The 72,089-nt window shown below is 41.4% G+C and overlaps 1 long non-coding RNA gene across 2 annotated transcripts; it reads left to right on the top strand.

Moving 5' to 3' along the window:
• The first annotated feature begins 35,892 nt into the window (after window positions 1-35,892).
• Window positions 35,893-51,112, top strand: LOC117875281. Of its 2 annotated transcripts, none has more exons than XR_004645241.1 (4): window positions 35,893-36,203; window positions 43,292-43,395; window positions 47,643-47,719; window positions 49,008-51,112. It is a non-coding gene; the product is annotated as an uncharacterized LOC117875281 (long non-coding RNA). The 2 variants fall into 2 exon arrangements; XR_004645240.1 differs by having other exon boundaries at window positions 43,292-45,292.
• Window positions 51,113-72,089: the final 20,977 nt, after the last annotated feature.

The following is a 72,089-nucleotide window of genomic DNA, read 5'->3' as shown; positions in this document are numbered from 1 at the left end:
TCAATGTCAGACTTCTCATTCTAAAGTCAGATGTGCAACACCAGTTACGTCTGTAGATGCAGTTTGAGAGACTCTTGTTGTTGTTCTGGAAACATTGGTAATAAATTGCACAGCAGCCTGATAATTATGGTTTGATTACTCCTTATTAAATACTTAATTGGACGCAAACTCTGAGAGAGAGGGATGCTTTTGTGGAGGTGCTTTCTCTTGGCATTAATGTCAGTGGCACCACCCTGATGCCCATAGATGTGCTGAAGTGGGTAGTTCAGGAGGGGATAGAGTATCATACAGTAGATATTGATTCATGTGTATGGAAGCCCAACCAAGGATACCTGTGTCTAACTGGGGTATTCTTAGGTGTGCACATTTGCTTAAATATCAACAAAGGCAAATGCCATTATGAATTGCAGCCTCAACCTGTTTCTCATTCCCAGATAGCAGTCATTAATGATCATTGTGTATGTCTCTGGAGTTCTTGCAAAACTTTTATTGTAAATACCTTTTATGCTATAAATAATGACATCCACCCTAACTTGTGCTTATGTTTTGTCTTAACCATAGAGGGATGCGATGTTAGGTTTCAGTCGGAAAGGATGACCTCTAAAGCCATTGAAACTGCATACTATTTGTATGATCATGTTGAACATGATCATACTAAACATCTCGTTCATCAGCCAATTGATGGAACACCCAGACCTCACCAGGCATGTCGATGAGGTGGTAGAACGAGGTAAGTCAGTAATGCTCACCATTCACCACTCATCAGAACAAATAGAAGCGGTCCTCTAAAGAGTGCAGAGGACAGCGGCTATAAGTAATTAGTGGAAATCTCTGTTTGCTGACCCCACCAAGGTTGCTGAATCCTGGCATTTATTGGTACATCCTTTTACGATCTTGTTTTCATTGCAATGTGTTATGTTTGTATTGCATTTGTCGCATTACAGGTGGGCTCGCAACAATTTCAGGAAGGTAGACAAGAAATCCAGGTGTGCCACCCTAACTGGGTGTTAGCGAGGTGTGTTGGCATCAGATCCCTGTGTTAAAAAAGGGAATCCTTGCTGACAAGGAGGGGACTCTAGGAGGGAGATTTCTGTTTTGGCATTAATACCCTCATGCCATCTTGAAATTCTGGCAACAACAACTAGGAATCCATCTTGGCTGCCCATCTTCCGCCTCCTCAGGTGTAGTTGTAGCCCATAGGATTACTTTGCTAGCTATTGTATCCTACTCATCCAGCCAGCCGTATCAAATAATATGTTTCTCTTTCTGAATTAATCCATTTTATTCTTATATTTTATCAGTATTAATTCCTATGAATTTAGGATGTGTTGAGGCATATGATATGTGTTTCTTAATAATTATACATAGAATACATTTTGCTGAAATGCAAGAAGCCTACCGGCCTGTATCTGGTAAGATCCATTAAATAGCTAAAAATATAATCAGTAAAAGTAAGTCAGCATAAAAGCTGGTAACCTTTGGCACTGATAGGAATGGTCCCTGAACTTTGGGGAACCAAAGGGAGGAACTACACACAACACTGAACAGGTTTATCCAGCGTCTGCAACCGGTTGGTAACCGCAGGGTATACCACAAACCTGGAAGTCGCCAAGAGAGCCTAAGTTGGCAGTTCTGGGAGTCAGATAATCCTTATTAATATATAGAGAGTAAGTGTCATAATCCACTAACCTATAGGATAAGGGTACCCATACATTTCTTAGGGTACAGAAATAAGATTTGGGTATAGATCCTATAAAATATCTTGTAAGGAAGAGAGCTTTAGCTCTTTCTTTTCTTTGTTCTATATTCTATAGACTATCTTCTATCATGCTATCAGCTCAGCTTGTATAGCATAGTATAACTACTCAACATTCCTAACTATTGGGGAAGCCAGCACCATCGTGTTATCGGGCATGCAAGGAGTAAGGCTGGTCCTTCACCTCCTATTATTGGGTCCTCAAGGAAGGGTGTGAGTATGTTAAGTTAAGGTACTTATAATAGGAAGGTTACACCAGGAGTTTTGGAATTTTTTAACTGTTTTGCAGTTATAAGTTTCATAGCATTTATAATTCTTTTGTTAATCTCAATAAAGTTTTTTATCACTTTGGTATTGTCCTCAGTGTAAGTGTTTTTGCCAAGTACCCCGAGAGTCCTCTCCCGATATAGAACTCTCTGAGTTCTCGGACCCTGTAGTCTGAATTGGACAAGAACTATAAATCTTCTGGTCGGATGGAATCAGTGGCGAGCCATAACAACTAACCCATAACATTCAGGTCAACATAGTTTTCCCCCCCCTCCCGCCCCCTTTCTACTGAAAAGGCAGGGAACCAAGTAATCATTTGACATGTAATCTGCTCGGTAACAGCAGGGCATATAAGGGCTAGCACATCAGAAGGACGGAGCTGCCTATCCAAGTGGCAGAGTGCTGGACCACAGCAGTGTGTTCTACTCAGGAGTTTAGGCCAGAGCACTGTGCCTTGGGGTTGTGGGAGGGATTAACACAATTGCACGCAAGGGTGATTGTCAGATGGTCCGCACAGGTTTCTGCCTTCTTGCCCTGTGCTGAGGCTGGTAAAATAAGAGTTCTCACACCTTCTTCTGGTGTTTCACCCTTGTGCTTTATTTTACAGTGCCACCGTGCAGTCCCCTTTATCCCCCAACAGTTATCCCCTTTCCAACCCGTTCCAGGGTCTCTTGGCCCTTGAGGCTTCCTTCCTGTGGTGAGGAGACAGAGCTGTAGCCTCCTGTCCTCTCCCAGGCTAGCCTCCTAACTGAGTTTTGTTCAGGGCTTTTATAGCCCTCCCAGACTTCAGCCCAGCTGTCGCTGCTTAGCTCAGTCTATTGCAGTGAGCCAGCCCTCGTTAGGGCCAGCAGCTGGGCTCTCTGCTGGCTGCTTTGAGCCTCTGCTCCTGGCCTCTCTGCCCAAAAGCAGAGCTTAGCCAGCATTTTAGCAGGGCATTCAAGGGGTTTCACCCCTGCCCTGCCACAGTGAGCTTCTAGCTCCCACCCTCTCACCTGGATCTTACTCGCACCCATGATGCCGCAGAGAAGGAGAAAGAAGAATTACCAGCATCAAGCAGAGTTACCATCTACCTGTTGTCTGAGGTCCACTCCTCACTCTGCTGAGTCACCTGGTCGGTTCCGGATCCAATCTGCATCGTGAGGTTGTGAGGTTCCAGATGCAAGCTGCAAGAAATGGCAGAGACCTTTTAAAGTCCTCTGTACCCTTTACCTGGGACCCGTCTTGGAAAGGGAGTAAACCCTTTTTGGTCACAGTCAGTATAGTTATAATGTCACCTTTACCTATTTACCTTGCTTACCTGTGTTGGGAGTCCTTTATAGCATACCCCATTTACTTACCTTGTTTGACTGTTGTTGGTCTAATAAACATACTTGCGTTTTACTCCTACGCTCCCTTGTTGTTTTTTATTTCAGGCAATCTTAAACCCCAATGATAGATGCAGGGAGACAAATCTCTTGACTGGTCTCCCGCCATCCTGAAACCAGTCAACACTTTGACATTGCTGCCAAGGTAGGTCTCATCTGTTAAACAGATTCACCATCAACTTCTAGGAATTTAAAGGGGCAGCGCACAGAAAAAAGACATAACATGTTCCTAGCTATATACATCAGATCCCTCATGTTAGTTAGTGGATGAGAAAATACAGACAAATCATAAGAATAGGGGGCCAGATCTTCATCTTTTATAAATTGTGGATGTCCTCCCATCGATGGTAAATCCCAGAGATCTTGGTGAATTTGTAGAGGGCTGAGGCCTCATGCAAAGGGGCCAAACTTTTTGTCTCTGTGCAGCTCTAGCCATGGCCAGTGAGGTTCTTTGCCACCAACGTAGTATGTAGTGTGACATAGAATCCTGTGGGGAGTAAATGCTGAGAGGATCACTAGTAATTCCTTCATGTATTTCCTTGCAGGTTTGTCAGGGGATCATGCTGCACAGAACAGCTATTCCCACACCAGGCTCTTTCACTCCAGTTCGCAACCTGAAATCCCAAGTGTCCAAAGCACGTGGCATTCACATGGAGAAGCTTCTGCAGAGTGGAAGACTGCTGTTATGATGAACTGTAGAATCAACTCCCTTCCAGCAAATTTTTGGCTCATTGCAGCAGGTGTATGCTACTTTCATGTCTTCCATACCTACAGGTAGAAGCCAATTAGACCCTTAATTTCTACACTGATTAGCTTGTTACCTGCAAAAATAAAACTTGAATAAGTACATATTTATCTTTATAGTTGCCAAGGGAATAATGAAGAATATTTTAAGCCTCTCCAAGAGTTAAGCTCTGTATCCTACAATTGGTTTTCTCCTTTAGGTTATTGGTTCAAATTCAATTCAGGTTGACAGTGAGTCACAGTTGTTGATGGCCTAGATGAAATGACTTGGTTTTCTCAGTATAGTTCTAGTGAACAGATGCTGATAACACAAAAGCCAGCATAACAAATGGCACTAACTGGTATCTGCCTTGGCAGTCTAAACAGAGGGAATTGCATGAGAATGGAGACTGAACCAACTGCCCCTGCAGGTTTGCTCCTCCAGGTCAGATTTAAGGCATGGTTGGTGGTGGGTAGAAGCTTGCTCTGCAACTGGTCATGCTATGCCTATTCCTTGTGGATTTCATTCCCTAGGGCTATCAAATCTAAAAACACCTTACTGGAAAAACAACATGAAAATCACCAGTGACATCAACCAACGATCTTTGGGGTTTTTCAAGTAGCCAAGTAAATTGTTGAGCTGTCTCTAAGGTTGATGAGATATAACCTCATTTATATAACCAATAAATTATACAGTGGTTGACAGTCTGAGCCTATGAAAATGTTTTTTTGCGCCAACTACTTAAGAATAGCTACCAGATCTTTGCTATGGTGTAGAATCCTGAACAGCCTTTGTCAGGTGTGCTGCGGGTGCCCCTGTGTGCAAGGTGGTGCCAAATTCTTACAACCTTTGGGGATGAAGGAATTCACCCAGGAAACACTCCATGGCACAGATCAATTCCAACACCTTTATTAGCATGGACTGAAGTCCATTGTAATTGAAGAAAACAGTCAATGGGAGTATGATAGAAATCCAATATGCCTAAAAGGAACTCTTCTTCATCAGTCACAAACGATCTTGCTGCCCCTCCAGCTGGCTCCTAGACTAAGATATCTCCTTCCCTTTCTGTAGCAATTAATTCTCGTGTGTGGTACAGGCTCACAGGGCCACACACTCAGACTGCTCCTTGGGCCTGGCCCCCCAGTCCCTAGCTCAGGCTCTGTTTGGTTTTGCTGTCCCTGCAGCAGGAGCATGTGCTTTCTCCAGTTGTGTCCCCCTTCTCCAATTGCAGGACAGCTGAAAGGAGAGGTGGGATTTCTTGCCAGGTCTGCAGATAACCAGGGCTCTACATTGGTTGGAGAGGCCAACTTCTGTATGAAGCTCATCAGAGGTCCAGGGAGATGGCCAGCCTTCATAGCATTGCTGCTGATCTGTTGAGGGGGGTGGTGTATGTAGCAGAAGGAAGGAAGATTTAATCAGCTTTTTGGAAGGTACACAAATATATCCTGGCAAGCTTAAAAGCATGTCTGTATCTCCCTCTCATAACACTGAAAATAGTTCTTTTCCACCATTAAACCCCCTTGTCTCTGAATCAGCAGCACATGGGGCCATGTCTACGGAGCTTTTTATAAGCCATTTTGAAACCAAATGTACAGCTTGCATCTTATAGCATCTGGCCACCATGCTACATCCTGCCAGTAACAAATAACTAGTCAGTTATTTAAAAATAAGTTAGTGTCTAATGTCTCTAGCCTCTCAGCCCCATCAAGACACCTGTGCTGACATTGAGGTTGTAAATGCACTCCCCACAATAACTTCCAGCATTTAACAGTGTACAGATGTGTGTGAAAAGGAGCTCGGGTCTTTATAAGTGCTTCAAGATTTGACACAATCTAATACAATTTACTTAGCACTAGATTGTGTTGGCCTTTATGCATACTGAATAGCATCTATCTCTGCACGTAGGCCCAGTGAAGCCTCAGAATCTGGCCCATCAGCTGCAGTTAGGTATGACCTATACAGTGCACTATATCTGGCATTATTTCCTTTCTATCCATTGAGACAGAGCGATTTGACATGTATCCTGATATCCCCTGTCTGTCTTTTGGAAGCCCTGTTCACACAGCTTGATTCCATTTGTATTCTTGAGGAGGCCAGTTAGGTGGAAGATGTATCTGTCAAACACATGTGTATTCTGGACAGCAGCCCTTTTACGGGTCACGCAGTGAAACATTACTAATTTGATTTCAAAGTGGTCCATTACAAAATGCCTTTGTATCTTTTAGACCTCAAGAGAAGTGCCTCAGTTGGAAATTTTGAAATACTGCATCTGCTGTAGTGACAGACCCTTCCTTGGAACAGATCTGAAAATCAGTCATGTCTTTGTCTAGGAGTTCTGCGCCTCTTCTGGTGGAGTCCCCTGATGTGAGAGGGGAATGGCTGAATGTGTGTAAAAGTTCCAAGGGACAGAAACTTAGTGATCCACAGCGTCCATATGATGTTCAAAGCTGTCGAGCAACCTTGGGGAAAGGATGGAAATTTAACTCTTATTTGTCTAGCCTGAGTTTTGAAACTGTGATTTTAGATATCAAGAAACTTGATATACACTAGGTCTGTGCACTCTTTGGCAGAGCATGTTGCAGCGTGCTGCTCTCTCTGATACAACCCTGCACACTTTTAATATTAGCTCAGCATTAGGAATCTGTTTTCTTAAGTACTACAGTGATAGGTACATTCAGCTACCACTCTTATGGATGTGCTATGAGAATCCAGACGGACAGCTAGAAGTAATCTAGGCCCATGATTTAAGTGTTAGGTTGGGCCCCCAGACACTGAGGTACCCCAGAACTGGAAAATTTGAAAAATTTGGCCACAACTTCCACTTTTGTTTGGTCACATTTGTAAAATTAAATGAATCCATTGCCTCAACCCAATGGTTATTTATCTTTAGCCATCCGTGTTATTTAAAATATGAATACAAATATCTTCTGCCCCATACAGTAGCTCCTGCAACTGCATTTAAGAAATGTTGGTTTCATACATTTGTTAGAGCTTTTTCCCAGCCTTAGCTGCATCAGTACATGCAGTTAGGGTTGCAAATGATAAAACCCCATAGTTGCTCATAGACTGAACACTATCTATGCACATTAAAGCCAATAATACCAGCCTAAGTGGCATTCAGTACAAATAAGGCTTAGATTCAGCGAGACTCTAACTCAGTACTGCTATGTGCCAGAACAGAGGTCATTTAATTTCATGTTATGTTGCATAGTTTTGAAGTGACATGTGTTGAATTAGTTTTTCCCACTAAATGAACTATAACAAGTATTGCACTAATTGGCTCTAGTGAAATGCCAGCAAAAGAGAGATGAAATCTTTCCAAAATAATATTCTACTAGAGAAATAAGTACAACAAAGATTAGTGCCTCTGTTGTCAAGCCTATGTAATTACAAAAATAGGGATTTTGGCCCTTCTCAATGACAGCTTGCAGAAGGCATCACTGTTTTATATATGAAATGTCCATCTCTGTAGTCTTTAAATGTCTGAAAAAATGGGCTCAAGAGCGTGTGTGATCGCAGTTGCTTATCTTCTAGACCTAAATCTTTGTTTCCTGCGATTCTCAGTGAGGCCATAGGCCTTGACCGGTTCTCTCCCACCTTAGAGCTCTTGTCTCCTATCCAAAATCCAGACTTTGGAGCACATCCATACTGGCTCTGAGATGGGTGCAAGGACAAAGGAGAGGCGGCTTGCATGCACTCAATACTGGTGCTGTCAGGGGCTGGTTTGGGCCCTTAACTTGTTGCTCTGGCTGCCTATGGGCCCTGCATAGCTAAGCGATAACTTGGGCACAGGGACTCTCTGGGAATACACTGACATGCCCTTCCCCGTTCCCCCCTGAACCACTTTGGAATGTCCTTGACAGGGTGAGCACAGAGTAAGCCGACTGTGGTTGGCACAGAAGCTCCTTGTGGTATTTTTTCATGCAGACTCTTATACTGGGAGTAGTCATCTTCTTCTCATGTGCCAAACCATCCCCCTTTCCCCATTTAAACCCCTGCTTGGCCTGGCACTGTTTGCCCCAGAGCTTCAGCCTGATCTTTTCACAGATCCTTTTTATATCTTATGCTGAGAGCTCCTTGTCTTTGTAGATGCTTGTAAAGCATTGTGCAAATCTGCAACCCAATTGTATTCTCTAGGAAAGAAATGGGAATTTTGCTTTTGACTTCAATGTGGGGAGAGGGGAGTAGGATGGGGCACTATAATTCATTATTTATATTCTGCATGGAATCAAAACCCTTGGTGAGACATGACCTGTGTGCTTCTTTGATGCCCTGCATAAGCTTTGCCTGCTAAAAATTAATGATCACTTAGGCCAATTACAGGCCAAATCCTGTTGTCTCTATTTAGGCAATACTGCCAGTGACATTAACTAGGCAAATCTCCTTTTGAATGGAGAGAAAAATCAGAAGAATGGATCTGATCTACAATACTCTTCCCTGCTGTTGCCCCTGATAGTCAGACTTTTTGAAGCCCTAGAAAAAGGAGACAATTAGAGTTGGTTTGCAGGCACAAATTGGCTTATCCTGCAGTCACCCACTAAAGATAACCAGAAGTCAGACTGGTTCATTTCCTTTGGAGTCTAGCTTTTCTGGATGGCTAACTATACTGGATGGCATCACCTGTATTGCATGCCACTCCCACTTAACTACACACATTGCACAAGGATACTTCTGTGCATACAGGTGGTAAATATTTTAACACTTAGCTGATCTATTGCCTGTTTGGGTATAACATTACTTAACCAAGGACATCTAAACTTATGTAAACACATTTTAAAAAAAGTGGGGGAGGGCAGAAAGAGGCCAGATGCTTGCTAGCTTAAATGACACAATGAAATAGATTGCATTATACAATCTACAGCCCAGCATCTCCCACAATGCTGGAGATGTCTGGCTACTCCCCTCCACTCTGCAGCTCATAGGATTGGCTCTGCCCCCTTTGCTCCTGCTTGCCACTAGATTCTTTGCCTCTGCGGCAGTGGGTCAGTTGGTGGTTACACTGCTCCTGTGCCTTTTATTTCTTCCCTTGTGGTTTTTTTTTTCCTTTTTCTTTCAGGCTGTGGTAAATAGCTTTTTCTGTTGCAGGCGTCTTTCCTCTGTCCTGGCATGGTCTTAAGCAGCCTGGTGATTTTATCTACTCAGCAACTCCCTGCTGGCACCTCTGCCTCTATATAGGCAGGGCAGAGCAGTCAAGAAAGCAACAGGTCAAATCCAAGCAGTGCTCCATTTGTGAGGCAGCCTTCCTGGCCTCAGCAGACAGCGAGTTGTGCCCAGCTTTCACCCATCCAGCCAAACCTAACTCTGTTACGTCTCAGAGCTATGTGGAGTCCCCTCCCCACCAAAGCAGCTGTGATTCCACCATGGGAAAAATGGATCAGGAAGCCCAGAGCAGAGTAGGGACAGGTTCTAAAGACAAGAAAGGCTCTAGCCAGCTCGGCTCAGGGGTAGGTCCCAAGGTACCCCTGGGAGACCAAACTGGGGAGACTTGTGGGGCCACAAATCCTGCCATCCCCATGTTAAAGTCAGTCCTGAGTGCACTGGGAAAAGAATCATAGTTTACAGGTTCCCTCCTTTTTGGAGAAAAACTAGACAAGGTGGTGGCTGACAAAGCAGCAAAATCTAAGCACTCCCTCCCATCATCACTAAGTGCTCTGAGGAGGGAATACAGACCTGCCTTCAGACAGAGGTGCTCCTTTCAGCCCTTATCCTCACAGAGGTACCAGCAAAGGGAGAACAGATTCTCCAAAGGAGGCGAGGTTCAGGCAGAAATCTCCCGGGGAGCTGTCTTCCTCCTCCCCACTGTAATCCACTTTATGACAAAGACCACAGAAGCTTCCACCCAGAACTAAAGCTAGGAGGCAGAATTTCCCATTTCCTGGAGGAATGGTTTGCATCAATCATGAACAAGTGAGGTAAGGGAGATAGTGAGCCAGGGATAATTCCATGAGCTGTGACACTGTACCTCAAAATAGCACCCTGGAACCCCCACATTCACCAGTGCGATATGATTATATGTTTTGTACAATGCATGCACCCCAATATTCATCATTATCATGTAATTAGGGATATGTTTTGTACACAGTATGCCTTGTGAGGTATCATTTTAAAAGTCTTGATCTACTGGACATTAAGATCTCATTGAATTGTATGTGTTATTGTCGTAGGTGAAGTTATGAAGTTTGGCTATGTACGTATTACAGAAACATGTTGTGAGGTTGAAAACACCCACAAGCAGCCTTTCAGGTACAACAGTAAAAAGGCCAAACAATGTTAATGGGTTATTGAGGAAATGCACACAAGCACAAGGATTACCCCAGGAACAGTGTACAATAGAAACCTCTCAGAGATAGCACTACACAATGGGAACTGCTTGACCCAGGCCATGGCAAAAGAGCTTTCCAGCAAGTGGGAAGAAGATATAAAAGGGGGGAAATGACATCATGTGGGGACCTCACTCTCCCTACAACAATACACCTGGAAATACCTGAGGAATAAAGACTGAACAGAGGGGAAGTGATAGTCCCAGGCTAGGGGATTGCTAGCCTGTGTATGAAAACCTGGGAAACCCATGCTGCGAAGCCAAGGCAGCTTGTGTTTAAAGACTCTGCCAGCCTGTTTATCACTCAGGGTGAGAATTTGCTAATTCATATCCTACCTATCTAGTATGTTAAGGTCAGTTTGAAGTTTTGTTTATTTACTAGGTAATCTGCTTTGATCTGTTTGCTATCACTTATAATCACTTAAAATCTATCCCTTTGTAGTTAATAAAATAAGTTTGTTTTAATCCAAATCAGTGTGTGTTTGATTAAGTTGTCTGGGGAAAATCTCAGCTTGGTTACCACAAGTGTGCATGGTCCTCTTCACATTGAGGGAGAGGCGGACCAAGTGTTAAACCCATATACTAGCCAGATTTGACCAGGACAGGATGGTACTGCTCTGGGATCCTAGGCTGGGAGGCTGGTGGTTAGAGAGCCTTCACGTGACTGCAGCTGTGTATGTTCCTACCTGTGTGAATGCTGGTGAAAGTGCAAACTTGGAGGGTTTTGCAACTTGTCACAGCAGCACAGTGTCAGAGGGAGCCCAGGCTGGTGGATCAGAGAGCTCACAGATGCTGCAAACAGAACACTATTAAGAGCAGACACCTGACACACTATGGTGCTGGGCAGAAGACCTTTGTTGATGCCATCTTGGAAAAATCCAAAATGGTTGAAATTCCTGGTTTTCTAGGATCAACACCATGCTCTTGGCACCAGCTGCTGACTCTGGCCCAAATAGAGGAATACACTTTTAGTATTAATACTCTCCTCTATGAAAATAAAGTCCTAGTGACTTTGGAGGACAAGTAAGAAATACTAGTACTTCCCTCTCAACAAGCAGGCTGTTACCTGAAGACAGTTTGGGTCCTGATGGAGAAAAGGACCTTGTGAGAGATTGCCCAGTCTCCATGGAAACTGAAGCAGAGGTTCCAATTTCAGCTCTACCAGCTCTGAAAATCAAGGTCTCCTTGGCCAGTGGAAAGTTGTCAGTATTACTGTGGCCTTCTCTCAGTGTATTTTCTGGACCACCTTCCCTAGGAAAGGACAGGCACAGAGGAGATCCTGTGTGCTAAGGCCATCTGTGTGCTAAGGCATCTGTCCCCAGGGATTTCGGTCTATCTCCCTGGTGAAGTATTTGGGTCTCTTCACAGTCATATAATTCATGAACAGGTTGGCTGAAGGGAGACCGAATGTCTACACAATTAAATCAAAAACCTCCTGATTCAGGCACCACTCAGAGTTGTTGACCGTGTGCCCTCTGAGCCAGTCCACCTTTTGGTTCAAGTCCCCTTTTATGTGGATTACTCTGAGAGAAAGGAGAAACTGCTCTGTTCATATCATTATTTCCATTGCTTCCACATGTAGTGCTGGGATCCTCGTTTTCCCTGGGTTGTTCACACATGCAACTGCAGTCATGTTGTCCGACTGAACCAGAAAATGGCTCCCCTTCTAGACAGGTCTGGAACTGTCACAGAGCCAGTTTGACCTCTTTCAGCTCTAGAAGTTATATGTTGTGAGCTCTTTCTTCTGTGCTCCAGAGGCCTTGATCCATTCAGATCCCAAATGTGCTCCCAGCCTTTCAGGTTGTGAGAACTAAGGGGTCTGGAAGGCATATGGACACGCCTCTGCAGTTGTTGCCTTGGGCTGACCACCATTTTAGGGAGCTGAGCACCTGCAACAGGGCCCACACTTGATCTTTCATTCATTCTGGGGAGTGATCCCACACCCTTAGGATGAAGGCTTGAAGATGCCTTATGTGTGATTGTGCCCATTGAGTGATCCCTATACACAGCACCAGGGCCTAGCAGTTGAAGACATAGCCTTATGGTAGGCCTCCTGAAGCGCCAGAACAAAGTGATAATATCCTGGATTATCTGAAACCTTTCCAGTGATGGGTAAATCTTTGTTGTCGAGGTGTCTGTGTCTATTCTCAGGTTAATTATTCTAGTCCATGAAATCAAGGAACTTTTCCTGGCATCGATTATGTAGCTATGTGTCTGCAGGAGATTCAGCATTGAGTCATGACCTTGGATAGAGCTCTGAACAGGATGTCATCTAGGTGGGTATACTGCGACATGAAAGACTGGCTATGATCATCATCTGTGTAAAGACCCTGGGGGCGGAGGACAGGCCAAATGGGAGTGTTAGGTACTGTTGGAATTATTAATAATAGTTGAAATTAATATTGATATGGGAATCCACCAAACAATAATTTAGCCATAAATTCCTTTATTAAATCCAAAGGCCAAATGGTATTTATACAATTGCTCTAAACATGCCTAAAAAGCCTAACTAATAAGCAATTTACTACACCCATTACAGTAAAATATTTATAAACATTTGATCAAGATACTTACAAATGGACTAAACCCAGAGGTACTTAACACCCATATTGGTTGGCTCCAATGTGGTCAGGTAAGTATTAGCAATGAACCCTTTTAGAGTTTACTTTTTATACCCTTTAACAAGTGACGTCATTGCCAGCGACTGACTTCAGCTAAAAAACAATGCAAGACAATTCACCCTTATTTCCAATCTTAATCCAGATAAGATTTACAACCTCCTTTCTTCACAAGGCCTTTCCTCCCCTCCTTCATGCTGCGCAACTGTTTTTCAGTGCTCCCGGATTAACATAGGCTTTAACACTGGTGTGTGCATTGGGGAAGGGCCACGTTGGCTCATTTTAAGACAGATTCTCTTTTTGTCTTATTTAAAATCATCTGCAGTCACCCTTACCGGTGAGAGGTCTTCTTTTTAGAAACTTTCCCTTATCTCATTAGTTTTTCTTTGAAGTAGACGTCTACCCTACATCATTTCTTCTGGCCTCAGAACTTCTTATATTCAAGACCTTCCTTCTACTTGCTAGTCAGGGCCTCTCTTTACAACACATATATATTTTCTTAGACAAACTTAATTCTTAAATTTCATATTTATCCTGATAGTGCTTCCTGCTGCAAGCAAATCTCAGAAATCTGTGGTGGCAATATGGAAGTAAGATGGGAATATGGAGGTAAGCATCTGCCAGATCCACTGAAGTCAGGAAGTCCCTTTGCAACAGGGATGACACCACAGAGGTCAGAGTCTCAATCCAAAATCTCATTTTCTTCATACAGTTGAACATTTTGAGGCCAAGAATGGTTCTGATTGCTCCTGTGCATTTCTGAACAACAAAAAAGATGGGATAGAACCCTAGGAACTTTTCTTCAGAGGGAACGCTGTCTATCACTCCCATATCCAGAAGACGAGATATTTCATACTGGATCAGAACTCACTTGCTGGTAATGTTGCATATGGGAGACCAGATGAAGAATGGAGTGGAGTCTGCATGTCACATCCCCCGGGGTACAACCTAGACTGTGGAACCACTGAGCCCCCTTAAACTCTTCAGCCAGGGCTGTCTCTCACAATGCTATGCTAGTGACAAGCAGCAACCCCCTCCCAGTGCTGTGATCACTCAGCCATCAACATGTGGAGACACACACCCAGTTGAGTTGCATGAACGCTCTCTAAGTCACTCATGAAGTATTCACAGGGAGACTCCAACCAATTTCCCCAGCCCCCCCAAGCCTTGGCCCTCAGTGACATCTTACACTGCTCAAAACTTTTTTTTGAACAGTGAAAGCTCATTAATTAGTTTGCTCCTTTGTCAAAGGATAGGAAACATGCATCTGTCTTTGTAATCTTAGCAGATTCCCCAAGCACTTTAGACAAGCTCACTGGTAAGGATAAAACATTAAAATAGGTGTATTAATTTCAAAAAATAGATTTTAAGTGATTATAAGTGTTAGGCATAGAGGTCAAAGTTGGTTACATAAGAAATAAAAATAGAATCACAGTCTAAATTCTAAACTTTAACAGACTAAGCAAGGTTTGATTTCTCACCCCATGGATGTTCCAGGTAGTTTACAGTTCTTAATATACAGGCTGAATTCTCTTCTCAGCCTGGGACCAATCTCTCCATTTCAAAGTCTTTGTCTTCCAAACAATCTTCCAGGTGTTGAGATGGGGAAGGAGAGACGCCAAGTGGTGATGTCACTGTCCCTCTTTTATACCTTATTCCAGCTGTGTCACAGGAGTTAGACTGCCCTTATCGTGTACATGCCCTCTGAGGAATCTCTGGGAGGGACATTGGGAGAGTGATTATTCTTAATGGGCCATCAGTGCCTGTCTGGTCAATCAGTGTAAACCTGTCTTGTCAGTATTAGTTGCTCCTTTGTTGTCACTGAAAGGCTAGCTGTGGACATTTCTCACTTACCATAAGGCATGTGTGACAGGTTCCCTGAGGGTCTCCCAGGCAGAAAACCCACAGGTAACCAAGTTTCTTAGAACCGTTTGGTTAGCCAGGCAGGTCGGTAGACCACTCTTCCCAAAATGGGACCTACTGTTTGCACTGAGAACCTTGACAAGCAATTTCTTTGACTTCAGTGTCAGAATTCTATGTATCCATCAAAGCTTGCTCTCTGACAGCCATCACGTCCACCGGGCAAGGGTTGGAGCTGGCAACCTTATCTATGCAGGAGCCTTACTGCTGTTTCATGAAGACAAGGCAGTGCTCAGAACTCCAAAATAGTTTCTTCTTAAGGTGAACTCTTCCTTCCATGCTTCCCAAGAGGTTTTCTTCCCTCATTCTGCCTAAGACCACAACATCTGACTGAAAAGATGTGGCATACCTTAGATGTAAGGAGATCTCTGAAAATCTGATGTGAGATCCTGGGCCTGACCGAGATCCTGTCAGAGCTGTCAGCTTGTAGTTTGGTTTGGCCTGTGTGGCCTGTTTAAGGTTCTCTATGACTGACTTTCAGAGCCATCCCTCCCTGTATCATCCTTAAAGTTGTTGGTGTGGCATAATAAAGTGATCATGACAGGGTTAACTGAAATACCCGGAATGTTATGGGATGGAGCCATGCTCCACTCCTCCCTTACTTCCTGCTTTAGTTAGTGGGAGTTCTCCCCCACCCCCAACTCTGTTACCATTCAGTTAAGTAATGCAGCAGTTTCTCAGCCAGAAGCCCTGATGTTTGTTGAGCTGAGCAGTCCCTTTACAAAATGTGGACACACAGACTCCTCCCCTGGGTATGTAACCCGACCGCCACAAAGACACTATACAGGTGTCCATGAGAGCAGAAGCACCCATTCAGGATTCCAGTTGTACTCTGGAGCTGAGGGTTAACATTGGAGCTGATAGCTGTAGCCAGCTCCATGCTGAAGAACTCATTGGGGTAAACGTGTATAAATTGGGATAGTTGTACCCAACCCTTGATTCTTCACACTCTCCCAACCCCAGAGTACCCTGAATCCCCACTGCCTTTAAAATGGCATTAGAAGGGCCCTAGCATGTCTATTGGGTTTTTTTTTCTACTGGGATAGCACAGCTCTAATTTCAGATTTGCATGCTAATTGTAGAAAGCACCAGGCCCTGGGTTACATAAACTCATGCGCGTGAAATTTGAGATGAACATGTGACGTAATGATGCATTTATTTGAATGAGTGATCGTGATCAAACAATGCACCTTAATTGTTCTTTCTTCTTTTGTATAATTTCTCAATCCAAGAAAATTTAATGTAACCACCACAAAACCATCCCAAAAACGTATATTGTGTTAATATAACATTCTGAATGACCTTATACCTGGACAACTGTCAGAAAAATCAAAATTATATATTTTCCACATTAATCATAACTTTGCCACCCTGAGCTTGCTTTAAAGTATCAGATATGATACAAAATACTACATGTGCACAAGTGGGCTGTGAGAACAATAACTTTGGATTGCCTGACTTTGTGTTCGTGTAAAATCTCAATTATAACGTTGCACGGACATAGCTTTTTCATTTACTTTTATCTAGCTGATGATGATGTCCACAACTGACCCCTGTTGATATATTGGTTTTTATTTTGACAGCTGTCTCTTTCTCCCCTAGCGGTTGATTCTTTAGGACTTCAGTACTTTGCAGATTGCCTAAACTGCCCTTTAATTTACCATTTCTAAGGGGATAACCATTGTGAAGATAGCTCTCTTATCCCTAATAAAAGCCATAATAATGTGCTCAGGATGAATTATCGCTCCATTACTATTCCTTTCAAACTAGATGCCATATAGTACGCTTGATATAAATGTGTAGCTTTTATTGGAATTGCAAGCCCCAGATTGAGGGCCAGGGCCGGCCCTGGCTTTTTTGCCGCCCCAGGCAAAAAAGCCTCCCGCCACCCCCCTCTCTCCTCCCCGGTGGGGAGCGCCGGGGGGAGGGCGGCGAGCCCGACCGGGGCCCCGCTCTCCCCGACCGGCCAGAGCACTGGGGGAGGGTGGTGAGCCCAGCTGTGGCCCTGCTCTCCCCGGCCGGCCGGAGCAAGGGGGGAGGGCAGCGAGCCTGGCCCCACTCTCCCCGGCCGCCTGGAGCGCCAGGGGGAGGGCGGCGAGCACATGCTTGGAGGGCTGGTGTCTGGAGTTGGCCCTGTTGAGGGCAATATATGACCCATTTGGTCTTGTCCTGCTCCCTTTGAAATCAAAAGGGAGCAGGATCGTGTCATTGGCTTGTACAGCTGACATACCATAGAAAGGGAAATAGGTACTACAGCAATGCTGGAGGTGGTGTCAAAGCTACTGTATTTTTTTATTGAATCAGTTGAAAAGACTCTACTTACTATTCGAGGAAGTCTGAACAGATTAGAAGTTATGCTTGGGGTGGGCACTTGTCACTACTGAAAATAGCTGTGGAATCTCCAGGGAATCTACTCAGCTATGTCACATCTGTGTTAAAAAGAAACAAACCTCAACTGGATGACTTTAACAAAGCCACTTCAGTCTGACTGCCTGGTTTATCAGTTTCAAAGGTACAGAGCTCTTTTTCCAGATGTAAATAAGGCTTCTGGATATGAGACGTTAACATGCTCATTCACACTTGTACCCAGGACTCAAAGAAATAATGAAAATGCTAAAGGATATTGCTCAGGGTATGGCAGGGATATGTGTGGTGGTAGGCAAAGTGCAACTATTTTTCACTCCTGAATTCTAAATTTAGAACTAGTGGTGCAATAGTGCTCGTGGGTGTGCATGGCATACTGGGGGCCTAACTCTTCACTGCTTTGCACTTTGGGTTGCCATTCACACCCGTGCAAAGTGGCTGCAACACGCTCCTAAAACAGAATGACAATGTCTGAGACTATCTTTGCAAAGGTGTCTGTGGTGACCCAAGGTGCAAGGGAGTGGAGAATTGGACCCCTGTGTGTTATTGTTTAGGCATAATCAGTAGGCTGAGATCCAGATGAGGAAAATTTCTCTATGTTGTAACTCTACTATGCAACCCACTCAGCAGTTGCTCTGTCTAATTGTTGTTTTGTGGTTTTCTATTGCCAAAATCTTTACTTTGTGGCTGTTTGAAAGAGCATCTTTACAACTAACTAAAAAAGGCTTTCTTAAAATGTGTAATTGCTACTTATGAAAAATGCCATGTGAAGAGCATTTGGCTTCAAAGAAACGAGTGGTCACAGAATGGGAGCTCTGGTTCAAGCTCACTCATGCCGCTCTTATCTTCTCCTAATATGTCCCTACCCTGACATGAAAGGACCATCTCTAGTGGTGTGAGGCTATTAGGTCAATCTATGTGATGGTTCAGTCCATGTCCTGTCAAGCGAGACCATCAACAAGGCTTCTAAATTGACTTACTATTTGAGACATGTAGCACCAATTCATTTCATATAGGTCCCTGTCACAGATGGGACTGCCCTGTAGCACTCCTTGCTGGACTCAGCGTGGTGCTGCAGATGCTCCCTGCCTTAGTCCACAAGTTTGGCAACCAGCTCAAAGTAAGCTCAGTATGAGTCTCCAAAGAGTTAAATAAAGATAACAAAGCTCAGAATTTGGCTGCCTGCACATTTCAACAAACAAACAAAACTCAAAGGCAAGTGTTTAGTTGCAGTGTTGAGGGCAAGGCCCTGCCCTGGCCTTGGGGGAACATCTCCTCTGTCTCAGTCTCACCCTGCCCCGCCCCTGAGAAGCAGCAGACAAGCTTCTTAACTGGCTTGTTGCTGCTGATTGGTCAGTGTCTTCTCCTGGCCCTTTTAGGCCTCTTGAGGACTAAATCTTATTGGTAAGCCAGTCTGAGTCGTTTTCCTTGAATGAGGGGGTGTCAGAGTGGTGATGCCTCCAGTAAGGGCAGAGTAGGGCCTGATGATCCTGTCACAGTCCCCACAATGCATCAGATAGATGGCAATCACATTAATTAAATCACTGGGCCAAATTCTCTCCTAGTGGTGATGAAATTCCACGGACATTGATTAGTATTAGTAGTACTGCAGTAGGGTCCTGAAGGTCCAATCAGGATCAGAGCCCCATTGTGCTAGTGAATACATAGGTTCCACAGATCCAGCTCCTAAGAATTTTCAATGTAATTTGAAGCAAGACAACAAATGAATGGATAACATACAGGGTAGGATGGCTTAATGGCAATAAGACCACAGTTACATAGGCTAGCTGTGTGTACAACTTGATTAATCTGAATCATCTGAAAATTCTTAAAAATAATATCAGCCCTCTCCAACAGTCCTCAATGTAGCCATTACAGTTGGTACATTTCTTGTAGGGTTTACACCAGAGGTGGGTTTAAAGGAGTATTTGAAGGAAGGGGAGCAGTGGCCTTATAGGTTAGCCTAGGAAAGGCATTCCATAAAAAAATTAGTGGACTGTTAACCACTAGGTCTGAATTCATCCCACAGAATAGAGTAGTTAGATCACTAGTCCATAACACTGCCCGTAAAGAATTTCTTTTTAGCAGCATTTTGTCCTATCTAATTTTGAATGTGCCTAAAAACATGCTTCCTCCACCTACTTTGGGAGATACTTTGCAAGCTAACATTAATTTCATTCTATTGCTCCTAGTTAAACCCTCTTTTCTTATACTACCTAAAATAATCAATCTCCTTCTGTGATATTTACATCCTTCAATATTTGTAGACTCTTATCGCTTTTAATCAGTGCCAACCTGAGCCAGATCTGAACTGATGACCTAGAGGTGAAAAGCTCTGTCTTCCATTACTGACCCCAAGAGAAATAGATTGCCCTTCCCCACCCCCTTTTCATCTAAAGAAAATTATTTTTCTGTACAGGCTCTTTTTCTTTCATGATTGCTCTCTTTGTCAAGAGCTTTTGTAATGATTTTCTCATGGTCCAATCCTGAATGATGCACCGATCACCTGCATTAAAGACAATGAGAGCTGAAGTAGCTGAACTGCCTGCAGCATTGGGTACTTACTCACCAACATGTTCTTTAGGATAGAGGTAGGCTAGAAAACCGTGTAAATAATAACTCTCATTTCTCTTGCTGTAGAGACATTTTAAATGGAGGACTCACAAACTGGGATTTTAGTGGTGAGCATTTGTGTGTTATTTTGGTTGATAATAGCTTTTTCTTAATTCTGAGAATTGATCTTTAATATGTGACTGGCCAAATGTAGTTCTATGTATCAGCAAAGCAAAGGAAACTGAAAACTAGAGCTCGCAGGGAATTCTTTGGGACAAAATATTTTTTGTTGGAAAATGCTAGTTTGTCAAAACCAACACTCTTTGTGGGAAATGGTAGGTGTAGATGAATTACCCGTTTTGAAAAAAATTGAAAATAAGTTGCAGATGTGTCAAAATTTCCAGTTTGACAATTTCAAAATGAAAAGTTCTGTTTTTCAGTTTGAAATGACTTTATTTGGAAATTTTGTTATTTTAGACTAAATAATGAAAAGTAAAAATGATCAAAATTGAATCAAAACATTTTGATTGACTTGATCTGATAATTTGGGTGGACTTTTGGTTTGTGAAAATGTTCATCTCTCAGCTTTTCATCCTGATTGGGGATGGGGAAAAAATTAAATCTCAAAAATTTTCATAGGAAAATAAAACTGTTTCCTTCCTAGCTCTACTGAAACCATCATGGCAGGATAGGTGTGGGGCGTGGGGAGAGAGATAATTGGTGCATTTAGTCCCATTTAAGTGATACAAGACATCATGGAGTTTGACAATGGTTTGAATTTGAGGGACTCACTCAGAGAAAGGCAGCTGGGATATCAGAGATGGCTGCCAGAGATGGAGCTTATATAATTGTTGCTGGGAGCAAGTGCAAGGGTAAAAAGGAAAAAAAAAATCTTTCTTGAAAACCCAGTATAAAACAAGAGAACAACACTTGCATGCCAATCGGCATTGCTGGGAGAACAAACTCAGTTAATGAAGGTTACAAACTTAATGGAATGTTGAGAATGAAATCCAGATTTCCCATTGGTTACTCAGCTGGGCTTTGACAGCTAAGGCAAGACCAGTACTTGGGACAGAACTCCATAGCCATGCAAAAATATCATTTTAACTTTGCAATACATAAGATAATTGCACAAAATTAAGCATGTCTGTAATGCTTTTCATCTTAAAGCTCTTTATTAACATAATGAAGTCACAATTTACACGCTGTAGTCTGCAAACCCTTACTTACACAAGTGGATGTTACTCAAATGAATTCACGTTGCTCATACAAATAAGCCTTACAAACATTAGGAGTCCCACTGAAGTCAGTGGGACTATTCACATGAGTAAGGATTGTTAATGTGAGTAAGCATTTGCTGGATCAGATTGCAATCTAGGCTGGAATTTTCTTTGAGTTAATGATTCCTCCAGCTAGTTGTTAACTGCCAGGAATTACCTTCCTCTGTGTTCATTATTGCTTAATAATGGCTCTGAGTTACTCCTTTCCCAAGTTTGGTTCATCATTTTTCTTTAATAATTTCTCCCAGGAGTGGATGAACTATTAGAGAAACTGCCCCCTTCTCCCTTACTAGCTCTGGATACTTAGAAACAAATGTTTTAGGAGTCTTATCACATGAGAATACATTCTTTGGGCAAGCATTTGGATCATAATGACATAGCAGGTTGCAAAAATATTCATTGATGTTTTGATGTGAACTCAGAAAACATCTGGCTGAACCAAGGAAAAATATTAGAATTTAAGAAATCACAGAGGATCAGTTTTTCAGTACATGGTGTAGATTTGCATCTTCATTGCGGTTCATACAGAACCCAAGTTTGCGTGTGGAATCAGCTAATTGTGACTCTAGCTACCTAACTGATACATGCAAATACAGTCTTTGTCTACACAAAGTTGTGTATGTGCCACAGGTTTAGTGGCTCCTTTTTAAAATTTGGCTATAATAGTATACAAGTGGATCTCTTATGAGAGAGGATTGATGAGCTTTGTTAGCTTTCCATATGAATAGATGTTAATGTCTACATCACATTGTATACTAAACTGTGTGACCTGCAAAATATCTGTACTAGTTGAGATTAGGTTTCATACATTTTAAATAGTTTGTGGCAGGGACTATATCTTTGTGTGTGTATACAGATAATAGTACAGTGTTTCTCACACTGGGGTTGCCACTTCTGTAGGGAAAGCCCCTGGCGGGCCGGGCCGGTTTGTTTACCTGCCCCGTCCACAGGTCCGGCCGATCGCTGCTCCCACTGGCTGCGGTTCGCCACTGCAGGCCAATGGGAGCTGCTGGAAGTGGCGGCCAGTATGTCCCTCGGCCTGCGCTGCTTCGAGCAGCTCCCATTGGCCTGGAGCAGTGAACCGCGGCCAGTGGGAGCCGCGATTGGCCGGACCTGCAGATGGGGCAGGTAAGCAAACCGGCTTGGCACGCCAGGAGCTTTCCCTACACAAGTGGCGACCCCAGTTTGAGAAACACTGTAATAGTACATGCACATTTACTCATATTTAATTCAAGCTCTAGGTTTGGTCTGAACTGACTTATCTTGATGAAGGAATACATACTGCACATACAAGTAAAATTCTCCTTGTCCTACAGCTGTGTTCATACTTTGCATGATGAATTCCATGAAGCAATATTGAGAACCTGTATAAAAAAAGACATTTCCTTCCTTCAGGAGAGGTGGAGTTTTAAGACTGTTGTTTAAAACCAATATATAAGACTGCATGATATGCTATAACAATGCTGTACCACATGCATTTGCATGTGAAACTATGTCAGGATAAAGCACACACTTCTAGACCCCTTCTCATGACAAACACACTATGATCATGTGCTACATGAAGCAAATCAGCATAAAAGGCTTACAAAAGGCCATTAAGTCACATTCCTTCATTGGGCTAGACAAGAGTTCTCAGTTCTTAGCCCCGTGCATATGTACTGGAATATGCACAATTTGCATTCAGTCAGTGAAAACCAGTGGTAAAAGGACTTGTAGGTAAAACAGTAAAAACTGAAACAAGAGAAGGGATTCATGTAATTGCATTTTGCAGCTGTGTCGTCTTCATCAATCATCATCAAGACAAATCACACAGGGACAGAGGCACTCAATCTGCAAGGAGGCTATGTCTTACTGTAACAGGGTGACCTGCCCCTTTCAGAGCCAGACTCTTTGGGCCAGTCAACCCTGTTCCATTAGCCCCACTCTATTACATCTGTGCAGAATTGATTTTAGGAGGAAAGAAGCCCAGCAGTGTGGTGCTGGCACAAGGCAGGCAGAAGCCTGTAGGTAGAAAGACCTGGAAGTGGCTTCTCCGAAACGAGCAGGGTGGGCTGAAGTGAGAGACTGAGCAGAGCCTGGGAAGGGCTGAAAAGCTGTGTCCAGAGTAGAATTCTGAAGACCGATATCCTGCAGGTGGGGCTGTGCCCACTTGAGGCTGGGATGAAAGACCACCTTGTGTTTATTTTGAACTTGGTTAATAAACTAAACTGAAGCATAGGTGGACTGGACCAGATCCCTCTTAAAAGGCGTAGTCCATCCTGTGACACTTAAATGTGTTAAAAAATAGTCAGATGGAATACAATATGCAGAGTGATTCTTTCTTCCCCTTGCTCTAACAAAATCTGGTTACAAAACCAACCAACCTGTAACTGATATGACTAAATGTAGACATTTTAATTTCAATATTTGTCTCTAAATAATTAGAGCCTGATTTCTAAATGTTTTGAGCTTTGCAGTTCCTGGAGGATAGGTCCATCAATGGCTATTAGCCAAATGGGACGGATGGTGTCCCTAGACTCTGTTTTCCAGAAGCTGAGAATGGGCGACGGGATGTATCACTTGGTGATTACCTGTTCTGTGCATTCCCTCTGAAGCACCTGGCATTGTCCACTGTCAGAATACAGGATACTGGTCTAGATGGACCTTTGGTTTGACCCAGTTTGGCCGTTCTTATGTTCTTATGCTGAAAGTCTGGTTTTGCAGTGCTGGTGCCAATAGAGAATTAAGTTACTTTGAAGGAACATCATACTTGACTTAAGTTCTTTGGAGGCACTTAATTAGTTCTATTATTTTTACACTAGACAGCAACACTGCATTCCAATTTCATCTCATTCCTGGCCAAATCATATACATCAGGAGACTGGAGCTATAACATGGATACCAAAAACTTGAGCTGCTCATTGCAGTGGAAGTATGGTACTGATGATATTTTAACACTATTTAAGATCTTCCTTTTCACAAATACTTATTTTAATCAAATCTCAGACAATGGACAACCTTTATTGTACACATGTTCCTCCAAAGACGGGGGCCTGATTTAGATCTCCATTTACTGGTTCTATGCCAATTTACTGTCAATAACTTCAGTTGTGTTACTGATTTACAGAGGTGTAAATGAATACAGGATCAAGACCTCTAAACATCAATTCAGGTCCAAATTTCACAACAGTCTCCTCTTTAGAAAGAGTCAAACAAAGGGTGCAGCCCTGCCAGCTTGGAGGATTGAACTCCGAAACTGAATCTGAACAGCATTGAACATGAACATTTGTGACTAAAATCTAGTCTGAAGTGTAATTTTCTGGCTTGGACCCATTGCTGGTTGTAATAATAATGCTATTTCCTCGGCAGGTGCCAAATTGAGATTACTGCTACTGGTTGGCTAAGAATGGCATACACAGCTAGTCTGTTCCAAGACATCCTATACTTCTTATTTCGTTTCATCCCCACTCACTTATTTATCTGAAGCACTTGTGTGCCTTGTCTTTTAGACCCAGATGCAGGACAACATTGAAGCATGTTCTTCACTTGAAGCCTGAGTTTAACTCAGATTGACCTCAATTAGATGCTGCCCTGAACTAGGGATGCTTTCCTGAATCAGGGCCTTAGTCAGTCAGTTCTTTGAGGCAAGGTCTGTCTCACTATGTTTGCAAAGCATGTACAATAAAAGGTCCCAACTTAGCTGAAGCTTCTAGGCACTACTGCAATATAAATTTTAATAATTAATAAATTTTGGTTATATAAACCCTTTTGGACCCTTCCAAAGATTGGATTCTGAGGCCTGAAGAGGAAAATCCTAGGACCCAGTGACTACAGGTGTCAAAGACTTAGAAAATATATAATTAAAAAAGTTGAGAATTCCAGCTTCTTACAAAAGAAACAACATGTACCTTGCCTGATGAGCATCTCTGGGCTACCTTGAAGGTCAAGTACTTTAAGACTTGGATATTTCAAGCTGCTGTCCCATTTAAGTTCCAAATCATTAGTGAAGCAAATAGAAACTTTAATGTACGCATAGTCAATGGGGAGGAAAAATTCCACAACATAATATGTCTAGGGATAGAAAGAGCTACAGCATACAAGCACATTTTTAATTCATCATTCCTTACCTTTAAAAAAAAAAACCCACCCAAAACTGACATGCTTGCAAAAACTAGGTCTGAATTCCCAGTGGGAATAATGAGCAACAGCAAGAGTGAATGCTGGGAGAGAAGAATGTGATTGTATTAGGCTCCATCACAATGGGAGGTAAACCCAAATCATTTATAAAAGGTAAATGCTGGCAGAACACAGGGAGCCCAGAGCACCACACTGCAGGTGTGATTTATGAGGGTAGAGACTGGCTATAAATCAAACCCTTTTGTTTTAAATAGTACTGCTTCAATGCAGAAGATCAATTTACATGCAGAGGGAATGATGAAAAAATCCAATACATTGCATCCAAAGAATATTAGAGAATCAGATTGACTATCAGTGGTACTTCCACACAATAGATATCTGATGCATGATTTAATGAATGCTACCAGCTTCTATACACAGTGCCATAGTCTAGCAACTCAAGTACATTTAAAACATTTTTTTTGGAATGTATGTTATGAAGCAGTCCTTAGAATTGCTGTACTTATGATCAGGATTTTTTTGGCTTGATTGCTGAATAGGTGGAGGTGCATCTGTATGTCATCAAGGGCAGAATTTGGCTTTATCATCACTAGGTTTTCTCAAGTTATAAATTTAATTATTTAGAAGCCTAATCCAAGGGTGATGGGTGGATAAAACAATTAATTGCGTGGGAAACTATAGGGACATAGGCATATAGAAATCATTTTCACATTAAGAGGAAAACATATCCCTAGATGGAAAGGGAAAGTCTGTCATGGTCTGTGTCCATTTTCAGTTTAATATGGAAAATGTTATATGACTATCTAATAGAGATTTTAAAGATAACAGATTAAGAGCAAAATCATCTCTTTTAACCAGCATTCCAGATTTTGCAGTGCTGATATTCACTATATATTTTTGCACTCATTTTGCATGCATGGAACAAGTGCAGAATATATACCCGTGATCTAGCAGCATTTTTCTTTCTTTGCCTATCTCTAAATTTTGATTATTATTGATGGAAACATTTTTTCATTGGTTGGTGTGTGTGTGTGTATGGTGAACTTGATGTTTATCAGCATTTACTGATAAAAATCTAATCCTTCCAAATCTATTTACGGATAAGTGAGCACCTTCTCTGTAACCCAGGGTCCAACCCATTTTGCAGTGTTTAGGACAATCACATGCTATCATTTCTCATACGTGAATGACTTCAGTGTCCAAAATGCAAATATTACATAAAGACAAGGAAATTTTCAGGATCTTTTTGGGGGCTGATATAGAGACAACCAAGAGAGTCCGCCGTTCATAACTATAGATATCAGCTAAGGCCAAAGGCATTAATATCAATTGCCCATATGAAAACAGTATCAACAATGCAGTCAAAAAGTGATTTGTTCTTATTATTCTAAAACATTTATAGTGATATACATTTAATAGGCATTGTATAAACGTATATGAAACATGTTCCTGGCGCAGAAGAGCTTACAATCTAAATAAGACACATACAAGACAAAGGTGCCAGAACATCAGCTCAGGTGAGAGGACTCAGGTATCGTTCATTATTTGAAACTAACTATTTCAAGTTGATAACAACCCTTTACTAATAAAGGTAAAGGATGTATGAATATTAAGAATGGCAGCACAGAACTCATAGCTCACGGAGGAAGGAGTTAAAGAGGCCTTTCCTCCCTCCCAATCCTAGGCTGCTCTGGGGCCCCAAGGTTAATTTTGATAGCCCTGAGAAGTTTGTCAAGCTATGGCATCTTCCCGAGGCTGCAGTGCTGTGTAACTGCTCTATAGCACTGCATGCCCGTGACCCCCCCACTTCTGATGCATCCCTCCCACCTCCAGCTCCCAGGCACACCACCTATGCAAAGACTAGTGAGGGTGGCCTCGAAAGGCAGTCTGATGTCTGCTTCTCAGAGCCTTCTATAGAGGAATCCTCCCCCACTCCAGAACCAGGGCTTGTCTGGCCCCTTTATGGCAACCTGGAACAGGAATGAGGATTTCACTTAAGAATTTTAAATTACGTGAGAGTGTTACAACAGCAGAGGTGGAAAAAATATTAGAAAAGAAAAAGCAACAAAAGCATTTACATGTCTCTAATGACTCACTGATTAATTATATAGAAAAGGCACAAATATTTTGCATAGAAAAAACATGAAGGCTGTCCACACGAAGTCTGTCCTGTTTGAAGAGAAGAGATTGTGAGCACGTCTGAGCATTTTGTGTATGTGATATTTTTATATTGCTTTAAATTTTGACTTTTTCTGATATACTTGGGTGAAAAATAATTTTTGGAATGTATTTACAAAGAGCTGGATAGTGAGGACTGAAGGCTGATAATTTTGACTGATGTAGTGCCTTGGGGAGAAGAAATCTGAACACTGAGTTTAGAGAAGACTGCGTGAGAAGAGAGGTAATAATGGGTTTCATCATCCAGACACAGGTGATGGAATGAGAAGTAATTTTCCTCCTCAAATTGAGGATGTAGGAGAGGAGAAAGCATGTACTGTACTTATGGTAGGCAGTATATTGGCATTTTGGTGACCTGAGGAGTGCTAGTCTAGATTACAGTGGAGACCTGCAGTTTTTTCCTGTTGCAGGGCTGCTGTGTTGAATGCTGAATACAAATCTCTTGTGTTCTGTGATTGATGAAGAAAGTGCCCCATATTTATACTAATGACAATTTTAATCTCAGCTGGACAGTGCATGCAGCAGCCTATTTCAAAATATCTACTACTCTGCTTATGAATATGTAATGATCAGTGGTAGCACTCAGCTACCAGACATCCCGATAAAATTGGGACCATCCCGATTTTTAGCTGTTTGTCCTGCGTCCCGACTGATCTCTGGTCAGGACACAGCACTTGGCTTTTTTTTTTGCTCGGCCGGCAGCACTCGGCTTTTCCCCCTCCCCGGTGTCCCGATATTTTCTTCATCTCATCTGATCACCCTAACATACACATAGACATTATGCAGGTTGTATAGCAAATAGAACTCATGAGCTTTGGTTCCAAAGCCATAACCTCCATATAGCAAGCTACAGGATCAGATTCACTACATCAGCTGCTGAGTGGAACCAATCAACATGTGCACAGATCTGAGAGACTGTGCGGTAGTAGGGAGAGAATCATGTACATGCAAGCCAGTTTACTATGCATGCTAGATTTTTTTCAGCTGCAGTGTTATGCATTGCCTATCAGAGATTAGAATCTGTTCTAAAAAGTAAGTGTCTTCTAAGATTTTACTCCACTTTCCCGTGTTAAGAATTAGATTTCCTACTTAATCAACACTTGGACCCTGATTCAGCAAAGCACATTAATATGTGCATAGGGCCAGCCCTATTCAACAGAGCACTTCAACAGGTGCCCGCTCTTTAAGCACATGCTTCAGTCCCACAGAAATGGGGGTTAAAGTTAAGCATGTGTCTATGTGCTTTCTGGAATGGGGGCCCAAATCAATGGGGCGGCATGTGGGCTGTGCAGCAGTCTGACTGCATGAATTACAGTGTGGTATTTTTTCATCTGTATTAGGAAAGGGTCTGCTACATAGTGGGCATTACTGGAAACTACTAGTACTACTAACTAGATAAAATAGATAGCAGGGGCTTTTAGGGACCTTTGCTAAGATACCATTACAGTTCTAAGTAGATATAAATTAAACAGAAACAATTTCAGAATATTGGAGTTATTAAAAAAGCAAATATTTGGAAGCTTGAAAATTCAGAGTTAATGTTGAAGTTAAAATATACAGACCAGAAACAGCACCATTTCATAGCCACTGTATGCTGAAAAACCCAGTCTACTTTTTCTATTCTCCAAAATGTACACTGAGGGGAATGTCTCACAAATTGCAACTTCTTGATGTGACTTGGCTACCTCACCATAAAATAGGTGGATGACCCCTGAATTTCACACATTTGTTGATTTAACGTTGATATCCACGTTTCAAGTATACTCTGTTTTAGAAGTACCTGAATCCAACAATATTGCTTCACAGGATAATAGGAATTAGTATGCTGGATCAGACTACTGGTCCATTTGGTTTGGTGTTTGTCTTCAAAAGTTGCCAATAGCAGAGGAAGAGCTAAAACATTGTAATGGGCAACACTGCAATAACATGACAATGGGGCAGTTTCTCCCTAATCGCAGGCTGCTAAATTTAGGTCCTGATGCATGAAGGTTGATATCCCTTATAAATTGTTATTTTAATCTAGTGTAACTGTGGATGATGTTCTTTTTAATTTCCCATTGTTCCCCTGGGCTTGATGATATCTTGTGGCAGAGTGCCACAGGTCCGTCGTGCATTATGTACAAGAGGATTCCCTTCTGCTAGTTTGTAGTGTCTTTTTTAAAGTCATCTTTATCTTTAATTCTTGATTTCCTCAACTGTTTAAAACTGATTTGTTTTAAAATCTCAGAAATTAGAGCAATGACATATGCGTTCGTCCAACTCACCCTCTGGCAATGCAGGATTTTTTCCTACAGCATATTCTTTAATGCTTTTGTAACCCACACACCTCCTGGGTGTGGTGTTCTGTCCCATCTAGTGGCACTGAGACCACTTAGAGAGAGAGATAAAATGAGTCTGCTCTACAGCCTTAGCTAACAACCAGTTAGTTGGCTTTTAGCTCATGTGGTAGAAGCTCATGCACTAAGCTCTGGAGATCCCAGGTTCAATCCCACCTGCTGGTGACCAGGGTCTGTCAGCATTACACTTCGTCGTGTTTAGTTTTAAACATCTTAAGAGATAGGGCGTCCGCTGCTGCCTTTTCAGGATTATGTCCTTAATCTTAAAGACTGTTGACCAGATGATAATCACAGGATATGTCTGCTTTGCAGTTGGAAGTGTAGGCACAGCAGCATGTGTGGTGGTGGTGGGAGGGACTAGCTGTACAATCCCATCTGAGAAATTAGGTATGTATTTTGGCGACTAGCCCCTCCTGCTGCTTGTGCCACTGCAGCTACACTTCTATTTTTAGCATACTAGCTCCATCAGAGCTGGCATGGGTATGTCTGTTCAAATTGGAAATTACACCTTCCAGCTCCACCCTAGCTTTGTCTGTGTTCTTTTTGGTCAGACTATTAAGAGAGAACTCCATGTTCTGTTTGTCCATTGCAAAACATTTTGAAAAACTATGCAGGCATGAGGAAGCAGTTATGCCACATTGATATCTTGGGTCAGAGTCTGCTCTCATTTATACTGGTGTAAATCCAGAAGAGCTCCAATATCTTCAGAAGAGATCATTTGCCCTTAAAATGATAAAACTGCATGTTTTGGCATGGTTTTCTGAGCTCTGATTACGGTACTATCCTGCCATGTTTGCTGCATTTTCCTAAGTATGTTTTACAAGGGACTTACATTTTCATTATAGCTAAATCTATGTATTATTGAATTATGATTCTTATTACTCCTGCTATCTCTTCCCTCACAGTTGCCAGTTGTCTTCTTCCAACTGGGCAGACAAAACATTTGCCCTACAAGACTGTTAATTCGGCACTATAAATAGGTTGGGAAGCAATACTGTTGGAGTGAAACAGTTGGCACACTCCTCTTTCCCCTCCCCAGTGGCAAAATTGTTCATGACCACAATGCACCTGGTCTCCATTAGCCTGCAGAGCAGAACTCAGAGGTTATTTCTGCATCTGGGTCCCTCACATGGCTGCACAAAGCACACTACATTTTAAACAAGGACAACACCACCAGCGCACTGAATGTCATACAAAGGCAATGATGGAAGATGAGAGACCTCTCCTGTCACATTGCACTGTTCCATAAACAAAATAGAATTCTCAGTTGATGCAGATTCTAAACTTTTTGCACATTTGGTACAATTAGGAGTATAAGTTGTGGATTGTATAGCTATCTGTCAGGCTGGTTGATGAAGTGATCTAGTAGGAGTTTTGCTTTTCCTCAATTCAATGGCTCCCTGTTTTTCCTGCATCAAACTAATGCTTTCTTGGCCTCATCTTCAAGCTTGATCCTACCTACTTCTCATCTTGCTGCCCTACTTTCCCCCCTTTGTGTCCTTCTCCACTTTTAGATTTGTGCCTTTTGCCATGCTACCTCTCTGTATGGAACAGTCTCCATCCAGGAATCTTTTCTAAATTTTCACACCACTAATTCTGCACACCTTTGCTTTTCTGAACTTTTGTTCTCTGTCTTGTCTTTGATACCTTGTATTAGAAGTACAGCCAAATGAAACTTTTTACACAAGTTTTTGGCCAGAAATGCAGATTTGGCGCACCAAAGAATTGTGTGAATTCATATCCGTTTCACCAAATTGCCTTTCTGAAAAAAAAAATCAGTGTTTTGACATTTTCAAAATGACTTTCGGTTTAGAAATTTCCTTCACTTTTATTTAAATATGACTGAAATGAAAACAAAATGTTTAACTTCACGTAAAAATGAATTTTACTTTTTGATTTGTTGAAAAATTTGAAAGAAATTAGTTTTGGGCTTACCCCAAACGTATTTTCTGTTTTTCCAGAATCACCAGCAAAATGAAAAATCCATTACTTGCCCAGCTTTAATTATAGCATTTTTAGGATTAGAGAACATATCATTTGGGATTTAAAGTACACATAAATTTACAGTGCTATATACAGAAAGTGGTTTTTAATAATGACCATATTTTGCAAGCTGCTGAAGCCCCCTGAAAACCAAAACAGAGGAATTTAAATATCTGATTTTGAAAACTCTGAGGGCAGTAGCTAGATCAGATACTTAAAAGCATCATTCACAGTCAAAATAATTTCAGCAATTCCTTCCAGGTAGCAAAAGCAGACACACATTGCAATAATTGTAGAAGCACCTGTGTGATTCTGGAAGAAAAATGTAAACTGGGTGGCAATTCTGGGTAATTTTTTTGTTGTTGATTCTCTAAGCAGAGACTTTTTAGAAATCATGTACATGATTATTTGTTCTTAGATGATAATGTCCCCGTCATGGGATACACCCACTGGTGGGGCACCCTCTGGTGACTGCATCTGGGGATTAGCTCTGCCCGGTCTGATGCCCCCTTCTTTCAGTTGCTCATAACACAGCCTCTCTTGCTCTTTAGGGATTGCAATGCTTCCTTTTCGTGGATTGGCCCTCCAGTCAGGTCTCATAGACTCATAGACTTTAAGGTCAGAAGGGACCATTATGATCATCTGGTCTGACCCCCTGCATGCTGCAGGCCACAAGACCCTTTCCTGGACTCTGCCGTTGAAGTCCCCAATCCTGTGTTTTAGTGACTTCAATCGGCAGAGACCCTCCTGCTAGCGATCCCTGCCCCATGCTGCGGAGGAAGGCGAAAAACCTCCAGAGGCTCAGCCAATCTACCCTGGAGGAAAATTCCTTCCCGACCCCAAATATGGCGATCAGTAAGACCCCGAGCATGTAGGCAAGAGTCTCTAGCCTGACCCTTGTTGGCCATTATACTATTTAGTCACTATATAGTTTTCCCTTTCTGGAATAACAGAGTCTCAGCAGACCAGCTGCCTATGTGCCTTTTGAAGCAGTCTTCCAATTCAAGATTGCGTCACTTTCCCAATGGCCAGGAGGGAACCTGGGCCCTCACACTACTCTGAGTTCCAGTCCAGAGACCTTACAGTTAGAAGCCAAGGTCTGCACCATCTCAATCCTTGCTGCTAATTCCCTGGGCTTCTTTCTACTCCACACTCTACAAGGTTCCTTCTCCACCACCTCTCTGCGTAAGCCCCTTCCCTCAGGGTCAGGATTCCAGGGCTTCTGCTTCCCCCTGGATTTCCTCCTTCTCTTCTCACTAGGCCCAGTGAATTACTGCAGCACCCTTCTGCTCTCTCTTTCTGGCTTTATACAAGCCCCTGCCTACTCCAGCCCAGATGGGCTTCATCTTCAATTAGGGCTTGTCAATCAAGCCTAAGTATCCCCTCAGGTGCAGCCTACTAGGTTAATTAGCCCCATCCTGAGCCACCTTAACTCCTTCAGGAGTGGTGTGGGGTAAACATCCCATCACAGTCCTACATACAGCCATTATGCAAGTATGATACATTACAGAGTTATTTAAAATGTTTTTTTTTTAAAGGTCTAGTGCAGGAGCGAACACAAGACTCAAAATGTGAACAGTGACTCAGTGGAATCTACCAAGTTGTCTCTAGTTACGATTCGGTTGCCTCTGATTATAACTCCAGTCTGCTAAAAATGTGGCCTTGGGGCAGTTTTCGCTTTTGTGTTGCTATCAGGGGAAACTCAGCAGTTTCACTGAGTTACTGTTTGAGTCTGGGGACTTGTTTGACCTTGTAACTCAAACTGAAACTCGAGTTGAGGGTTTGAACAAACTTGGGTTGAAACTGAAGAAAAGCTTTCCATGAACCACCGTACACTGAAACCACTTTGTTAACCTAGATGGGGCAGCAGATTTCCTTAGCTTAAGTAACGGCATCTGCAACTCGCTGTTGGTGCTCAGTCACAATGGCTAGCTGGAGCATTTAGGCTCAGCCCTGAATAAAGGGTGATGAAGAACTGCATTGCTCCAAAGAAGTCCCTCAAGGGAATTGACTCTTCTTCTGCTCCCTTCTTCTTTCAAATGGGAGAGGAAGAGAGTTGCCAGCCCTTGACAAGGAGTAGCTACTTCCTCCCTCAAAATGTTATGGGTCAGGTACTTTGGCCAGCAGTTAGGAGGACGAACCAGAGACAGGGATCGTCTCATCCCCTGCCAGTCGCTATTCCTTCTCCATCCACTTTGTTATGGAGTATCTACAGATCAGGGGCTAGGCTTTGGACCAGTCCCACTTTTAACAGTGGGGTAGGCCTAACATGAAGGTAGAGATGGGGGACTTATATCCCTTCCCCACTGCTTGGCCTAGTAAGACAAAGGCACAAATTAGCCCAATAACTTTGCACACACCCATTCCACACACTCATAGTAATTACATGCATGACATGTTTATAACTAGCCATTAATGTGTAGACCTATAGCTATTTATCTTTTGAACAATATGGCAACTCTTTGATTTCAGGACTCTGTGTTCTTGATGCATATACCAAAATCTATAATTGGAGCCACAACAATCATAACACCCAAGAGTTAATTTGGTATTGTGTTGTATAGCAGTATTCAGGATGCTAATAAGCAAAGACATTTCCATATTTTCCTATTGACTATCATGATATAGAAAATCTCCTTTTTAAGTTTTAGCCACGACTGGGCCTAAAGTTTGGATCAGAATTGGAAGTGCCACAAAGCTCAGGGATCTCAAAAGCCAACATTTTGGTTTGACTCCTTATTAAAATAGGCTGGCTGCGAAGTTCAGAACTGGCTCTGAACTTATCAACATTTGGGGCTCAGAGCCAGGGATTTGCATCAGGCCCTGGTCTATTTATTTATGGTTTTTGTAGTTATTTTGGACAGGGTTCCTAAATTCTATGCTTGGACTCCGGAATCATAGGAATGGGGTTAGATACTGTAGGCGAGGCACTGCAAGCTATGCTAACTGAGAGTAAGCTCTGTTTTGGGTCTGTACATTTAGATCTTTTTGGTTAGCGGTGGAACTGGAATGACCCAAGCTGCCCAATCCTTAAAGTGCAGTCTTCTGTCAGCGCATGCCATGCGTAACATTATTTTCTACTTATTAATTTTCTTGTGAAGATACATTTATTTATTTCTGGTCTCAGCCAAATTGCTGAAAGACAAGTGTTCACATCACAAAAAATACCTGATAACTGGCACTTTTAGCTGTGAGGCCAAGCATTGTATAGGCCTGTGTAGCCTCTCATCTTTAGAAGTGTTAGAGCTCAGGCACATTATTAAGATTATTGCACTGCTACTGCCTGTCCTGTACCTGTTTTGTGCCTACAGTTTCCAAAGCCATCCATCTGGAACTTTTAAACAATACTGAAATTCACTTAAATTGTTTTATTTTTATGGGCACCCTTCAACCTGAAGATTCATAAAGTACTTTTGTCTATCTGCTGTATTCTGTCTGTCTGCAGTGTTCCTTAATCAATCACAGAAATGCAGTCATTGCTGGGGTAAAATATGACAGCTGTTTAACAGCACACATGAGCCTTATGCCAGAGGTTCTCAAACTGGGGGTCGGGACCCCTCAGGGGGTCCCAAGGTTATTAAATGGGGGGGGGGCAAGCTGTCAGCCTCCACCCGAAACCCCGCTTTGCCTCCCACATTTATAATGGTGTTAAATATATAAAAAAGTATTTTTAATTTATTTGGGGGGGGGGGCACACTCAGAGGCTTGCTGTGTGAAAGGGGTCACCAGTACAAAAGTTTGAGAACCACTGCCTTATGATATGTTTGTCATCACTGCAAGGAAAATCTTAATCACTCTTATGGCACTTCAGGTTTATGACAGAGCAGATTTTTTTTTTTTCAAATCTACGGCAGGTTTTTATTTTTTAGGTCAGCTTCCAAGGCTGTAGAAATACAGAATAACTAGATATACATTTAGTAATTTGCTGTGAACTAGTCATTTTGTCTTTTTGCAACTCACAATAGATGTTTCATGGGAGAGAGGAAACTTTTAGACATTAGAGGTGGCTGCATTAGTAGCATAAGCCTGAGCAGAGTCCAGTATGTTAAAGTAGTTCCCACTCACTCCCCCGATCACTATGTACTCACATAGATTGCTACTTGGTTAAGGAAAAATGTGCATTGAGTGCAGTTGGTGCAAAGATGTGCGTCTGCTCTACACAGGAAAAAAAGAAAAAAGAAAAAAAATTCCATCTGTCTGTATTTGAAATCAGCTCGCCAGCCTGTAGTTGGTCGAACCCCACCCAGATGGTGCTGCGCAAATGTATGTTAAAAGATATCTTATATTAGTGTTGTGGGTGTCCAATTTTTTTTGAATGCCATTTAGCCAATGTGCCCAACCTGCTGCACAGAGAAATCGTGACAAAATAAAGATATGCTGAAGAGTTTCTATTTCAAGGGCCAGATCCTGCAAACAGTTCTGGATGTGAGTAACTTTATTTGTGTTTTGTCCTATTGATTTTTGTAGGTCTATGCATGTGAGTAATGCTACTCCTGTGCAGTGTTTACAAAATTGGGACCAAGTCCATAAAGTTGTACAGAAAAGGGGGAAACGATCTCTTTCACAGAAAGTATTTTCATGCTATCAAATTTGAGTAGTTACATAAATAACAAGAATCTAAAATAGGTATTAAGCACAGACCTCTGATATAAAATATTTATATTTTAGTAATATACATATTTATAAGAACACAGCAGGGTTTTTTTTTTAAAGCTTTTGATATTTATTGTACTTACTGTCCATAAATGTTAACACGTACAATTTACCTTTAAGAGGAAAGGTTCTGCAGTGGGCATTTAACTAGAGTTATACACCTACATGCTGCAGATGGTTTAGTTTTATAAGAGATGAAACTGCATTTGGTGGAACTGATTAAATATAAAAACACCACCATCTGCCATTTATTCTAATATAAAATGGTTTGGGCAGATGCTGACATCTTTCGAGATGATTGATTCATCTCTGACAAGTGAAGATTCTCAGAGGGCTCCAGCTGCCCACTGCTCACACAATACCAGTTTACAAGACTAAACGCCAATCACGGCCTTTTGATTTGGATGTAGCAGGTGAACGAAGGGCACTTTAATAACCAGCAGCCTAGAATTACTAAATACGTTGGCTTGGGTTGTTGTTTTTTCCCCCGCTACACTTCTGGCCCATATTTAACTGTGAGAAGGTTATGCACACAGTATACTGTATTAAAGTATAGCTACCCCAGCATTGTGAGAACTTGAAGGGTGTCAGTGTCTGGCACAAGCAGCTCTCCTTTTTTTCAGAAAAAAACCAGCGGATGCTCTCTACATATGTTATGCATTTTAAAATTATTTTTTGCTAAGTGTCCATCAGGGTTCCATTTAAACATCCTGGGGTTAGTGTTTATTAAGTATGACACTTAATGCTTTGTAATCATTTAAATAACAGATTATACATTGTTTTATTTAATAACATAGATTCATAGACTCCAAGGCCAGAAGGGACCATTGTGCTCGTCTAGTTTGGCCTCTTATATAACACAAGCCGTAGAACTTCTCCCAAAGTAATTCCTAGAGTAGATCTTGCAGAAAACATCCAATCTTGATTTAAAAATAGTCAGTGATGGAGAATCCACCGTGACCCTTGGTAAGCTGTTTCAATGGTTAATTACTCTCTCTGTTAAAATTTTACATCTACATGATCTCTGTTGAACATGCTTTATGGTAGCTTGTTACAGTATCATCCTTTAAAAATCTTTGCTTAAAACTTTGTAGGGCATGCTTTGCAAGTTATGAAAGAATGCAGCTAAAAACACTAAGGAGCAGATTATGATACTCGGATTCCCATTGAATAATAATTTATGCCCAACTGAAGTCAATGGGGCTACTCATGGAGTAGCCTGATCTATAGCTCACTTGAAATCAGAGGAAAGATCCCCTTTGACTTCAGTGGATTTTGGATCAGACTCTAAATTACCCTTAGGATTTATATTGAGGAGCATCATAATCTGGCAATAAAGGGCCAGATCCAATTTTGGAGGGCAGGATTGGTGCAGAGATTTTAAAACAGAAGTCCCAGTATGTGTGTGAACTGTGCAGAGTGCTTTTCTCTTTCTAGCAAAAAAACCCCTCTTTGAACAATTTCCCTATTATAAATATATATATTAAAAATAGGGGGCTGCTTATATAAAGTATTACCAAATATACAAAAACTTGGTATTGTGCTGGGGAGGAAGGTATATGTTATGTGTGTGTATGACTCAGATCATAGGGATATTGAATCAAATTCTGTTGTCATTTACAATAGAGTCAATCTGGAGTAACTCAAACAAAGTCTGGAATAACTCTGGTGTAAATGACATCAGAATTTGGCTACCCAACTTCTGTAATTCTGCAATGAAAGTACCTGATGGAAGACTTTTTAATCATGGAATGAAGATGAAACCTATTCTAAAAGGGAGGAATCATTACAATTATTTAAACCTAATTTGTCATGAAGATAACACCATACATTTTGACTTATTTTTTAAAAAAAGGTAAATTAAGTACAACAGAAAGAGAGCCAGATGCTTAGCTGGTGTAAATTGAAGTGTGAAGTCAATGGAGCTATGCTTATTTACACCACCTGAGGATCTGACACAGCGTATTCAAAAATGGATTTAGCTTTCTTGTGTATTTTCCCCCTTTTCAAATGAACCCTTTCATAGTGTAGTGGGGATATTGCAAACTGTATGTGTTATGTGCTATCCAATATCAAAATACTAACATCCCCCTATACTCTATATGTTACCCCCAATGACTAATAACTGAAGTTTCAACACTCTGTATCATCTATTTGTAAACATTTTCTAATATAATTTTATATTTGAGCAAGGGAGACATCTCTTTAAATCAGAAGTTCAACATATTCTAGATTCCTCACATTCCTTTCTTCCCCCTTCCTCCCAGTTTAACTACCATCCCAAATTACCTTCTGACCAGGAGAATGCAATCTGTGGTTTTCTTTGAGGCCCTGCTTATAGGTCTTCCACTGATCTGCTGATGGAAGGAGCTGAAGAGCAGGCTAGTAAGGACAGTGCCATTGTGGAGAGCAACTGTGTCATTTTAACAACCTGGCCTAGTCTCTGTAGTGACTGAAGGAGCCAAAGTTCTGAGATTGCTCATGAACCTGGGTTTCTGGTGTGAAAGAATCTTGCTCATGTTTATTACCTTGTGGAAACTTAAAATGTAATATCCCAAGGGGTGTACACAAGGGGGGACAAGCAGGGGCACGCCCCCTACCCCCCGTAATCAGCAGAGGAGTTCTGTGCCCACACTGCAACCAAGTAGTTGTGGATGCATTTATTCGGCTGGCTCCACAGCGCATGAATTTTCATTGAAACGGTGAGTGTATAGCTGTTTATTTCTATGCATATGATGTATGTGTGTGTGTTGATATGGTTTAATGTGTACAATATGTGTGTGTTTAATGTACCCCCCCCCAGTGGTCAAATTTAAATTCCTGTGCACACCCTTGATAAATCCCCGATCTCCAATTAATAAAAGGTTAAACTTTAGAAAGTGAAGCAGAATCTAATAGGGGCAGTCCAGAAATAAATTAGGCATTTAAAGTGGAAAAGAAAAACAGCGTTGTAATAAATATACAATATTTAATGTATGGAATGTGAATCTGACCTCAGGGAACAGACTTTTTTTCTCACCTTTGGCTCATATTTCCTTTCTGACATAGAAACATAATACAAATCTAAAGTGTCTGATCCAAGCAAGAACAGCCACAATTTTTATAATGCTAATGATCTTACATTTCTATGGGGTCTTTCCTCCTGAAGGGTCCCAAAGTGCTATACAAATCACACATGGCTCCATGAATCTCTGAATTGAGAGGAGCTCTGTGCATAGCAACATTACTTGGGAGAGGAAATGATAAATACAAGACATTAACACAACAAGAGAGGAGGAAATAGAACATAATTAAATCTAAAAATATTGAAGGAAAAGTAAAATCAAGCTCCTTCCTTCTTCAGTGCTGCCACCCATTGTTGGTGGTACTCATTGCAGTAAACACCTGGTGTGTAGGAATTGTAGCAGTAGGTCCTGACATTCCATCATGGCCTTTGTGAAAGCGGAGTAGCCCCTTTCCCTCACTACACATGCATGGATCTTTGTGCTGGACAGGATCCTTGGAAGCAGAAAAAGCAGCAAACCAAAACTATGAACATGTGTACACATAAACTGTTGACATCATTCATCTGCTCTGGGGAGTTACACTGGCCACTGGGAGATAAGTACCATCCACAGGCCCTGTAGTGCTTTCAGGAACTGTTGCATGTGGCTGGCATGCACTCTGTGCACCTGAAAGAAGATGGCTAGTGTGGCAACTTGCACCACTGTCTCCTGGGCCAGTTCAGCAGACCACTGTGACGTGCGACTGTCCAGGCCTTCTTTCTTAAAATGTCACACCATTGCTACCACCAGTGGGAGCCCTCACCCAGTTGTTGGTGCTAAAACTAGAACTGGTTGGAGGTTGAGGAAGGGGAGGAAAGAATTTCCTGCAAACAATGTAAATGAAAATGAAAAACTTTTCATTTTAGTCAAAAAATTACATTATTTTTCAGGTTTTCGTAACCAAGAACTGATCTTTTTTTTTTGTTTTCAGCAATGAAAACTGACACTTTTTGAAATGGTTTCCTATTTTTGGCATCTGAAAAATTTTGGCTGGTGGAGCAAATACTTTCAGCAAAACAAAATTTTGAGTTTGGGGTTTTTTGATGAAACATGAATAATGTTTCCAAAGACTTGACACTTCCTGAAGAAAGATTATGTTCAACAAAATTGTCAGTTTCTATTTGGAAAAATGTTTCAGTGGAAAATTTGTGACCAGGTAGTTTTAACCAATTTGGCTAACCATTATTCAGGGCCGGTTTAAATGACATGTTGGTTAAAATGCTGCCAGACTGTGTGCACTAACTTATTGACTGGTGGTAGTAACAGTCGGCAGGGCACGCACAGGAATTTAAATTTGACAATTTTGGGGGAGGAGATATGTTAAACACGCACATTATACACATTAAACTATATCGACACACACACATATAACATATGCATAGAAATAAGCAGCACTACATTCACCATTTCAACAAAAATCCATGCGCCATAGAGCCATCTGAATAAATGTATTCACAAGTACTTGGCTGTGGCAGGGTTGCAGAGCTCCTCCAGCCCCAGGGGCGCAGTGGGGAAAGAGATGGAGCTCCTCTGGCACTGGGGCCAGAGGAATTCTGTGTCCCCACTGCAGCCCCAGGGCCGGAGGAACTTGCTCTCCCTGCTGCAGCCCCAAGGCTGGAGGAGTTCTGTGCCCGTGCTGATTATGGGGGGTGGGCATGCCCCTGATTACTCTGCCTTGTGCACACCCATGGCAGTGGGTAATTTTAAGAAAAAAAATCCATGTAAACAAGGCTTTTGGGTGCAGCATCGCATTACAATGATGCAGAGTAACGTGGTGAATGCTTAGCTGGTCTACACTGGGTGGGGAATCGATCAAAGATACGCAACTTCAGCTACGTGAATAGCGTAGCTGAAGTGGACGTATCTTAGATCAATTTACTTTGGGTCCTCACGGTGCGGGATTGACGGCTGCGGCTCCCCCGTCGACTCCGCTACCGCCTCTCGCTCTGTTGGAGTTCCGAAGTCGACGGGGAGTGCGTTCAGGGATCAATTTATCATTTCTACACGAGACGCAATAAATTGATCCCCGATAGATCGATTACTACCCGCCGATTTGGTGGGTAGTGAAGACGTACCCTTAGTCTTGCTCAGAACAGATGCAATGAAAACAGTAGTATACATCCCGGTGTATCGGTGGGAAGAATTTTTCTCAGTGGATGTGAAACTTTTTATACATGTATTAGAGCATTGTAACAGTAGTTGCAACACCTAACTTCTCTAGGGTAAAATTTTCAAAAGTGCCTAAGCGATGTTCAGACTTAGGATCCTGAATCATTTAGGTGCTTTTGAAACTTCTACTCCTTGTATACAAAAGCCTTCTATGGCAACATTTCTGGGATAAGACTAATATGTAGAGTGTGTAAATGCTTCTCAGCTGTGCAAAAGAGCTACCATAGCATAAAGTGAACAGTAGATTTCATAATAAGAAAATGGTCCCTGCTGTATCTTTAGACCTATACATATCTAGAACTTGTATTAGTCCCCCTGTTAACTGGAATTGGATTTCATTCTGTTTTCTTTGGTAATTATATATGTTAACTCTAAATTATAGTTTATAAGTCCCAGACAAAGAACTTTGTTAAGATGCAGTTAAGGTTGTAAATAGATTCCTCTTTAATTAAACTTGAGTTATTGGAATGCGCAGTTTAAAAAAACCCAACCGACAAATATTTGAAAGTCGGGATAAAGGGCCTGATCCAAAGTCCATAAAGTCAATGGAAAGACTCCCATTGATTTCAGTGGGATTTGGCCCATATAGCTTAAAGCTTTCACAGAAGCACTCATATATGTGTGTTCCTTGAAGGCGGAGGCAAACCTTGAAAGCAGGCCTCCCATATCATTCATCATGCATCTAAAACAAGTGCCCATATGGAAAAGTCCTATAGAAATGTACCAGGGACCAATGTAATCAATACAGTTCTGTAGAAATGTGAGCAGCCTAGTACCTAAAATACTGCACAGAACGTGGAAAATGCCAAAGAGTAAGTGATCCTAAGACGGTGAAGTTTCATCTCCACGTGAGGGTCAAATCTGCATTGTATCCCTCTCTCTGGAAAATAGCCATACTCCCAGAGTTTATATGTTCCATCCAAGTGCTTTCCCAAGCTCATCCTCCTTCCATTTGTATCACCCTTTCTATTAGTTTAGTAATAGCCTGTCATTTTGATTTTTCTTAATTTTGCTTGTGATATAAACTTCTCTTCCCCCTCCCCACCCGCCCACCATGTGAACAGATTTCTTCTGCCATATGCCCATTTAAACCTAATTGTAGTGTCTGAAAAACTTTTATGCTTAGCTGCAGTATCCCTTGGGGTTCAGCTATGGCAGAGTATGTATGTGACCTATAAAGCCATTTCAGTATGAGACTCTCCGCACATGGATCTTTAAAGATTGGCCATCTATGCTTTGCACAAACACATGTGACCATCCTGCCTTTTTACAAGGGTATAATTTTTTGGGCAGATTCCATATTCCATATTTAAAATCAGTATGCAAAGTATTTTTAAAATCTCAGTTTCCCCAGGATCAAGTTCCTAAAGATTAAAAATGAACAAATCAAAGCTGTTACATTTTGTTTTTACTCCGACTAATTTGTAGTGGTAACTACTCAAACATGACTAATTGGCAATTTGTAAAATGGGTTGCTCTCAACAGCATGTTTCTTAGAAGCATGAGTTATATGACTGTTGCTTTATTATGGTAAGTCTTAGAAAATGGGGTTGTGGTGAAAAGTGAAGTCAGAGAAATATAGCAAAAAAAGTTAAGTGTTACCAGCTTTGTTTTGTAACCCAAATAACCTTTATTTCCCCATTTTAGGGCAAATAACTCAAGCTATGACTGTTCTGTGTTAACAGTGAGCATACAACAATCATTACCATACCAGAGCCAACTTTTGCCCCAGCTACCACATACTGTCATGGGTGAGTGTGTCTCAGTATGCATATTACAAGACAAGCACTGTGTTCAGATGGAGTGGAGAGTACATATGCACAGATGACTTTGATCTTTGGGGATTTTTGTTTGCTGGTGGGTGTAACCGAGCGCAGCTGGCTCTCCTGGCCCCTGCCTCTGCTAGGCCCAGATAAAGTCACTCAGAGACCCTCTAGTTCTGAAACCACTGGTGCTTTTATTTACAAGTCTGGGTTCCCACCACCTTCTCACCATACTGTGAACACAGCTCTGGGTTCCTTGTGTCTGAACCCAGGAGGGAAGGATTTTCTCTCTGCCTGCACTCCCTCGCTCTCCTCTGTCCCACCCCTCCCTCTTCCTTCTTCCCAGCCTCTTTTATAGCCCTGGGCTAATTGGACTGGCAGCTGGCTCTCTTTCCCCATTAGGGCAGGTTCTTTCCAGCCAGTGCCACTTTATTCACTTAAATGGGGCTGGCGTGGCAGGGGGCTGATTCTACATTCTTGCTGCTCAGCACCCTGTCACAGTAGGACACACAAATCTTGAGAACTGCCAAGTTAAACATTAGGCTGCCTGGGGAGGCCTAGAGAGGAGTAATAGTCCAGCAGCAGTATATGCATTAAACATTTATGCATTCCAAATCAAAAAACTATGTTACAATGGAGTTGATTGACTGTACATATTGGTAACCTCAGTGTAAAATACATTACAGGTATGTTGCAATTATCCTCAAGACCTGGAAGTTCAGAACTCAGGTTACACTTAAAAGAAATCAAAACATGTTAAGACATGGAAATGCACAATTAAGACATCCAAACAACCTTAACTCTGCCCTGCAGTGACCCCACGCAATAACGGTATGACGGTGATTAAGATGTATTGTGGTTCAAGAGTAGATTAAAATGATTTTTAAAGACACTTTATGGTTTTCTTAAAAATATTTTTACTCCTTCTGATGTCACTACAGTGCAGATCCTACAGCCAAACATATCTGAACTTTGGAGTATTCAAAATCTAGATTTGGATCCAGATCTAAATGTTGTGGTTACAGCTGTTTCCGTAAACTGCAAATGATTCGTATTTAAGAAATAACACAAAACCAGCAGCTAGGGTAGGCATATATTGCAAGGAGAGGCCTATTCTTTTCCTCTTCTTAACTCCATGATTAGAAGTTGGGAAGAGTAGTGTCCTTTGCAGCATAAGTCATGAACAAAGCCAAACACTAGAGAACTTATTTGTGTCCATTTTCAAACCAATCATCTCTATGATAAACTCCTCCAAAACCTCATTAGACTATCTGTCCTATGAAGACATATGTGGATTTCACCACTCTAATGCAATTACTATATGGGATTGTAACAGGGCAGCTGCTGTTTATGGTGCATTAGGGCCCAGTCTGCCCATGACTGCCTTATGAAGGCCCCACCTATGGGTAATTGACTGCCCCAGGGTCTGATTAGTAAACAAGCACCTGGATCGAATACAGGTTACCCAAGCTCAGTCATTGGGGAATGTTCAAGGGAGACAGAAGGTTCCATAGAGAGGAACTCCCCAGAAAGGTCAGAGCCCAAGGGCTGAGCAAGGAGCCTAGAAGGTGAGCTCTGCAGGGAACCCGCTGGAATGGGGAGCCTGAAAGAGGTGCTCATAGAGAGGGGAGCCTGCTAGATGGAAGGCTGCAGTTTCAGTCTAGGAGTATGGAAGGGTGGTTCGCAGATATGAGCTGGAAGCCTGGTATGGCAAGGATCACCTGCTCTCCCTGGAGAAGAGTTGCAGTGGATGGACACCTCTGGAAGCCTGACTCCAGAGAAGACTCATACTCCAGTAGAGACATGAGGCCTGATACCAGGGTAGAGTCCAAGAGCTGAGAGAACTCCTGTGGAGAGCCTGGATAGAGGCAAACACTGGATTCAGGTAGAGGACACATGGACTAAGAACGACCAGGTCACCCAGCTATGCTAGTCCAGTGAAAATGTTGTTTATGTTCTGTGTTGGCTTTTCTGCTAATAAATGAAACCCTCCAAAAGGGGATGCTCTTTAGTATCTAATGGTCTGTCACGGCTTGTTGATACCTTAGGTGATGGAAAAATCAGGGGCTCCCCTGCAACACAGTGCCCGCTTGCAAGGGGTGCAGTGGGTCAGCCTCGAATGATGACAGTTCTTGGAGAAGGAATTTGAGTAAAGTGTGTGACTTTTGGGAGCAGTCTACACTGGGGGGCGGGGATTGATCTAAGTTACGCAACTTCAGCCATGTGAATAACGTAGCTGAAGTTGACATACTTAGATTGACTTACTGTGATGTCTTCACCGCAGTGAGTTGACTGCTGCCGCTCCCGCATCGACTCCGCCTGCGCCTCTCGCAGCGGTGGAGTACAGGAGTCGATGGGAGAGCGCTCGGGGGTCGAGTTATCGCGTCTAAACTAGATGCGATAAATCGACCACCGCTGGATTGATTGCTGCCTGCTGATCCAGTGGGTAGTGTAGACATACCCTTAGACTAACAATGCCGTAATCCAGTTTAGCAATATACATTCACTGTTTGCACTGCTTAGTTACTAATCACTGGAATTCCCGAATAACTCCACCAAATCTGAATAAAAGTGGCAGTAGAACCACAGTCTCTCCACCATCTATCATAGATTCATAGATTCCAAGGCCAGAAGGGTCAATGTTGATCATCTAGACTGATCTCCTGTGTAACACAGGGCATAGAATTTCCCCCAAATAATTCTTTTTGAACTATAGCATAGGGGATCATTTTTTGTATGCAAGCTGCTTGGAGTAAGATAGGATCTTTTATAGAATCTAACAGCGTATTAGAATGTTCCAAACACATATTGAAATATGAGTAATATCTTTATGAAACAAAAGCCATCAGGTTTGTGTATCTGGCTAGTTAAAAATGATAGCATGTTCCCCTTCAAAAATACTCTCATAGAATCATAGTAGAATATTTTTAGAGAGACAATATGTGTCTATATTATTAACCTTACTCTTGTCAGTAAGCCCATAGAATGTAAGGGGTTACTTGTATGAATAAGGACTGTTCAGGTTTATAAGAGGTCTCAGAATTAGGCTCCTGAATTCCAATCATGATGCAGCTGAATTATTGCATTTGTTTTGCAGTATACAAAGTTTAAATGGTAAATATTGGCTAATTGGTTCTTAGATACTGTGAGGGTGCTAAATTGAATTGATTCATGATTTTTTTCATATGACAATATTTTAACACCTAACCCAAGGGAATACTGCCTTTTAATTAATGTTATATTCTCCAGTATGGAATTTATTTTTCAGTGTAAAGAAAGGGATCTAAAAATCAGGGTCAAAGACAATAGACAACTACAGTGTCTTATAGCTTATTCTTTTTTGAAAATTAGTAATCAATAGATTTTTAGACAAAGAAATCAGAATGAGGCTGATCTTTTCATTGGAGTTGGATCAGGCTCGATATCCTTTTGAAGAAGAAATAGAGGATTTCGTCCTGTTTCCACTGAGAATAACTGCAACCCTCCAGTTGACTTCAATGGCAGCATGATAGGTAGCTAATATAATTAGGACCTGAGGCAATCAGGAAGGACTGTTTAATCTTCAGCCAGCACTTCTGCGAGATGTTATGCCAGAGTAGTAGGCAGGAGAAGAGCAACATTCTTCTTTATCCTCCCACACACTCAAGGGCATAGCAGTGGCACTGGAACACTTTTAATAGTGGGGGTGCTGAAAGCTAGCTCCCTTACCCCATCCGTGCCCCACCCACCCTAGACCTGGGGCCGGGAGCAGGGCCATGTCTCCAGGAGGGGAGGACCCAGACAGGGGTAAGGGGGCCGAGGCTGGGGCCACAGCTGGAGGTGGGTGCAGCACCCCCCATGCCTCTAGTTCCCACGCCTATGAGTCATAGGTTGTCCATCAGTTTCCATAATTTATTTTGGTCTTGTGCTTGTCTGCTCAGACTTCTGAGTGTCGAGTTGATGTATCTGGTTTCTTTCTCTATTGTTTTGTGTAATGTTTCTCTAGGTGGCCCTCTTTTTCTCTTTTCAGGTAGTGTCCATATTATCACTTGCCTTGGAAGTCATGTGGGTGGCATCCTTAAAGTGTGTTTTAAACATGTTTCATGATCACCTTCTTACCCTGTTTGATGCTTTAGATTGGGTTGTTCTTCTTAGTGTTTCTTGCAACATCAGAAATTCTTTACAATGGACTCTGAAGATCTTCCATTGGCATTTACTTTGGAATGAATTAATCTTCTAATTGATTTCTTTTGTAGATTTCCATGACTCTGCTCCATGATGCTGGACAGGAGGACAGCCATGATGCTGGTGTTAACAAAAATATATATTCTGTGTCAGTGCCAATTGTACTATTTTTTCAAATCTTTTCAAGATTGTGAAAATTGTTTTCTCTGTTGCTTGACACCTAGCATGGTGGTACCAGCAATGCACATCTCACGCTCTAGATGGGTAAAATGACTTACTACTTCTAAGACCAACATTGGGCTGCAAGATAATAGAAACAATCAAGGGCTAAGCCATTTGCTTCCTTACATTATTGCAGTCAGATATGGCTGATCATATGAATCTTGTCTTAATTGGGTGAAGCTTTTTTTTTTTTTAAGTTTTCAAAATAAAATCTATGGAGTGGTGGATAATACTGTTCGGAGCGGGGGACGGGCAGATGTGGAGTTTTGGTAAGAGATTTATTTTCAGAGTTTTCTTAAATGCTACCCAAGAAAATGTGTGTCTTCCAGTGTTGCAATAAATGTTTTTTCCACTGTTCAAATCTTCCACCTATATACCTCCTCAAAATTCATCTCTTCCATAATGCCAATATTATGGCCCAATTCAGCCAGGCACTTGAACAGAGGCTTAAGGCCCATTGACTTTAAGTGCTTTGTGAATTAGGGTTTACGTGAGCCAAGAATATTAACTATGGGCCTAATCCAAAAAGCATTGTAGTCAACTGGACTCTTTCCATGGATGTCAGTGGGATTTGCTTGAGGTTCCATTTTTCTTAATTTTTAATGCATTTAATTAAACATCGCAGCTGAACAATCATTATATTTCTGTACCTAAGCTGAGCAGCCACGTAATGGCATTGCTATAACCCTAGTCTTTTCTTGCCTCATTGTCTTCCTTACTCTTTGTCACCTCCACTTGTGTGTTATGCTTAAAATTGGTAGCTCTTAGAGGCAGGCACTTTTTCTACTTTTGGGCCTTATCAACTAATAGATATTAGCAAAAACACTCTCCAAGAACTTGCTCAGTATTTTTTATGAGGGTGAATAGCTTAACTCAAAATGTTTTTCTGTCATGGCAGGAACATGAACATAAAAATATGGTAGAACTGTCTACCCAGCAGTAAAGCCCCATAAAAACTGCTCAGAAGCCACTATGGTGGAAAAACAGACAGTGCTTCCAATTATCTGGAATTAATTTGATCACCAGTGACATAATCAAATTTGTAAAGCTCTTTACAGATTTAGTTATATCATTGGTGTTAACATTTCTTGGGTAGCATTTATTATGAAATATTTGGGAGTGAAATAATTACTTGCAAATTGTATTATGTAACTGTACATGTTGTTTGACCAATAATCAGACCTTTAATATCTTATTTCTCTTCTGTTTTGCAGCCTACATTTGTCAACTGGCGTTTGCTTTGCACATGAAAACACATGTTGAAGTCTCTAATGAGCTGCTGATGGGTAAGAACAAATAGCTTGGGAAAAAAGTGCTTTGGCTCTTTCCACATAAAGACACTGATGTCCTAAGTTAACATCAAGCTAATAATATGTTTTAAAGCTCAGAGCTAAAGCACACATGAAGTTGTATGTGCCAGTGCTGCTGTGGATGCAATTAGTGTAAATGGGATTTGGCCTATCAGATTTCATACAGTCAAGTTCTGTAACCACCTGGCCACATCATATATGCTAATCCTTTTCTCTTAATAAGAAAAGGGTTTACGGTGGAATTGAATTGAAACAGATAAAATATATACCAATCTGCTGCAGTAGAACACTTTGGAGTTTTGGAGATTGGTTTTTGAAGGGTCAATTCTAATCAAATTTGGTGAAAAACTTGTTGGATTTATACTAATATTTAATATATGAATTTTGTATTATTTGGGTGTTTGTTCACATGCTGAGATGCTCCAGTCAGAAGAAGAATTATTGCTAGCTGCATTTCCAAACCAGTTTCAGTTATACTTTATGGTCTTCACAAATGCCCAGCTTCAAGCTTTTTTTTTCTTTTGGGTTGGTTAGTGCATCATGTTTTTCTCATCCTTTACTAGATGCAGCCAAAAAGAGGGTTCAATTTTATAGCCGCAGCACTCTGTGATTCATGGAAATGTGAATTTTTTCAAAAGAAAAGATAAATGAAGGAATGAAATGGTTGAAAGTTCCTCCTTCAATAGTTTATAAGTTTTGTATTAACAGCTAGAACTATGAATTTTTTTATTGCATATGATGTTCTAACTAAAAGCTTAGAAACATATCCGCCATGTATGCTTGTGTGTTTATTTCTTTGGGGCTCTGCTTTGGATCTCAGAGAGATGGTATAATCCATAGACTGTTCAGTTGACTATGGCAAATTGTCCCTTATTGAATAATAGAGGCTCCTTTCTTCAGAAATTTCCATAGGACGGGATCAAGAAGGATGGCTAGGAACACTCCATGAGGATTCCCCTTGTGAGTTTTCCCCAATCTCTCTGTTTAAGGAAGAGTTTTGTTGCATGGTTTTCTCCCAACTTTGTGAATCACTGAGAGGACAGGTCCGGTGTCAGCTTTTGGGCTCTCCTGAGCATCCTGACAATGCAACTCCACCAGTAATTTTGAAGTCAATGGAGCAATGCTGACTTACACCAGTTGAGGATCTGGTGAAATATATATAACTTTACACTGTCTGTACAATATGGGCAAGTTAATGGCATGCTGAGAAGATGAACTTTAGATATATATTTAGATTCACAACTGCAACATTGTTTCAAAGTTGATCTTTTTGTATTTAAGTGGAGCTGAGTTTGCCACTTACTTTTTTCCCCCTGAACACTTGAATCTTCTCATCCTCTTTGCTAGAATGCAGTGGAATGTTTACTTTCTCATTTTGTAACTCTCTCATCTTGTGTAACAGTTGTGCTAGGGCAGTACTTGCTATCTAGTTCTTTACTGAACTGCCACTTTTCTGTTTGGCCTTTGTTAAAATTTCTGATAAATAACTGGCTGTCTACAGCTGTTCAAATCATGTTGCTTTTTTCTAAGTGTCATCTTAGTGGTTGTTCTCACCAATATGGGCTTTACTTCAAAAGGAAAATAAGGTACAATAGGGCTTGTTGTTGAGTAAAACTGAACACGTGGGCAGTGGGAAAAGAATCTGAAAAGCGAATTGCACAGGTTTAATACACCAGCCATTCACCTCTCACTGTGACGAAGGCCCTACAGAATTTTGGCAATATCACGGTCTACAATTTACTTTAAATAACTGTTCTTTGTTTTCTATAGTTGGTGTTATTTCTTCACGTTTTCTCATTTGAAGCTAATCCACAGCTAAGAAACAATTAGCATGCTTGTGCATGTTAGTGTTAACTGGGCTTTAGGTTTTTGAAATAGCATTAGCTATACTCTTGCTATGAAACTGACCACATAGGAGGCCAATTAATATACTACTTTGTTGTTAAAGGCACTAAAATAATCATAAATTTACTTTCATATGATTTATATTAATCAATGGTCTAGTCTATTTGAAGGAATTTTCTAAAGAATTCTTAAAATTACAGTTCTGGAATAAAAAGAAATTTTGCTTGTAGACTGGAGATTTCTATTTCTATGCAATGTAATCTTTACTTCTGTTGGAGAGGTCACTATGTCCAGTTTCTATCCTTGATCCACATATGCAAATCCCACTGACACATGGAAAAAAAGTTAAAAGGTAGAATTTGGCTCTGATACAAAATCAGGAAAGAACCAAAACCATTTTGAAGGAATAGTAATAGTTGCAAGTTTTTACATTTGCTTGAGATCGGTACTGAATTTATATATTAATATTTAGATGAGGTTAATGATCTTACATCTTTTTCCTTTCACTCTGTTTATAAGGACAAAAATATCTAATTTATAAATCGGAAGTGAGGAACAAAGGAATGAACTGAAGTAACTCAACTCTACCCTTTCCACAGCTGAGGACACAAAGTAATAATTGTCACTCAGCAAAATTATCACACAAAAGAACAGCAAGTCATTCATTTCCACATGAAAAAGCACAAAAATAGTCTTTCTGAAAGACTGATTGGAAGATTAAAGATCGGAAGGTTAGCATTAAAGTTGTGCCTAAAGGTACATGAGCTTTTGGGGCCTCATTCTCCACTCCATTTACAGCAGTTTTCTGTCAGTGTAATTACACAGAAATTATAACATTAGTGTAAAGGGAAAATCTGGCCCAATGGTGTAACAAATCTAGTCACAAACATTTTGGGTCAGATCCTTAGCTGGGGTAAACAGCAAGTGCTTCACTGATTTCAATGGAGCTGTATCAATTTATACGAGGTAGCAATCTGCTGCTTTTACATGGGTGGCTGGGTAGGTTTTTGATAAGTTAGGGCAGCCAAAAGTCCAGGTACCAACATGAGCATAGGGTTCAACTGAGCATTTACATCACGTTCCCCTGCAAACTGCTTACACAGTCTGGGATGTTTCAGTCTGCAGGCTCAATGAAGAGGAGACATCAGTGAGAGTAGCAACTCCTTCTGTCCCCGATGCCAGATTGGCTCAGCAACCCCTCAGTCCCCAGAAGAGCCTTTCAGAAGTGGGGTGTTCGATAAATGGGCTGTGCATTGTAGAATCATAGCAATATAGGGCTGAAGGGACCTTGAGAGATCATCTAGTCCAGCCCCTCATAGTGAGACAGGACCAAGTATACCTAGACCCTCCCTGATAAATGTTTGTCCAACCCGTTCTTAAAAACCGCCAATGACAGGGATTCTAAAACCTTACTTGGGAACCTGTTCTAATACTTACCTACACTTATAGTTAGAAAGTTTTCCCTCCATATCTGACCTAAATCTCCCTTGCAGCAGATTAAGCTGATGATCCTATCTTCAGCGGACATAGAGAACAACTAATCACTGTCTCCTCTGTAACCACCCTGAACATATTTAAAGACTGTTATCAGGTCCCTCTTAGTCTTCTTTTCTCAAGACTAAACATGCCTAGTTTTTAAACTTTTCCTCGTAGGTCTGGTTTTTCTAAACCTTTTATAATTTTTGTTGCTCTCCTCTGGATTCTCTTCAGTTTGTCCACATCTTAAATGTGGTGCCCAAAACTGGACACATTACTCCAGCTGAGGCCTCACCAGTGCCGAGTAGAGTGGGTCAATCACCTCCCATGCTTTATATACAATACTTCTGTGCATAATACTCGGAATATTAGTTTTTTTTGCAACTGCATCACATTGTTCCCTCATCTCCAATTGGTGATCCACTATAACCCCTACATTCTTGTCAGCCAGTTATTCCCCATTTTGTAGTTGTGCATTTGATTTTTTTCTTATGTGTAGTATTTTGCACTTGTCTTTAATGCATTTTATCTTACTGATTTTAGTCCAAGTCTCCAGTTCATCAACATCATTGTGAAATCTAATCCTCAATTCCAAACTGTTTGCAAATCTCCCTGCCCCCCGCCCCCTACCTTGCTGTCACCATACATTTTATAAGCCTACTCTTCACTCCATTATCCAAATTATTAATGAAAATAGACCTCTGTGTGATCCCACTGGATACAACATCCCAGTTTGACAGCAAACTGTTTATAGCAATTCTTTGAGTACTGTCTTTCAACCAGCTATGCACCCTCCTCATCCTAATGTCATCTAAACCACATTTCCCCGGTTTGCTTATGAGAAAGTCATGTGATATTGTGTCAAAAGCATTACTAAAATCAAGACATATTACCTCTACTGCTTCCTACACCCAGTAGGCCAGGAATCCTGTCAAAGAAGGAATTGAGGTTGCTTTGGCATGATCTGTTCTTGACAAATCCATGTAGGTTATTACTTATTACTTTATTATCCTCTAGGTGCTCATAAGTTGATTGTTTAATAATTTGTTCCAGTATCTTTCCAGGTATCAAAGTTAGGCTGACTGGTCTATAATTCCCTGGATCCTCTTTGTTCTTTTTTTAAAAGGTAGATACTATGTTTGCCCTTCTCTATCCCTCCATAAGTTCTCAAAGATAATTGCTAACAGTTCTGAGATTGCTTCAGCTAGCTTCTTAAGTATCCTAGGTGAACTTTGTCAGGCTCTGCTGACTTGAATACATCTAACTTAGTAAATATTTTTTAACCTGTTCTTTCCCTATTCTGGCTTTTGTTCCTTCCTCCTTGTTAATATTAAGTATATTAAGCATTTGGTCACACTTAGTGAATACTGAAGCAAAATAGGCATTAAACACATGGGTCTTCTTGATGTCGTTTGCTGTTAGCTCTCCTTCCCTTCCCTGCACTTTCCTTCATCTATCTCGTGCCCTAATGTATTTATAAAACCTCTTCTCGTTGCCTTTTATGTCCCTTTCTTTTGTGACATAAGCTTTTGGACTTTCTCCCTACATACTTGTGCTATTTTTTTTTTATTTATCCTTAACAATTTGTTCATGTTTCTACTTTTTGTAGCATTCCTTTTTGATTTTCAGGTCGTTAAAGAGCTCCTGATGGAGCCATATTGGCCTCTTACTTCCTGTCTTTCCTTCACATCCGGATAGTTTGCTGTAGTACTCTTAATATTGTTTCTTTGAGAAACTGCCAGCTCTCCTGAACTCCTTCATCCCTTAGATTTTCTTCCCATAGGATCTTATCTAACAGTTCTCTGAGTTTGTTAAAATCTGTTCTTAGAAATCTATTGCTCTTATTCTGTTGTTCTCACTCCTTCCTTTCCTTAGACTCCTGAAATCTGTCACTTCAGGATTATTTTCACCCAAATTGCCATGCCACCAGGTGGCCCCCTTTGGAGAATGCAAGATATTAGACAGGGCTGCATGGCTATAATTCAGGTGGTAAAGAACTGTTACAAGGCAGAAGGGGGGGGGGCACTCTTTTTCAAAGCTACTTAAAGAATCGGATACTGGGGTTTGTTGGAAAAGAAGGGGGGGTTGTTGGGTAGAGGGAGTTGCTCTAAGGAAATTAGTGAGTTTTATAGGAATTTAGTCCAGGATTCTTGGAGTTTTGAGCCAGTTGTAAAACATCTTTAATCAATTAGGCTGTGACAAGGAAGACATTTTTAATGATAGACTGTTAGCCATTTTATACTCTGATTTTGCTTGAGTATGCCTTGAATTGCTAATGATTAAATTAAAATCTACTTCATAAAACAAGAGAGTGCCATTAAACAAATATCTATGACTGGACCAGACCAATTTAAGAATGGCAGCTAGGTAAAAACAAAATTAACTCTTTAATATTTTCCTACCGGAGAATTTTATTTGGTGAGAATGACTTTACATGATGGCTGTTTGTTGGACTACGTGCAATGAGTTGGAGGCCTCAGTCCAAATTGTAACACATCCAGCACTACTTGACAACTAATTGTTGGGATCTCAGGAGGGAGGCCAAGGAGTGAATTGACATGGTGATTGATCTGTCCGCTCGCCTCCAGAGGTGTTTCCACCAGACCAGGGTCATGGCATGTTGATGGGGCTACATGTGGAAGCTTCCACTGTCACACTATTATATTACAGAGAGCTGTCCGTTACTTTTCAGCTGCATTAAATTCAATAAAGATTGGATTTTACTTGAATTAGCTGCATCAGAAACACAAATGTAATTTGTTGATCTTAGAGCTATTTTTTGTTGTGACAGCTGAGGCTGTCTTAGTGAAGAGTGATGATAACAGTGATAAAAGTATCTAATCTATTTTTGTAGAGTGGGGAGATGAGGATGTTCAGTTTGACCCAGATAGTAGCCATAGTACAAAAACAGCAAGCCCTGTGCATGATACTTTCTTAAGTGTGGTTCTGTGATGCTGACCACTAGCTGCTTGCTAAAAGGAGTAGAGCAGCCACACTCAGAACGTTGGATAGATACACATCTAGGTCTCCACTGCTGGGAGACAAAGAATGTATGCAGTAACTCATCTAGGTGTCTTTATCGCTGCTGTTTCACATTAGTAACTGTTTTACTGGGGCCCTACATCTGCTGAAAACAAAGTTCTGCAGCTTTGTGGTTCAATATTTAAATACCTTTGAAATTGGGTGTTCAGAAAAAGAGGATTCTCAACTTTGCTTTAGCAAACAGTCTTTAAAGAAATGCAAGATCTTCTATCTGGAAAGAGTAATTTCATCATTAGTTTTACTAGTAACACAACAGCTTAATGTCAAACTTTACTTTCACTACTTCCATTTATGAAGGTTTTGGCTTAAAAGCAGAAATGAATACAAGGGATACCAAAATCCTCAGGCGTCAGTCAGAGCTTTCGTGTGTCTAAGATAGTCATGTGAGATTTCATCTTTTAATAATTTGTGTGATTTTAAATGTTCAGCTATTGGTCAGTATCATGATTACCATATATTTAATTTTCATTATTATTTTTTCTTTTATAAAAGCTTGCTTTTACATTTCTACTAATTTAAATAAATTGTAATAGTCATTTCTGATGTGTTATCAGTATGAAGCCCCTGGGTATTAAAATAATATGTAAGGGCACTTTTTAAATGAATAACTGAATTTTTTATAATGGAAATTATAGATGAAAAAGCTCTCTTAGGTCATCTAGTCCTTTCCCAATGAAAGATTGTTCTTTCCTGCAGTGTATGCGTCAGTATTTGCTTAGTGAGTTCAGTTTTAAATATCTCAAACATGATTTCCATAGTCAGGATTGGAACTCAGGGCTCCTTGTCTCTCATTCCTTTCTCAGATCGCTTTCTCTGAATCACCCTTTAAAACAGATTTTTAAAACACTTCTGCTGCACCAATGTTTGCTGAAACAAAAAAGCACTTAATATAGAGCCTAATATAAAGGTAACTAACTAAATTTTTAACCATACTTTATTGAAATATGTCTCATTTATTATCAGGGAAGTTTCCCAGGAGGAGTAAGAATCTGTTATCCTTCTGCATGTCTTATGTAATGCTGCCTTCAGTGACTCAAGAGTTTGAGTACCAACCTCAGGGCAGTCTGTTAGGAAGCAGGGCACATCCACCAAATTGGTGGTGAATTCTGTACTTTGATTTCACCAACCAATTATCAAGTGTAAACTCCTCAGGCACTATAACAGCTTTAATATGGAGTCATGGACAGTCCCCTTCAATACTCCGATCTGTCTGGCCATGCAGGTGAACGTTCCTTTTGTGATAGACGCAGGGCCGGCTCTAACTTTTTTGCTGCCCCAGGCAAAAAAGAAGAGTGCCGCCCCCTGCCCCCAGTGCCGGGCCGCCCAAACCCCTGGAGCGCTGGGCCGCTGAACCCCTCCCCCCCCGAGTGCCGCCCCGGGCCGCCAAACCCCCACCCCTCCGAGCACCACGCAGGGCCGCCCAAACCCCCGGAGTGCTTCGCCGGGCCAGCCAAACCCCCGCCCCTNAAAAAAAAAACAAATAAAACCCCTCGAGCGCCGCCCCGCCGAACAACAACAACAAAAAAACCCACCGTGAGCGCCCCCCGCCACCCCAACATTGGCCACCCCTTCTAAGGTGCTGCCCCAAGCACATGCTTGGTCGGCTGGTGCCGGGAGCCGGCCCTGGATAGATGGCCCTTTACACCAAGAGTCACAGCAATATTCAGGTTACTCCAACTTCCAAAGGACTAGCCATTTACCACAGGTCAGTTGCACATTAGATCTCACACCAAAGACAATGTTTGTAGCCAATCCTATAATAAACTATATAAAGATTTATTAAATAGGAAAAGGAAACCCAAGAGGTATTTATAAGGTTAACACAGATAAACATATGTACAAAAATGAGTTACAATCCTAAATTTTAAAAGACAATAGAAGCCTCTTAGCAATCTCTATACATCCTTCAGGGCTAACCCAGGCTATGCAGCTTATGCCTAGAAACCCTTGCCTTCAGAGTGCAAGCAGCATATAGATAATCAGTTCCTTCTTGTTAGGGGTTTTTAACTCTCTCTTGCCATGTGAGCTGCAAACTCTGCTGATGGGAGGAATCTACTTGCATGACTCATCTTCATACTGATGGGTGAAAAGCAGAATAATAAACATCTTTTGTTCTCTTAACAGCCCATAATAGTTCATTTGGGATTGATGGAGCTTTTCTGTTGGGAAGGACAAACACCTTCTGTTTCTACTGAGCCCTTTGCACTAGCTAATGTCTTCCTCCTATCTGGTGATCTACAGAGTCACAGATGCTCACAATACAACTGCTCAAATATTGCCTATATCGGATCCAGATGTGATAAGTGAAAATAATGCATGCAGCAGCTCACAAGCATTCAGTAAAGTCTAAACTCTAAATATATTCTTATAATTTGAATTCCTATTTTAACAATACTAACACAGAGATGAGCCAGACTGATTCCAGCTATTTATTTGCCAGTGTTCAGTTGAGACTTGGGGACTTTGGCATGAGCTGGCACCTGGTCTGCCAGTGTCACACCTGATTCAGACATTTGTTTTTAATTTCCTTCAATTACAATTGTCTTGGATAGAAAATGGTAATGAAAGTGTCAGTATAAACTATGCATAAACACAGAATGTTTGAGGTATGTCATATTCCAATATATTTTACCTGCATATTTTTCCATGCAAGGAATTTTTTGTCTTAACTCTTCAAGCCAAGGAACATTGCAAATATAATATTCTGTGCTTGGCACAATAGAATTTGTTTTCATTACTTTTTTCTTTTCATTTTGTTTGCTTTCATTTCTTTTCAATTTCAGCAGTGAGGAGAATGTGCTAAAAATGTGCGTCTGTGTGGTGTCTGGTGTTTACACTTCTAGTGGACATTTCACTAGCAGCCCTTTCCATCTCTGATGCTTTATGTGGTCAGCTGTGGCTCTTCAAACCTGGCCAGTGCACTGGGGGAAGGCATGAATAGCTCTTGCTGTGTTAGCACACCTGTGTTTTGCTCACAGCTGTTTGGTTCACAACAAGGTTGCTGTTAGCGGTTATGAAACCTTTTCACACCACCCACCCACTATCCACTGCTTTATTACATTTGCTGGCACTTGCTGATGGGGTTGAACTTCTTTTTTTTTTTTTTTTCAAAGGACACCAAGATTCTTTATGTATGAGAATAAGCCAAATTGGCACAACGCTGTATTCAAAAATATTCCATTCCTCCTGTGTCAAAGATTATTAGCTCTCTTTTAGTGATGTGCAAGTGAGGTGCAGTCATAACAAGAAATATTTTTTTTTGTTAATTTTATAGTGGGTTTCTTTTCCTGGTTATTAAATAGTTCTACACTGGCCAGAGTTGAACAGTTTGAAACATTAAATCAGTTTCCACCACCTATTATCTGAGACACAGTCATTCATTTTTTAATACATCTGTGTTATGATAGCAAGACTGACAGCTTTATTTGTAGTCTTGGATTGCTATCTCTTCTTTATATCCTACCAAAAAAAAAAAAAAATCAAATTTTTGCAAAGAACTTGGAGATCACTAAAAGATCAAACTTGTCATATTCCAGATGTTAAGAAGTATACAAATGGGAAAGAGATAATGACTGGAAGAACCAAAAATAGCTGGCAAAAGTGAGGTAGATGCTACCTGAAAAGGGAAAAAAGACAAATTAACTCAATATTAAAAACTGCTTCAGTTCAAAATATGGACAAAAAGTAGTCCAGCTCTGATACCACACATTTACACTGAACATTAGACATTGGGTAACTTGGCTTTTAGTTACATAATACATAAAAATGCTTTTTAAATTCGTAGATTAGGAAGACAGCTGAACTTGTCTATGTAGTTTTATCAGCTGCATTTTGTATCTCTCCATGGCACAGTATGTGGCTGTGCTCTGAAAGCTGGACGATGTGTTTTGACAGCCCTTGGCGATGAAAACAACAGTGAGAAAAGCAAACTACAGTGATTCAACTTAACACAAGCTGACTGTTGTGTACCTGGACCATCCAAAGCATGTACCATGAATAGAAATTCCATAAGGTGCTCCATGTTGAATTGTTTAAACAAACAGAAGAGAAGCAGCTAACAGGGCTAGCTACAGATATCAATGTTTTCTCTGTAAAACAAACTGGGGGGGGGGAGGGGCTGTTGCAGTAGCAGTTGTCTGAAGTAATAGTTGATCTTCACCAAAGACGTGAGAGAGACACACATCCAAACCTAAGACTTGGGGAAAGGAGGGAAGAACCCCAGACATTCTAGTCTATTCAGGTTTTTATACTGCACTCCTCATCCTAGTGTCTGAGCATCTTCCAGTAGTTCATTAAGCCATGTGACTACACATCCATCATGTGGTGTTTGTTCTCTCATCCTCTTCCCATTGGAAGAAGCATATGCAATGGACTTCCTGGCTGAGTAATGCGTGTTGTTTTTGTTTTTAATATATCTGTTGCTATGCTGTTTATGTTGAAGAAGACAAGGCCAATGAAATGGAGTGGAAGTCGGTGCGGTTTGTGATGGCCGTGAGTGCTTGGGAAAGTTCATTCCATAGGTCTCAGACTGCACCCCAGAGAAGGATCTGTCTCCTGCACTGATGAACTTTACTATTATTGTTGGGTGTTCCATTGTGCAAGAGGAGCATATTTGTCAATGACAGACTTCGTCCTGGAGCTTTAGATGATCTTTTAGATACCTGGGGTCAGGCCATAGAGTGCTTTGAAGATAAGGACTGAGACCCTGAACTTGATCTAAGGTTCTATGGGAAGCCAGTGTAGCGAGCGAAGATAGCCAAGACATAATGTGTGCATCCCAGGTGTGAGGCAGTAGTTGGTGGGAGATATAGAAAAGAATGTAGGTTTGGGGACTGTTCATAGACATGGGCACCAGATCATATAGTATCTGAGTATCTCACAATCATTAATGGATTTTATCCTCTCAATGTCCCTGTGAGGTAGGGAAGTATTGTGGGGACCTGAGAAATTAAGTGACTTGCTCAAGACCATAAGAGGAGTTTGTGGCCATGACAAGAATCTAATTCAGGTCTCCTGAGTCCTAATCCAGCATCCTAGCTACTAGACCACCTGTTTAACCTTGAAGATACTCCGAGTGTAGAGTATTATAATCAGCTCTAGTTAGTGTTCAATACAAATTATTTGCATTCCTTCCATATAGCCAATTAATAAATAAAAACAGAACAGCACCCTGTTCCTGTCTGGGAGTTGGGGGTGCAAGGATGAATGCAGGGGTCCATAATTCATGCTATTCAGATTCAGCTATTTAGCATTTGTCTATCCCTAATGGGATATTTGCAAAGTAAAACATTTTCTAACAGCTGTAAGGACAAGAGAGTCTAAAATTTCTCCCTATACATAATATCCATGAAATTGCATTGAATATTGTAATGATGTGTTATGCTGCCATTAGCACACTATGAATACCTAATTTGGAAGGTTAATGAAATTGACAAATGTGTGTACTGTATGCATATTGTCAATACTAGTTAATGGCAAATCTCTCATTTTTATTTGTAAAATTATATAAAATGGAAAGTGACAATTATTGTAACTTCATCTTTTTTGTCAGAAGTTATGGAATACATCGCAGTTATTTAAATAGGGCTGTATGTGTGTAATTTCAGTGTGTATGTAATCTTAGGAATTTTTTGCACATTATGTGATTATATACTTAATTTTTATATAAAAAGGGTGCATGCATTATAACATGCATATTCTTTTATAGCATATTGAGCCAACTTCATCCCCGGGTGCAGGTGTAACTAACGGAAGGAGAACATAGGTGCTTCACTCCCTGTTGAATAAAGGGGGGTTGGTAATGAAAGTGGAGCCCCGCATGTGGGCTGAACTCAGGAAAGGCCTCAGACATTGAATGAGCATGTAACCCACACTAGGAGAGTATGGGCCTTTTCCCATGCTAATGACTAATCCACATAACAGGTCAATGAGGCTATTACAGGTGCCAAGGTCCCTAGCTAAGGGAGTTAGTTCTCTAGCTCAAGTAGTGCAGGTGTGATTTTAGGAATGAAGTTCAAAACCTCCTGTTGAGGGAAGATTTTTGTAAAGTGAATCTGGTTGAGAGGCAAGAGGCACGGCTATCTCTGAGCCTTGGTCCTGTGAGCAGATAATGTCAGAGGGAGAGTGACAAGAATCAGAGGCTGGGAAGGCCCATCTTCCTACACCCTGGCTGGTTGCTATTGGAATTTCCTTTTTGTGTGCTGTTGCCTTTCACAGGTTTCTTCTGGATGTATGTTGCTGTTACTAACGAGGAGTTCATGTCTCTGTGTGTGTGTTGGTGGAGAGGGAACAGGTGAGGCCAGACCTCCAGCACCTGGTGTTCCTGGATCAGCTTCCAGGGTTGACTTGAGTGCCGGGGGAGAGAGGGAGGAAGATAGGATAGGGAGGTTGTGTAATCTCCATCACTGGATATTTTAAAGAGCAGATTAGATAAACCCTTGCCAGGTATGGTCTAGATAATATTTAGTCCTGCTTTGAGTGCGGGGGACTGGACTAGATGTCCTCTCAAGGTCCCTTCCAGTCCTATGATTCTACTCCTCTGACTTTTACTGGAGCCCATTCTGAAAAACTAGGGGCCAAAGAAGAGTGCAGCTGCCCTGGCGGAGAACCCCTGTGTCAATTCCAAGAACAAAGCAAGCAGGATTTAAGCTTTGGGCTATATTTAGCCTCTGACTCATGAATCTTTAGATCAATAACCAAAGTGTTTTTATATGTGGGGGCAGCCCCAAATACAGTGAGTCAGCGTTGGCAATTCCACTTTTAACACCATTCAGGGAGATATCTGGTTTCAGATGACTGATTATGAGAAGGGAATGAGATGAGCCATGCGGGTGAAAGACCTCAAGCTGTTTGTGGGTATAACAGAGTGGAGTTTCTTTTTGATATGCATGCACCTGCCAATTATTCATCATTCAGCTTCATCTAGAAGTTGCATTCTCAGGATATATTATATGTGGTGTCTAAGTTAGCAGGATATCTGACAGTCAAGTGGCATATTTTAAAAATAAGTGTTTTGGATTTAGCCAGTCTTAACAGAGATTGTTCAACTTAGATTTTCTTGAAGCTCAATTACTTGCCCCTATTTTTAGTAGTGATTAAAGTGTTAGGTTTGTAAATTCACTGCGTATGGAAGGATAGCATTGTTTGATTTTCTGCAAAAGTTGCCATAGATTACTATGGGATAAAGCATCTCAGAGAAATGAAACCTCTGTTCTCTCATATCTTATAACTGCTTGATTCCCAGACGTTCTCTTAGGTTGGCATGGTACATTATGTAATTTGTACTAGTTTGAAGGTCTCTTTTCCTTTTATTTCCATGGTTCTCCTGATTATTAGATTGTTCTGTACTGAAAGGGGTAAAGGAGTTGCTAAGTAGAGATCATATGAAATAACTTCCAAAATGCACATATGGATGCTTCTAGTGCTTCCCAGGTCAAGTTGTTTCTGTTGTTCACTTTGAAACGTGCTCAGTCCCAGACATATCACACCAGAGCTACCCACCTGTAGAATTTCCAAATGGAGAGATTAAGACTTTGGGCTTGTGATTTGCAGAAGGGTAATAAGGGATTTCCTTTAAAGTCAGGGAAAAACCTCAGATTATTCAATCTATTTCCTTCTTGCACCAGCTGACTAATGGAATGGAGACAATGTAGTAATCAAGAAAGAATATTATTTTAAACTAAATTCTCTCTCCTTATTAAAAATGGTGTGTGTGTGTAAGTCAGCTTTTAAAATCTGGAGCAGGGCTTCTAGAAGTTCGAAGTTCAGCACATCTTAGAAAGTGTGCTGTAAAGAGTGACATTGTGGGTTTACCTGGGTATTGAGTCTCACTGATTCCATCTTGAAGGTGCTTAGCTGGCAGGTAAAGACGGGTCAGTCCAGGAAACTCTGAGAGCCCAGTTGGAATCTTCCTTTTCACACATTATCACCAGCCACAAAGAGTTGAATGGTCAAATTAGATCCCCAGTGAGACCTGTGCAACTGCCTTTAAATTACGTTCTCATAATCTTCACATTAGGCCTTCATGGACTCCTGCGCAATCTCCATTGTCATCCAGGGGCTTCTGATTTTTTAAAACATTATACTACCTAATGTGGCCAGATAACACCTTGGCCATATATATGTTTGCCCCTAGTCAATGGGCTGAGCGCATTGTGGATAAACTGAAAACAAATATCCAGTGTTGCCAATTCTCTCCTTTTTTGTGTATGCAAGTGACATGATTTTGGCTGAGGAGGGAGCCCCTCCAATGACAGGAGAAGCTCTAGCAAGCTAGTAAATTTGAGCCCTCTGATTGGCTGCCCGAGCCATTTTCCCACCTCCTGGGACAGAATAACCAATCAGAGCTACTGCATGCAGAGCATTCTCCCTCTCTCCCTCTCCCCATTGCAAACCAAAGCCTTTCTCACAGGAGGGATGGGTGAGGAGGGCATTAAAAAGTCAAGCTGCTAAGGGTGTCTCTGTTCCCCCCTTCCTCCTGTGAGCAATGGGGGCAGGCTGGTGCTCTCCTCCCTGCCTGCAACACCAGGCCTGGGAAGGGGCATGACGGGAGAAGAGCCTTGGAGCTGACCCCACCGCCTGGCTTGGAAGTGGGGTGAAGAACCCCAGGAGGCGTAGAGATGAGGATAGGAGGACTGTCCTGGAGGGAGTGGAGTTTGAACTGAGTGGGGGCAGAACAGAAGGGTTCGGGGGCTGGAGGAATGAACTGAAGGGAGCTGAACTGATGGGGATGGGTACTGGGGATTGGAGTTGAGGGGAAATGAATGGATGGGGGGTTGAACTGCCCCCACTCAGCTCCCACTTCCATTAGAATTAATTGCTGGACAGGGATGAGCAGATGTGGGGGTGAAAGCTCCCATTAGCAGGGGCCAAAACCATCTTATCCAATAAATTTGGGAGAGTTGGCAATACTAATTTTCTCTCCCTTGCATACATGCACACCCTTGGGCAGGGGGAGTTCAAAAATAAAAAGACCAAAAAACTGCACCATAGAGTGCTTTTGGGGAGGTGAGGGCACAGTCTCATGATTTTTTGGGGTCTGACTCATGATTTTTGATCTCTTGAGGTTGGTGATACTGAAAATCTGATACTAGTAATAACTCCCTGTATGGTATTTGTTTCTTCTTGCAGGCTAGTTAGGTGTAAAGATTACCAAAGTCTACCACTTTTCCTAGAGAATATAGATAGTGATCAGTAGTTAATAGACGCCAATCAGTAATTTCTCTCTTAAGTTAGAAGCTCTGCTGTAAAATGACCCCTGGCCGCTAACAAAAAAAAATATTGGGTTACTGATTTGGTTACATGGTATGGACATCACTCTGTAGAAAACCAAACTGATTCATAAGAAAAGAAAACTCTCTTGATGTCTGCAGGTTTCTAGAGAAAATGGTGGAAGTCCTGGTCATATAGCAAGAGTAATAATTTCCTAATTTAGGGCTTGTTCCAGAGCCCTGTGGAAAGACTCCCATTGCCTTCAGTGGGTGTTGGATTAGACTTCAAAGGTGAAATTGTGAAATCCTGGCTCAATTGAATTTTGCCATTGACAAATAGGGAGCCTAGATTTCACCCCAAATCTTTTTGAAAAATCTGCATCAGGTTCTAATGAATACAGAGGATCCTGTTTTGTCCCCTCATGTGCCCAACCCCAAAATGCACAAGTGGGATGCTCTGATACCAAGAGGTATAAGAAAAGTTGCTACACTTGAGTGAGAGGAAACAGTTTACAGCATCTCCTTGGGTTTTGTTCAGGGCTATTGTTCTGCGGATCAGATCCTTTTGTTTTAGCAGTGAGATTTTTAGCATTCTTTACTGCAGTTTCTAGATTATTTTTTTCAACTGGGATTGCCACTTGTTCCTGTACTTTGAAGTCGGCTGGGCATAAGGTTGTGTTACCACAGCTCTTACCATGATGCAGTTTCCAAGCCAGACTAAAAGCTACTATGAAGCTCAGGAGTGAAGTTCTGATATGAAGTAATTGTTTTATCTTTGATTTGTAAAATTTTTATTTTAATTGCAGCAAACAAAGGGAATCCTTGTCTCAGAAACTGTTCAGCTGAATCCAGGTGATGTGGATGTGATCCTGCTTGTGGCCTGCGGCCTGTGTCATGTTAGCTTCTAATTTAAAAGGCATAGGGGGAACCTCCTGGCCCTGTTGAAGGCAGTGGCAAAATTCACATTGACTTTTTTATAGCTAGATTTACCTGGTACTCTAACTTCCAGAGTTGTGAGGGCTGCAAGAGTCAAGTTGATCAGTCAGGATTTTTATTTTTTTGTAGGAAATCTAAAGCTTGGAGGTTGTTGTGGTGCAGCTAATTCTCTGGTGCATTCCTCTGTCCCTCAGAATAATTGTTTTCTTGGAGACGCCATCTATTTTTTAATATGCTTTAAATCTCTTCCACAACTGAGAGTGCTTCTCCCATAGCTGTTGTGTGAAAGTCTCCACTCAGAAAGAAAACTCGTCCATAGCCTGCTATTGAGTGATTTGGGCTCCATAATAACAGTCGGATTCTTGGTAGTCTCTTTCATGATCCCATTTATCCTCTCTGGTGTACCAGTGGCAAAGTCCTCATCTTGGATCTCACTCAAGTATTCAGATACCCTGGTGTATTGGAACTGGATAGGTATAGATCCATGTCTGCCCCAGTTTTTTTCTCTCCCCATGTTGCTTTTCTGATTTAGCCTGTTATGCCAACATTTGCTGGACTTCTAATTTGTTATGGTTTCCAAGTAAAATATTGCTGTTAGAGGGCGTTTAGCTGTTGTAGGAGCTGGATTCAGCTGGCAGCTCAGTGGGATACGTGCAGCAGGAAACTTGCATTATGTTACTCCCCCTTTTCTTGACTTTAGTGGGACTACTTGGGTAAGTAAGGCTTATTTGTATGAGTAAAGGTTGTTGGCTCATTGTGTTGTTGTGCTGATTCTCGATACTGTTTTTCTGACTTAAAAACCCGCTCTGCCTGTTGTCAAACACCCAGTGTTTGTTTTCAGATGCCAGCTTCTCAGGTAAAGCTGTTTTGTTTATTCTGACTCACTACAGCAGCAAATAAATATGAAGCTTTTGTTTATGTCTGTTCGGGTTTGTGTGTCTTTAAACAGTCTGGAAATATTTTGATTTTTTTCTCAATGCTTCATTAATTTTGCTGGTATGAAAGATAGAGGGAGGGAGAGAAATCACTGTAAAGTTTCACCTCGGAAGATGGAACTGACTTCATCTAGCGGATATGACACAAGTATTATGGTTAAAGCCAAGAGAGAATAGGGTTTCAGTCTGGAGTAATCATCAACCTTAGTTTCTAAATCCTCACTCTCCAGATGACCATTGCTTGACTTAAAAAAAAAAAAAAATCCACTTTTCACATGAAGCTAATAGTCATGTTCAAAATGAACGTCGCCCACGCAGTGCACTTGAGGAACCGTGTGGGGCAGGCTGATTCACATTCACCGGTTCTGTAATTTGTCATCCACTTCATAGGGCTGTAACTTACAAACAAGTTCACAGAATGCAGACCGTGGTTCTCTGCTTGGCTTAACCACAGCCTAGTTCTGCTTCACCACAGTTTGACCTCTCTGACAAGGAACACATTAAAGAGTGTTTATAGACCATGTATGTGTGTATCTGTCTATAGATCTGTTGACAAACATGTACTGTGGAGTTGTTTATATTCACACTTGGTTGGGTGGGTTTTTTTTTGTTTTTGTTTTTTGCAATGAAGAAGCTGATCACTTTTTCCTGATAAGAGGTTTTCATGGCCTTGGCCCTTCTGCATTGGGGAGTGCTGTCACTAGCCTGCAACAAGAAATATTGAGCAAGATTTTCAAAAATAGGTGCCTACGTTTTTGCTTGGTTTTAGGTATCTAAATAAATCACCTGCTTTTCAGCAGTGCTGAGCATCCAGCCTCTCCGAGTGACCTCCATTGAAGCTGCTAGATGCTTAGCCATTTTTTACAAGGGAACAAGCTGCCCTTTCATGTAGCCTTCCTCAAGAATATGGAAGCCGCATGCTGTTAAATTGATTGCTGTGAATGATCCATAATCTTGGGTTGAAAATAAATATGTTTTAGGGACAAACTGTGGGCTGGCTATGATCTCCTTATGCTCTTATGGGTATTTGCATCATAGACACTATTGGAGTAGGCTCTGCGGAGCTGCTGCTGGCCTCCCAGCACAGATGGGCACAAGGGGCAGGTTGGGGAGAGGACAAGGCTCTGAACTTGCTGCCCAATGCCTAGGGTGGTGTGGCTGTGTCAGTGCTTTGGATAGTGTATATTGTGCGAGGTCTAGGCCCACCACAGTTTACTCCCTCCCAGGAACAGCAGGGAAACCAGGAAGGTCCTTCCTGGTCTGCTCCAGAGGCAGCACAATAACACCCTGCTCCTTAGCCAGGGCAGAACATTATCTCATGATCTAGCCTTTGGTTTAATTTTCTATTGCATCTATTTGGACTGGGGCTGTGGCCCAGGTTCCCAAGGGGTAGAACTATCAGAGCATGCACAGGAACCTTTTCATAGTGTGTTTGTGTGTGAGAGCGAGTGAGAGAGAGTGAAGCATACTTTCTGGCTTGTTCTGTCATATGACTCCCAAGGGAAAATGCTCTTGTCCTTTTTGTCCTTCTTTGCAACATGCCGAAACCTGTTATCGGTTTCATTGTGCAGATGAAAAACTACATCTTGAGCAACCTCTCCTATAAATGGTATGGAGCTGGGTTTTCTTAGTGTTTACTGAGAACATATTATGCTTTAGTGTATCTACCATAAATACCTTTTTGTTAATCTTTCACCCTCACTAAATCTATTACAAGCTTTAATCAACCCTTCTATGCAGCAATAAAACGTTATCAGTGGCTGGCAGAGATTATAAGTGACAGACCCTAATGTTTTCTAATGATTGTCATTATTTGGACGGGTGTTTGTAGTTTTACAGAAAAATAATTAGCTCTATTGTGTATATTTGTAGAGGGATGGAGTGCTCCTGCTCTGAAAGTTTATTCACTAGAACTCTAATTTGTAAATAATTATTTTTAAAAAAAGCCGGTTAGAAAATGCTCAGGTAAATGCAGACCTAGGAGAACATGCTTTATGCTGAAAGGGCAAGAACTCACTCGCCTGATGGCTTCAATTCAAATTGTTCACCTGTCAGTGTATTTCTGCAAATAAGGTCTGAAGTAACAAGAATGCTCAAGTGCCTGGAGTACACAGTCTTCTTGAAAAAATCTTCATTTTGGAGGTGTTTTTTTATAATGCTAATACAAATTATGTTTCATCTTTAGGTTAAGAACAAGTCCCAGACTCATTCGGTTACATACCAATGCCCCAACTTGTTGCTGGAGGTGTTGGGATGCAGTATTTGAGATGGGACATAAAATTAAGGCTATGAATATATATGATCATTAAAGATTCCAGTGGCATTTTTCACATCAGAAAGGATGCTGTAAACTGTGAGTCCTGGCTGAATTTCAGCTTATGCACACTCCTGCCTACTTACATTTCTTAGAGGCACAGCACAAAATTTCACCCTAAATTCCAGGCAATACGGGCTCTCTGGAAGGTCAGTGTCAGGAATGAGGACTGGCAGCCTACCCAGTCTCCGGGCAGCCTATAAGCACAGCTGAGCCACAGCAGGGCTGCCTGATTAATCCCTCGACCTGATTGCCTGAGGAGGTCAGCAAGTCTGCTCTTAAGCCTAGCAGTAACAATTGATCTCTGGCTGCTCAACACACATGCCTGCAGCTACAACCTTTCTGTGCCTGTCCTGATCCTGTGTTATTCCCAGCCTGGCTCCTGTCCTGCCCCTTGCTTGGTTCCTTACTCCAGCTCTGACTTACGGTGCTGTTCCTGGCCCCTGACTTCAGCTCTGACTACTAGGCCTGATTGCCCACGCCCCAGTCAGTGACAAAGAGTATGTAAAAGCTCTGTATCACTGAAAGAACCTGCATCCTGTATGCAAAAAGCAATATCAGGCAGATTTCTGCACTAAAGGCCAACTTATTTTGATCTAGTCACTTTGGTCTTTGGTTTGCTAATAAGACCAATCCCAAACATAACCTCCAATCCATTGGCTAAAAGCAGCCACTACTTTTGCCGGTCACAAATAAAGTGTGTGCGCATGTATCTATAGCTAATGAGTATCTATGTGCACACACCCAAAACTGTAGACTGTGCACACAGATTCAGAAGGAGAGTGGAACGGGTTGGGTTAGGGATAACTGAACAGCATTAGAACTCATCAAGTTTGATCTTAGCCCCTGATCCTGCAACTGACTCCATGAAGACATGATGGAGCTCTGCAAGGGTCAGCCCACACAGAGTCATTTGCAGAATTAGGGATTTTATTTTTTCTAAAGTGTATCCTAATCTTTTTTTCCCTTTTACCGTTTGGGTTATTTCTTCTTGTTACGCTTCTCTCAATCAATGTAAACAAAGCCTCCTGTACCTTCTGTTATTACCTCTCAAATATTAGTAGACTGCTATGCTGACCCCTGTTGCCTTTAGCAGGTAGCAAGTGTTCTTCCCTGTCCCTAGGGCTATTTGAAAGGCTACCTTTCTTCCCAGAAATGACTTCTTAGGGCACTAGTCAGCATTGCATCATTATGAAAAAGGACAATCCATTAAAAAAAAAACCCATTGGTTAGGAAAAGCTAAATGACATGTTTTTTTGAAGCAAAAGAGGCATTTCAGTGATTTATTTTTTTTCCAAACTTCTCTGTTTCCCTGGAGAAGGATGTGCATCCCAAAGATACTATAAAGAGAGTAAAAAAACCCAACTTGAAAGAAGCAGCAGTGTTTAAAGTTAGTATTTAGTATATTTGCAAGCAGCAGCAGCGAGGTTTAATGTGGGAAATTCCAAACTATAACTTCTTCTGTTAGACAGTATGCAGTACAAGTGTAGACTTTCAATTTATATCTTTGATACGAGTCATTGAATGTTCTGATTCTTAGTTTATTTGTCCTGTCTTCAGCAAAATCAATGGAATATAGGATTATCCAACTATGATGCATTGTCTCTGTGCCTCAGATGTTATATTGATGAAATCTTAGTGTCTATCTTAGAGGAATATAAAATTCTGATTTGGTCTGCAGCCAGTTTTCCTCCCACTCTGGAACAATGATGGAACATCTGGGAGAACACTGTATTCATGAACCCAAATCCTGAACACTTCATGTAATCCCCGATCTTATAAGAATCTGCTTAATTTTCCAGCCTGTATATTTTCTATTGGCTATGGATAGAGCACATCCAGTCAACAGCCCTTGCTGCTTTTAAATTTTTGAGCCATTACATAGCATTATGTTTTGTTGTGATGTAATGACAAGAAGATTCCCATTCATTCTTTTCTTTTAAATACCAGCTACACAGACTTCCACTCTGCGCTGGCTCCTCCACAGATTTTATTTGTCATTACTATTTTTGTCTGAAGACTTTAGGGTTTTCTTTTGCCCAACCTCTTAGGTGAAGCCATATTCAAAGAAGCCACCTAGCCTTCCTAAGGGTGGATCTCAGAATATCAGACCACGCGCCACCTTTATTGTTTTTCCTATAATCATAATCACTACCTTTTCACAGCAGCAGCTACACACCAGCATTGTGGCTGATAGAATTGCTCACCTCCTCCTCGGCTTTAGTGCTGCTCTCGGGCCAGCTGCTATGTGGTATACAAGAGGGATGCAGTTGGTAGATCCCAAACTGATGTAAGCAGTGATCAGAATGACCTGGGAGACAAGCCTTCAGGAGCAAACCAACACCTGCTTTGCTTAGGCAATCAGCAGACCTGCCTACTTTGCCAACGTGATCAATTTCAGCTGTTTTGGATTAAGATCCACTTTAGTCTTGGATGCAGGGGGTAATGAAATGTTATTATCCTTATTGTCTGAACAAAGGGTATCCTGGGACATGGGAGACCTGAATTCAGTTCCCTGCTTCACCATAGCTGTCCTGTAACACCTTGGGCCAGTCACCTAGTAGTCCCTTTGTCACTCAATTTCCCATCCATAGAAGGATGATAGAAGCACCAGCCTACTTTGCAAGGGTACTTTTAGGATAAATACACTAATGCTTGGATGCTGTGGTAATGCGGGTCATACAAGCATGCCAGATAAGAGTACAGGTTCTCTTCTTAAATGCAAGTAAACTGGTAACATTTGCTAAGTTATCAAAAGACTTAATTTAAAGAGGGTGAGAATAAAATTGGTGGATTTCCCTGCCTCTTCTGTTGACAGTTGTCATCTTTAAAATGAACACACTGTCTGCCATTTCCTCATGGGTCTGACTGATGTGAGGAAATTGGGATTTAAGTAAATTATTTCTTATATGTCAAAAGAGGTTAAATGATGGATGACTCAGGACAATCACATCACATTAGAATTGCTGAAAGAGTTAAGGTAATTAATAGCATGCAATTATAACACTTAGCACCTCACATCTTCAAAGCAATGTACAAACATTAACCAATTAATCCTCAAAACACCCCACTAAGGTGGAAAAGTAAATATCCCTCTTTACAGCTAACTGAAGCACATGGCTAAATTTATTCAGATCCTAACGCAGTTGTGCCTGTTTACACCTTCTGTGAACTTGTCAACAGAATAGTTAAATGGTTTTCCTCAAAGCTGCAAAGAAAGTCACCAGCA

The sequence above is a fragment of the Trachemys scripta genome, chromosome 3 (genome assembly GCF_013100865.1).
Source record: "Trachemys scripta elegans isolate TJP31775 chromosome 3, CAS_Tse_1.0, whole genome shotgun sequence".
Lineage (NCBI taxonomy): Eukaryota > Metazoa > Chordata > Testudines > Emydidae > Trachemys > Trachemys scripta.
The sequence above is the reverse complement of the archived record's forward strand: the minus strand, read 5'-3'. Positions and strand labels throughout refer to the sequence as shown.